At 53.5% G+C, this 70,572-nt stretch overlaps 2 protein-coding genes and 1 pseudogene across 2 annotated transcripts; 2 read left to right on the top strand and 1 right to left on the bottom strand.

Annotated features, from left to right (window-relative positions):
• Nucleotides 1–25,147: 25,147 nt before the first annotated feature.
• LOC123389029 lies at nucleotides 25,148–51,126 on the top strand (annotated as a pseudogene).
• On the bottom strand, nucleotides 35,219–37,662 carry LOC123389028 (NEDD4-like E3 ubiquitin-protein ligase WWP1). Its single transcript, XM_045069623.1, is given in 3 exon segments — nucleotides 35,219–35,838; nucleotides 35,841–35,948; nucleotides 35,950–37,662. Coding segments are annotated over 3 exon segments (2,283 nt in total). The 5' UTR covers nucleotides 37,648–37,662; the 3' UTR covers nucleotides 35,219–35,361.
• A 15,696-nt stretch (nucleotides 51,127–66,822) lies between the features above and the next one.
• Nucleotides 66,823–67,856, top strand: LOC123389019 (putative POM121-like protein 1). The gene is made up of 2 exons (XM_045069574.1): nucleotides 66,823–66,831; nucleotides 66,939–67,856. The coding sequence occupies exons 1-2, from the start codon at nucleotides 66,823–66,825 to the stop codon at nucleotides 67,854–67,856; spliced, it is 927 nt and encodes a 308-aa protein (XP_044925509.1).
• The last annotated feature ends 2,716 nt before the right edge of the window (nucleotides 67,857–70,572 follow it).

Raw genomic sequence — 70,572 nt, 5'->3', positions numbered from 1 at the left:
CAGGCAGTGTGACAATACCCTGATTTTCATGGGGAGAGACCTGAGATCTGGTGAGTTAGTATGGGCCTCCTAACCCTCTGTCCTCCAGCCCTTCTGAGCGTTTGACCAGGGCCTGATTCCTATGGAAGGTAGCCAACTGGGAATTTAGAGGAGGCAGCTCACAGAGCCCCCACTTCCAACACTGGTTCCAAGCTCAGAGGTTCCCAAAATGGCCTGTGGGTTTGATGATTCACTGGAAGGACTCACCGAACTCACTCAAGCTCTTATATTCACAATTATGGTTTATTACCGGAACAGGATTCAGATGAAAACCAGCCAAGGGAGGACATGCGGGTGCAGAGCCCAGAAGGCACCAAGAGGGGAGTCTCCATTCTCCTCCCAGTGGAGTCAGGGGGTACAGGACCCAGAGTGGGATCCTCTGCCCTGGGGCTTAGACCCCCACCCAGGCCTGGACCTGCGTACATCCTCATGGCTGCTCTCTGTGGCCCTGTGGGCCCTGAGGCTGAGCCAGCCCCCTGGATGGCAGAAGGACACCCCAACCTTGGGCTGGGGCCTCCTCTCCAGGCTCCTCTGTCCCAGAGGAAATGCTCCCGGCCCACACGGGAGGGTCTGCCTCTCGGGCTGGGCGGCGTGGGTAGTGCACTCCCTCTGCTTCTGCCTCTTCTCTCCTTTGCGTCCAAACTGTGGCTTAGTCAATTAAATGAAGAAGTCTATGCAGTTGGGTTGAGATGGGAAGTCAGACTATGCGAGTGTTTGGTTTGTACAGAATATTGATTCGGGGCTACAGCAGTGCACAGGCTGGGCAATGGCTCCAGCTGCTCAGAGGCCCGTGTGGGCACTGAGATCAGAGTGTGATTTCATTGTTTCCTGTCCAAGGCGTTCATAGTACAATCAATGAGCCTTCTTGCCCTGGTCACTCTGGTAAATGAGAAGTTACTCCCAAATGATCTTATCTGGTCCAATAAATAGATGAAATTATTGAATTTATTAACATCTAAATTAAAAGGTCTGAGAAAAGCAGTTCCCATTAATCACCTTGCCAGCAGCCACCCCCATGGATAGGTGACTGGAGGTGGATTATCATTATTATCATTACTACTACTGATTTCTGGAGACATGCTGTTTTTGAACAATAACAGTGTTTTACAGAAGCTGCTCAGACAGTGTTGTTACTCATTTACAGATTTTCTGAGCCGGAAGCAAACAGGCAGTGCTGTCTGGGGCTTTCTGGTGAGGATCTGGTGCGGGGGGAAGGTGAGACCTCTGCTCTTGAAGCAGGTGCCAGAAGCAGGATGCGAAGCTGTGTGTATTTTACTGACCTCATGTCTCCCGGGGCACTAGGCTCTCCAGTTCTGGCTCTAGCCCACAAGATAGGGCCCCCTCTCCCGCCCTCCTGACCTACTCCCATCCACCTGTCGTACTGTTTGCTAGCCTCCCGCAGTCGGGTGCCCCGGGCGCCCCTGCAAGCTGTCGTGCACCTGTATGCTGGGGCCCTCCCATGGCCCTCAGGCTGGCTCCGCATCCCACCCCGACAGCGGGACGCTCAAGCCCTCATGGCCTCTGGCTCGAGTGGTGGTCTGTCATCTGCTGCAGTCCCACGTCTGGTCTTTTGGCGGCTCGCCTGGGACCTGACCCTTCCTGAAGAGCACGGGGCAGTCCCTCTGCTCTCCTGAGCTCTGTGAAGAGCCAGAGGGGGCTTGCCCGCCACCGGGGGAGACTGAGGGTGAGGTGTGTGAGGCCTTGCTGTCCCCTGTTTTGGAGCTCTCAAGATCTGCCAGGGGTTCACGGGGGGGAGTCAGAGGCCCATTCCGGGCCAGCTCACGGAGGTACTGTAATCTGACCTGCTCCCTGCCCCCGCCCCTGTCCCCTAAGTCCCCAGGATTCCCTGTAGGCTGTAAGGGGCTGGACTGTGAATCACGGGACCACTTTCCATAGATCAGAGCCCAGCACAGGCCCTTCCAAGGTGTGAGGAGGATGGGGCTCTGGAGTCCATGCCCGGGCTGCTCCCAGCCTTAACCCCATAGAGTACAGGGGCCATGGCCTGTGATGTGGCCCAATGTGGCACTCTCTGGGCCCCGGTGAGGGCTGACCTGCTGTTCTGTCCCTCTCCTCTCTCTTAGGCTAAATGCCTTTCCTAGCAGTTTCCTGAGACGCCCCTTCAGGACTGTTTTCTTGGGCGGTCCTGCCTCATGCACCGTTTTTCACCCCTGCAGTGGTGGATATGAGGGTAGGGTGAGGGCAGGGGTGCAGCCCATGGAAAGCCCTGAGGTCCCGCAGGGGCTTGGGCTATCCCCTGAGGGCGTGGGATCCCTGGGCAGGGGGGTGAGTCAGGAAGAACGGCAGTGGGATCCATGCTCAGAGCCTGTAGGAGAAGGGGAGGAGGGCGCGGCATCCTCCGCACGGGCAGTGGGCTCTGGGCTGGTGGAAAACCACCTAGGCTCTGACTTCTCATTCTGGGACATGCGTTAGCTGGCTTAAACAACAGACATCAGCCAGGGGCTTAAACAACAGACACTTAGCTCTGGCGGCTGAGGTCTGTTTCCTGGGCGGGTTCGCCCCACGGGTGGGGGGTAGACAGCGGTCATCTTGCTATGTGGTCTCGTGGCCTCCTTTGCACTAGCTCGAGCCTAGGTATGAAAGAGCACAAGGTCTCCAGCATTTTTTCTTGTTCGGGTGCTAATGCTGTCATGTGTGCCCCCCGTCATGACCTCAACCTGCCTCCAAACACCTCCCATGAACTGGGAGGAAGGAAGACCTTCTCTCTGTTGGCCTCTGTGGACTTCCTGGTCCCCAGACACTCCACGATTAGGAAGCTCTCAAGGCAGATGTAGCAATGGGCCACTGTGGCTGCCTGGAGAACCTTCTAGAGCTCAGCCAGGAGCTCCTGGACCACAGAGCCTGCAGACTCAAGAAGTCCTTAGGTGTATTCTTCCCTTGCCTCTGGGAAGCAGCTGTTTGCAGAGGCCTGTAGAGCTTTCTCCTTTGCTTTGAAAAAGAAAATGTTAAGCAAACATTTAAGGAATAAGGGTTTTATAATGATGAGAGCAAACAGGAGGGATACTGGTTATTATAGAACATAAGTGTTTAAGGAAAAGAGGAAAGGAAAATTATCTGGAAAGCTCCAGCTTGTCCTGAGCAGGTCTTCTCGGACTCGCCTTTCTCACTCTTCAAACTGTGGGCTAAAGCCTCCAGACCCTGGCCTGTAGGTGGCTCCCAAGAACCTTGGTACCCAGGTGCTTTCAGGTAAACTGAGGTCCTCCTTCTTGGACCCATAGAAAGGCAGAAATGATGGCATGCCAACACCAGAGAGGACCAGCACTGCTGGGTCCCTAACTGGGTGGCAGGCCAGGCTACGCCTAAGGGAAAGTTGGGGAGCAGAGGAGAAGGAGGCCAGGGAGCCCAGGAACAGCCTCAAGGACTTGCCCACCTGGCAGGTCCAGCTGGAGTGCAGGGCTGCTTGCCAGGGAAGGTGCTGTCAGTGTTCCCCGGCTCGTTCACATACCGCCTGGCCCCAGGCACGCTAAGCCTAAAGTTGGACAGTTTGTCCTAACATGTGCTTTTGCTTGGCCTCGGCCACCCTCTCTGGGCCTCAAACCCCTCGTCTGTGACTTGGTGAGTGAAGTGTGCCTCTCCCTGGGCTGCTGTGAGGTTGCAAGAAGTGGGGCTCCCTGAGCGCCTGGCCTGAAGGCAATGCCTGCCCGGCCACCTCTGGGGGTCCCTCCCGGTCCCAGGCAGGGGTCTGTGGGGAGCGTGAGGCCAAGGTGCTCAGCCCACAGCGATCCCCCTGGGCTCTGGCCTCCTCCCTAACTGCTCACCTAGCATCTCATCAGATGCAGAAGGTGAATGGCTTCCTGGGAGGCAGAGGGGTTCTCTAGCTCCCACTGGAAGTCACTTTGTACAGTGACTCTAGAAAGGACACATTTCATCTCATTCCAGAGCTGGAAGGGACCTTCGGAAGCCATTTGCTGTGGCACAGGCCCGACCAGCTGTGACATCTCTTGGTGGCAGGGGCAGCTGCCTGGGAATAGGAGCACAGGGACGGTAGGTCATGGAGCCTCGGAAAGAGGGATGTATGGAGCCTAGTGACATCCATGGCCATCCATTCCCCCATCCCCAGCTGGGGGAATATTGGCTGGTATGGACTCTGGACCCCTGCAGGTGTTGGAAATCTCTGGGCCCTTGGTTCTTAATGGGTCCTTGGAGGAGTAGAGCCTGGGGGCTTCCCTGGGGAGGTGGGGGTTGATCGTCGCACTATTTTGGGGGATTTTCCATCTCATTTCACATCCCTCCCAGCTCCACATCCCCAGGGTGTCTGAGGATCTTGATGGGGGTGATCGTCACAAGGCCTGCCTCTGGCTCAGAACCACAGTGAGAAGTCCCAGTGAGGGGCCAAAGCTGGGTTAGGGTAGCCACGGGACAGCCAGGTCTGGGTGTTGGGGACAGCAGGGTGTACATATTCCAGATGTGGCTGAGGCCCAACTAGACAGAGGCTGTCTCCCCACCCAGGTGCTGATGGCCTGCAAGCAGGAGCTGCTCAGGAGAAGCAGACGATACCGTCTGCAGGTGGGCGAGGGGCTGGTGGACAGAGTGGCCGGAGCCCTGGGTGTGAGGTGGTGTTGCTGGAACCTCCCGGCAGCTGAGTGAGAGCCTCGGGGGACAGGAGACAGCAATGGCAACTTGACTGTAAGACCTGCTCCCCTGGCCCCTTACCTGGGGCTCCCCAGGAAACAGATTCTCCCGGAAAACACTGGAAGAGCACAAACGTGACACTCATGGACACCCAGGTATCACATGGCGTCAACACTACAGACGTGACAGGTCCAACCTGGCACATGTTGGTGTCACGTTCATTGTGAGCGGGAGGGGCTGCACACTTGGGCTGTGTCCGTGGAAGGGACCTCGCCCGGTGGTGTCGGCCCATGGAGCCTAGAGCAGGTGCAGATGCAGTGGGGGGAGGCAGCTCCATCTGGGAAGTGCCTGGCTGCAGGTCACTGTGTTGAGTGTGGGGTGCGCCTTCAAAGGTCTCACTCCTCTCCAGACTTGCTTTCTCCTCGCCCACCTGGGTCTTGGCTGAGTCCTCCCTAGGGATCGCCCTCCCACTTCCCTCGCTTGCCTGGCAAAGATGTCGGTCCCAATAAAGCTACTGCCTGATGAACTCTGCCTCCGCCTGCTTCTGGGAGCCCATGTGACGACAGCTGCAGCCCTGCAGTCTTTCCGTCCCTGTACTGCCTCCTGAGTGGGAGGAAGGATGGTGACAGAGGCTAGAGACCTGCCTGCTGCCTTGGGACCCTTAAGTGAGAGCTCTGCCCTGAGCAGTTTTCCAAAGCTTTGTAGATGCACTCAGAAGTGCAAGGAGACCCAAGAGAGGCTGCTGCACTCGCCAGGCGCCTGTGTCCTGTGCCCTCGGCTCCATGGCCAGTCTTGGAGAAACAGAGAGAGGAGAGACTTGCAGACGTCTGGGACTCCTCGTTGACCCAGACCCACGAGCATCACGAGAACAGGCCACACTGGACCTTGCTTCTAGCCAGAGAGCAAAGATCCGTATATGGGCCAGGCCGCTTGGAGTCGGGTTCTTGTGTATGTGTGTGTGGGGGGGTGGGGGTTAGAGGTATTTATTGTAAGACACTGACTGACCATGGCAGAGTCTGCTGGCTCTAACACCCACAGGCACCAGCGAGTTGGGGACCCGGGGACATGATGGTCGGCTGTTATCATCCCCTCTTCCTCACGGTGTCAGTCTTTTATTTCTTAGGGCCTTTGACTGATGTACTAGATACACCCAGTGCATGGAGGGCAAGTTTACTGATTTCCATGTTAATCTCATGTAAAGTACACCATTCCAGAGTCACTCTGATGTGCTTGACTGGGGGGTCTTGGCACCGTGGTGCAGCCAAGCAGATGTAAATCCAGCCATCACCCCCCATCACCCCACCATGGGACATCAGCTCTGTTCATTTCAGGTAAGGGGACATGGCTTCCACCATCTTCCTGGAAGATGTCCAAGGACCACGCCCACGGACCACACCCATGGACCACAGAAGAGGAGGCAGGTGGCATCAGGTGAGAGAGAAACCAGGCACCTGCTAAGGTATAGCTGTCCCCAACTGAAGACGAAGTCAGCCCCAAAGGGTCTTCCTCCTTCTCATGTGACTGTGGGTATTTCATGATCTACAGCACTCGGCTGGGCCTGGCATGCTGACTCTTCAAGGGCCACAAAGTAAACCCTTTAGGTGATGGGGCCATGTTCATCTGCTGCATATTCTTTGTGTTACAACTATTTTAAGACCACTCTTGGCTTGTTGGTCATATGGAGACAGTCCGAGGGCTGGATTGGCCTTCGCCAATCTTTACTCAAACTGATAATATTCTCGTACTCCTGGATGCTTGACATTCCAGACCCCTTCCTGTCCCTGAGGGTGCTCCCTGTCCCCCGCCTCTTTCAAACCCAGCCACTCAACAGGGCCCTTGGGACAGAAAGTTGCAAGGTCAGCAGGACAGAAGGAGTGCCCACCAACAGCCTCCACCCACCCAGAGGCCTCCCAGCCGAACCTGCCATCCTGCTTGAAGCTGCGGGCCCCCCCACACCTGGGCCAGAAGGAGAGGGGCTGCAGCCCACTGACCCACGCATGGCCTGGAGCCCACCCCCGGGGCCGAAGCCACATTCAGGCAGGTACTCCGAGGGGCCCTGTGGTGTCATGGAGAAGGGAGTCCCTGCCCGCAGTCCTGTGAAAGCCCTCCAGAGCCCCACTTGGGTTGGCTGGATTGCACCTGTCAGTTCCTTCCCAGGCCCCTGAGGGTGGGCGCTCTCTCCACTAGCTGATGGAAACGGAAGGTTCTCCCCAACCAGAGTGAAGACAGTTACCCAAGGGACCGGCAGCACACTGGACTTGCCCGAAGGATGGGGTTCTCTAGGGCATGCAGTGAGGCTGGCAGGGAAAGCCTGCAGGGGGATGCAGGCGCCCTTGTGTGCTGGATGTAATACTGTAGCAGAACCATCGCGAGCTGCATGCTGGGTGGCATTGCACATGTTCTCCCTGCGTGCAGGGAAGCCACCAACATCTCCAGAACCTTCTCAGCTTCCCTGGTGGTAACGCTGCCACGCTAGCTCCCAGTCTGTGACTGCTTTCCCTAGCGCCTGGTGTGTACCTCCCCACTTTCTGTCTCTGTGAGACAGAGTAACCCGGGTACCCCGGGGTACCCTGTCTGAAGGCAATCACATGGTGTCTGTCCTTCTGGCCCTTCTGTTTTAGACTCTGCTGGGCCCACAGGGCTCTCACAGATGCCAGTGGGTCTGGTGTGCGGCCGAGGTGGAGGCCCCCATGGGGACAAACTGCCCAGTGCATGGGCCCAGGAGCCACGGGGACAAACTGCCCAGTGCACAGGGTTCCAGATGTACAAGGGCAAAATGCCCAGTGCATGGGCTTCCGGAGCCCCACTGCCAGGCCCTCCAGGGCAGAATCAAGTTATTGATGTCTTTAAAGAGGTTATGAGAGGGAAAATGAGCTGGCCAAGTGTCCCCCACAGATGTGGCTGGGAAAGGAGATGGCGCTTGGGGATGGAGCCTGGGCATTCCTGTCCCCTTCCCCTTGAGCCACCGCCATCTTGAGTCAGCCTGGCTTCTTCCCCACAGAGCCTGTGGGGTGGCCGTGTCCCCCTTGCTGTCATAAACGTTGGGTAACAAGATAGCCCTGGGCAGGGAGTTGGACCCGCGGTGCAGGCTCGTCTGCTTCTCCTTTCTCTGTGGCCCTGAGAGGAAGCTGTCATGTTCTTGGAGGCCATTTCCTAGCCTGTAAAGGGAAAGGGCCGTTTCAGTGGTCCTTACACTTCCCTTTAGCAGCGGGACCTTTTCCTGGGGTAAAATCTTGCATGCGGTCTGTGGTAGACACAGAGAGCAGAGCTGCTGAGTGGTATGGCGAGATAGAGCCCTGCTCATGGCCTCCCCCACCCTGAGGCCACGGAGGACACCCCATCCCATCTGCAGGACCCCCCACCCCCTCCCCCCGCTCCCTGGGTCCCTAGCAGCACCTGATTCTGGGACTTGCCATCCGTTCCTACTGAATGAGATTCCTGCTCCCACGAAGGCCACGCTGCTGGGGATGGAGCCAAGGACAGGCCTGGGAGTAGCAGTCCCTGCACAGAGGGGGTTAATCACATGTGCCTTCAGAAGGCAGCTCCAGCCTGCCACGGGTACAGCCCTGTGACAGGGGTCCCTCAGTACCCCCCCCCAACCTCCGCAGTCCTTCTGTGGGTCCTTGGCCTGCAAAGTCCCATTGGATGCCCCCTCCCTCAGGCTTCCCCCTCTGATGAGATGTCCCTCCACATGGGCATCGCAGCCCAACCCCCACACCTTGTCCTGCTCTCGCTCTCTGCTCACTACCTCTCGGCACTCCCCTGTTTTCTGGACCATCCCCGCTGGAGGCAGTCCCTGGGTTCCCTTTGCCCCATAGGTGTGAACCCATGCCCTCATCAGTGGGATGGACAGGATGGCCGCTGCACGAGGGTGCCGGGGCATGGCTTGGGATGACACAGGCGAGACTCCTGTCTCCTCAATCTCAGAAGCCCCAGCTCCATGCAGATTGACATGGGGGAGACATAGGGGAGCAACTGCGGGACATGGGTCGGACCAGGTGAGGAAAGACCCTTGGGGCCGTAGCAGGACTCAGACTCTGTCATGCAGAGAGCTGGTTATGACCTAAGTGAGTCCCCACAATGTTCATGGGCGTACAACTCAGTCCTGACCCCCAGCAGGTCCGAATGAGACCTTACTTGGAAGTAGGGCTGCTGCAGACAGAACCTGCCTCCTCCTCTCTCTGTCTCTGCCTACCTCTCTGCCTACTTGTCTGTCAAATAAGTACATAAAATATTAAAAAAAAAATAGCCAAGGCTGGATTTGAGGATAGGGCATGTGACTTAAGGCTAGAAATAAGATAACTTTAGGATTATTGCCAGTATGTTTTCTCCCTACTATATATAGAGATGGACACATATAATCTGTGTTGCTGCTGGTCACTGTTGTGAGAACTGAAGGGAAGCCAATCTTTGGATGAAGCCGAGACTGGAATACAGAGTGCAGAAAGCAAAGGAAATGTGGTAACGGGCTTACACCACTGGATCAGGTCTCATCAGATGCGTCACTTACTTAAGCCAGTAAATTCCCTTTAGGCAATCTGAGCCATATAAGACCATGGGCTTCAGGATCAGGCTGACAGAGTCCAAAGTTCAGTTTTACAACTCACTGTGTCATCTTCCAGCTACTACATGGTAGTGTGACAGTTTCTTTGTGCTTGCTTGCTAAATATATGTTGGATGAATATATGTTGGATGCTGTGCCTCCATGTCCCCACGTGTAAGATAGGGCCACTAACACTTTGATCATAAAGTTTCCATGAGCACTAAGTGAGTTAATACTGGGAAATTCCTTAGAACAGAACAAAGCAAGAGCACACTCTTATTTACAATAATTATCACTTATGCTGGGCTTAGTGTTACAACTGAAAACATCCTAACTGACATATTTGAGTTTTGATTCCACAGGCGACCTCAAGAAAATCCCTTAAGTCCCTGGGCCCTGGTTCCCCAATTTCTAAAGCGAGAAATTTGGTCTATGGATCTCCAAGGTACTTTCCAGTTCTGCTCTAGTAAATACGGTTCATGCACACGGCATTTCAAATTGTTTTCTCTCCCAATATGCATTTAGAATGAAAATGTCAGAATGCATGAATTGTTCCTTTATTCATGTGTTCAATAAATACTTATTAAAAACATACCAAGTGGGGCTTCTGGGTGGCTTGCTCGGTTAAGCGGCTGCTTTCAGCTCAGGTCATGATCTCAGGTACCTGAGAGGGAGCCCTGCATCCAGCTCCCTGTTCAGTGGGAAGTCTGCTTCTCCCTCTCCCTCTGCTGCTCCCACTGCTTACCCACTCTCACTCGTGCTCTCTCTCTCTTTCAAATAAATTAAAACAAAACAAAACCTACCAAGTGCCAGGCACTCTTCTAAGCACTAAGAATACAGTGATGTTGGAAACTGATTTTAAAAAATCCCTACGTCATGGAGCTTCTATTTTAGTGGGCAGACATAGACAAATAAGTAAGTACATAAAATATTTAGCATGTGAGGCAGTGATAAGTTCTATGGAGAAAAGGAAAACAGGAAAGGAGTGGGGCAGGGCCAATTTTAAACAGGCCTGTTAGAGAAGACCTTCCTGAGGAAGTAACATTCATACCATACAGATGGGAGTGTGGATATTGTGGGATTACCTGGACATTCTTCGCTTGCTGTGGACTGACTGACATGAATCAGCAGCTATGAGAATGAGACGAAAGCTACTGATCTCAAGAAAGATAATGGCGGTGAGCCTGGAGCAGGGGCTGATTTAATGTGAGGGAAGGGGTACGCTTGGGTGGCGTAGTCTGTTAAGCATCTGCCTCTTGATTTTGGGTCAGGTCATAATCTCAGGGTGGTGAGATCGAGCCCTGAGATAAGCTCCACTCTCAGCAGAGTCTGTGTGTCCCTCTCCTCCTCTTCTGTCTGTTCCCCCACGCCGCCCCGTCCCTCCAACCCCCTCACCCACCCACCCGACTTGAGCACATGTGCTCATCCCCCAACTCTCTCTTTCAAAAAAAAAAAAAAAAAAAAAAAGTGAGGTTAGGAAGCCTAAGTTTCAAAGATCCTCATGAGCATATGCCCTTTTGAGAACCCCAAGAGGAGGTCTCAGAGAGTTCTCATGGTACTTTGTGTTCTTTTACTTGAAAAGGGTCTCCCATCATGTATGAATTTCAGGTTCCACAAAATTTGAATCTGCCCTTGTTGTACACACTAAGTGGGGAGGGGAGTAGTGGTGTGGATCATGCTAGGAGCATACAGAACTCCCAGGATGCCCACTCGGACCTGCTGCTAGATACTTATCTGCCATCTCAAAGCCAGTGGTGGATTGCATCTTTGTTCTCCACTCTTCACCCCTGCCTTTCTTCACCACCGTAATCATGGGATTTTGAGGTTCATCCTACAGGAGACAGAATTTGTTTCCTTGCCTGACCTATGTTAGCTTCAACCACAGAACCGGCTTTGGCCAATGGAATGTTCTGGACATGTAAAGAATAAAGATTTTAAAATATGCCTCTGGGCTGCTGTTTTGCCTTTTGTGCTCTTTCCTTTTGTCATGAGAACAATACGTCCAACATAGCCTTTTGGCCCTTGAAAAGTGAGTAACACACAGAGCAGATCTGAACTTAAGCTAAGCCTGAGGTCAAGCTCAGGTAAGCCCTTGTAAACCCAGCCCAGATCAGCTGCGCCCACAGACAAAAGTGAGAAATCAATGCTTATTTTTGTACCAACTGAGATTTTGTGGTTTTTATTTGTTTACATAAATGTGGCAGTGTGCTTTCTTAAGCTTAGGCTAAATTATGCTGCAATAACAAAAGACTCTACATTTCTTCCTTATGTTAGACACGGTCATGGGTTAACTGAAGCTCTGTCCCATATTTTCGCTCAGGGACCCTGTCTGAAAGAGGAGCCCTTGTCTGGATTTACTGGTCTTCTACTGGAGGATAAAGAGATGGGGACTGTATGTACCAGCCCTTGAAATTTGTGCTCAGAGATAACACACATGACTTCATTCACGTTTTATTGGTCAAAATAAATAACACAGCTGTACCTGTGTAGGGCAGGAATGCCCAACTCTCTTTCATGGAGCAACATAAGAGAGAGGGGGGCCATATAGGAAGGCCTCTACCACAGAGAGAATCAGTGAGTACTTAGAAAAATGACAAAAATCTCCCACCACAATATACCTTGAGCATTTTGAGTACACATGATGAACGAACAGAATGACTTCAACATCTGCCACATCTTTTTCTGGCTAACTGGAATTACATTATATCTTTTTTTTTTTAAGATTTTATTTATTTATTTGACAGAGAGGCAGACAGAAAGTGCACAGAGCAGCGGGCAGAGAGAAAGGGAGAAGCAGGCCCTCCATGGAGCAGGGAGTCGGATGTGGGGCTTGATCCCAGGACCCTGAGATCATGACCTGAGCCGAAGGCAGCTGCTTACCTGACTGAGCCCCCCAGGTGTCCCGCAATTATGCTATATCTTGAATCTTTAAAGCAAGGGTGAGTTTGTGTGTTCATGTGGGTCTGCAAGTAATCACACGCCGCCTCTAGTGGGATGCACCCGTCATTCTTACAGGACGGACAAGCAATGATATAAAGCTTGTAATTTTCTCCCTGATACTATCAACACTGCTCTGTTTTCCAAGCATCGGTGTTTTCCATGGAAAAGAAATTTGATACATTGTTTAATTTCCAAATAAAGTAAAATGATTGTGTAGCGGAGCCATGATGTTTATGGGGAGCCCATTTTCCTTTGTTGCTCTGGAACAGGGAGTCCCAAATCCTTGGACATCAAATTGATACCGCTGAGCTCAGAATTCATCCTACCCCAACCATCCTCTTTGTGTCATAGAAGCCAAGTTTTATATTTCATCCTAGCATGGAAGGGAATTCTATAATTTGTTTCACCTGTGAATTACTGTCTAAAGAACCAGTTAATCAAAATGGTGCATACTTTCTCTCTCCCTCTCTCTCTCTTTTTTTTTTTTTTAAGGCATCTTTATTATTGTGTGGTTCTTTCTGGCATTAGTATTTCACACATAAATCAAGATGCTCACCTTCTGTGAAGGGGGATACTAAAGTATAATTTAACCATCCACCTAGCCACTTGAGCAAGATAGCTAGGCATCTCTAAAATCTATCCCACTTTTTCTCTTTTCCTCTGCTGCCATGGTCTTAGTCTAAGCTCTTAGAAACCGTTGCTGTATTATTGTGTTATCCTTCTAATGACCTCCCAACCTTGAATTTCTTCCCTCCCTATGCCCCTAAAAATGCCAGTGAGACTAGAACTCCTGTGTTTTCTTTTGGTAACTGACATGCAGAAGTTTTCAATGGCTTGTAATCAATCAGAGGTAAGAGAGTAACACCCTCAGATACTTTGGACACCAAACTATGAAATTTTAGCTAATAATTTTATGTTTTCCTTTGACATGGGGTATCCTTTTGGGACCAAAACAAAACAAAACAAAATAAACAAAAACCCAAAAGTTAAATAGAATCTATTTTTGGAAACCTGTTAATCAATAGAACTTAAGAATACAAAAGGTCATCCACATTTTGGATGAAGGTAAAATGACAAGGCAACTCAAGGTACTTGAGATCTTAATTAAGCATTTGTGAAAAGTAATAGAGTTTCATGAGTCCCTGGTTCATAGCAGTCCCTAAATCCTTATTATTATAGTTTATTCAGACAGTTCTCTTTGAAAGAGCCTAGTTTTTCTCCGATCATTTGTTATTTCAGACAATGCTGTGATTAGTAACCTTGTGCAAATGTTGTTTCATGTTGATTCATGTCGTAAATGCGTACCTTCACAATACTTTCTGGGAAGGGGGATTGTTGGATCATAAGGTCAATGCATATACAGTGCTACTAGATACAGCTAAATCCCCTTATGTCCCAGTTGTGGTAGTTAATTTTATATTCCAACTTAATTGGTGCCCATATACGTGGTCAAACATCATTCTGGGTGTTGTAAGGGTGTTCTTGGATGAGATTAACATTTAAATTGATGGGCTTTTTGTAGAGCAGATTGCCTTCCAGAATGTGGGTGGGCCACATCCAGTAAGTTGAACACTTAGATAAAGGAAAAGACTGACTTCTGAGCAAGAGGGCATTTCTGCCAGCAAAGGACTCTTGGACTTGAACTAAAGCATCAGATTTTCCTGGGTCTCCAGCCTGCTGGCCCCCCTGCAGACGTTGGACTTGCCAGTCTCCATAATTGCATGAGCCAGTCCTTTAAAATACATACAGACACATCTACATATATACACATATACACACAACATCCTGTTGGTTCTGTTTCCCAGGGGAACCCAGGCTAAGATGGTGGTTACACACTTTGCATTGCTACCAGTAATGTGTGAGGAGCACCTGTTTTCCAATAGCCCCATGATCAAGGTATTGCTAAGCACTTGAATTTTTGTCAAACTGACTGGTAAGAAATGGTATCTTAGTGTAGTCTTACTGTTTCTCCTATTAAGAGTAAAATAGATTATTTTTTTATATAAAGGACCATTTATTTATTTTCTTCAGAGAAATGCCCTGAGAAGATTTTTATGATGTAAACATCTCTTTCTGTGGACCAAGCTAAACTGCTCTTAGAAAGAGACTAGGCCTCCAAGATGAATATAATAATTTTTCAAATAAGAATATCCATTCCTTTGTGAAATTCAGAGTACACCCATATTTTATTTCATCGTACTTACATTTCTTTTTTATTAACCCATATTTGATTACCAAGATTATATATACTGAGAAATCCTTTTTGGTAAAAATGGGTCCAAATGAGATTCTGGATTTTACAACAGAATTGAGAAAACTCTCAGGTAGAAGAGATGCTTTGTTGGGCACCTGGATTCCTGACCTGGCATCCTTCTCTTAGCTAAAGTAGGGTTCTCTTTCTTCTTATCCCTCTTTTTACTTACTGCCTATCGTCCAGGTTTTCTGAGGTTTTCTTTGTGCTGATTGAATAAACACAAATCTGTGCCTTTTCCCTCCTAGAGCCAAATGCTTTCTTTTATTAACACTAGCAAGTATAAATAGCTGTTCAAAAGGTGCCAAGTCCTTGCCTCCCTCCCGCAAGGAACTCTTCTAGCCCCCAGGTCCTTACCCCCGAGGACCTGTCCTTACCCCTCCCGGGTGCTGTCCTTAGCCCACTAGGACCTGTTCTAGCTCCCAGGAACTGCCCTTAGCCACCCTCCAAGACCTGTTTACCCCGCATCCCCAAGGAACTCTTCTAGTCCCCAGGTCCTGTTCTTACCCCTGAGGACCTGTCCTTGGTCTCCAGGACCTGTCTTTACCCCCAGGACCTGTTCTGGTCTTTTAGGGCCTGTTTTTACCCCCCCAGATCCTGTCCTTAGCCCCCAGGATATGTCCTAGCTCCCAGGACCTGTTCTAGTCTCCAGGAACTGCCCTTAGCACTCCCACTTAGGACCTGTCCTTCCCACCCCCTAGGAACTCTTCTAGCCCTCTGGTCCTGTCCTTGGGTTCCCAGGTGCTGTCCTTACCCCCCAAGAACCGTCCACAGCCCTCCTGATCCTGTCCTTATCCCCTAAGACCTGTCCTTCCCCCACGCCTGGTCCTATCCCTGGCCCCCAGGACCTGTCTGTAGCCCCCCAGGTCCCACTAGGGAGAAGCCTGCATGAAAATCATGTCACTGGAAGTGGAAAATCCCCGCATAGCTCTCCTGGAAGCTCTGGTTTAGGGGCACAACACGAGCCAGGACCTCTTCATTCAAGGTGAGGGAGGCAATGGCTGCCAGGAGCCAGCAGTCACCTGTGAACACAGCACACAGCTCCAAGCAGGGGCCTCACCCTGTCCAGCCCTGGGATCTTGAAGCTCCAGGATGGGGTGAACGCAGGTGAACACAGAGCCCCTGCGTGATAGGCAGGTTGTAGGGCTGGGTGACATCCTTAGTGCGGAGGTGACCTGGACGGAGGCAGAGGACTCACTCGTGGGAAGACACGAGCCAGCCACCTGCCTGGCCCACGGAGGACACAGCAGGAGCCCTGGAGTGATGGGGTACCCACACTTCTGGGGGCACAGGGCATACAGGTGAGCTCAGGTGATCTGGGGGCAGGACATACAGTGGCGCGGATGGGACATGGTTGTTGGGGAGGAGGGCACAGAGGCCACCACCAGCAGGTCCCACACAGGCTGTCCTGCACATCCCGCATAGGTCAGAAAAGGCTCATGGCCCGACTGCCCTCCAGGGGCTAGGGCACATGGATAGTCACTTCTAGGGGGTGGGTGGGCACCGTGCCAGGGTACAAGAACCAGGACGGTCGGATAGGCCCCTCCCCGAGCTGCCGTGCCCCCTGCGGCTCAGGGACGGTCCAGCTGTCGCGGGAGCATGTGTGTGAACTGGGTAAAGCACTCACACGCCCACGGGAGGTGCTCTGCACGCCAGCACCGTGACTGTCTTCAGTGCTCGGCAGTGAACCGTGGGCAGCAACGGCGCATCGCAGGGGTTCATGTTCACCTCCAAAGGCCGAGGCCCGCCACAGGCCCCCTGGGCAGGCTGAGGACCTTGAGTTCGGTCTGAACAAGTGTGTGCGTTCCTGCCACTTCCCACCACAGTAACAGGATGTGGCCTTGGAGGAGCTAATGTACATCAATGGCTTCGTGCTTCCTAAGGACAGGGCTCGGGAAGGTGCTACTGAAGGTCACTGAGCTCTTCTGGATTCCGGTTGACTACTCTGTGTCCTGACGGGTGGTGTGTGTGTGGCTCTCGGAGGCCTGGGCCGGGCAGCTCTGCTCTCCCAATCTGGAACCCAACACAGGCAAACCAATTCCCTGGCTCCCTCACCGGGTGGGCGCAGTGGTGCTGGGCATGCAGGTGTGGCTTTCCGGCTCACCTCCGGGAAGCCCCGTGTGCCTCCAAGACTCTTTCCGCTCTGCACTCTCCGTCCATGAGGCTTCAGTGGCGCAGACCCTGCCCCAGTTTCAGACGTGGGCCTGTGGTTTCCCAAGTATCACATTTCCCAGCCTGTTGTGTTCAGCCTGGAGAAGGTTCTGTGGCCCAGCCACAGCACGTGAGGTGCCAAGAGAGCTATATGGGGGCTTTGGAAGGAGTGAACAGGTGCTCTACTGCTGGGGAGGGGCAGCCTGCCTGGGAAAGGGCACACCTTGGAGGAAGAGGGGCTGGGAGATGGAAGGGGTTTAGAACCAGGTCTTGCAGGCATCGCTGGAGACCTGGAATCAAGCCGTACCTGCAGCCTGATGTGCCTTGGACTCTTCTGCCATGTGATGCAATGACCTCAGTCTTCCTGAGGTCCAGGGCACGTGGGCAGTAGCCCTCACTGGCGGAGACCCTCAGATGTGCGGGCTACTCTCCTGGGAGCTTCCAGTCATTACCTCATCTCTTCCTCCCAGTGCTCCGTGAGGAACATATACGTGTCTGCGTCAGAGTGGAGCAGGACATGGCTGGGGAGGTTAAATGTGCTGCCAACGATTAAAGAATTATAACTGAAACTTTAAAAGGTGTGGTGTTTCAGTCCGTCCGATCTCGGAGACAACCTTCTGGGTCAAGTAAGCCTTGACATGAACCAAACTGGAGACCCCTGGCGTGTTCAGAGTATGGAGCTTGCAGAGAAATCTGGTGGTGGGAGTCTTTAGTTCTCATGGGGCAGGAGGTGAGCAGCCCCCACTGGGGGCATGGAAGTCTTCCAAGAGGGGCTTCCCCGTGCTGAGCCCACACTGCTGCCTGGTCAGTAAAGCAAGCTTTGGCCATTTCTGAGCATTGTGCTCTCCCACGTGGACCGTGTCACACTGTCCCCACCTGAAGCACAAACCCACCATGTGTCCACTGTTCTGGGCTCATGAGATCCCTTTTCCAGTCCTCTCCTTGTCCCCTGACCTCAGCTCCTCCCATGGCTTCCGTCCTTCTCCGGAAGCCTGGAGGTGTTTGTGATTCTTACTCTTCTTGAGTAGACTTGAGATTTTTCTGGGCCCTTTGGGCCTGTCAACATGTGGAGGATGACAGGCTTGCAGACAGAGTGGGTCAAGCATAGGACCCCAGAGGCAGAGTCCTGAAGCCAGAACCCCACCACTGCCATGCAGCCCCTGGGAAGAGCGGCTGCAGCAGGTCCCTCCAAGCCCTCCTGGTTTGGTCTCCCTGGGTCCCAGGAGGCAATGCTTTGACATGACACACATGTGTCTGGCTCTGTGGCCTCAGACGTAACAGCAGTTCCCGGATGGGCCCGAGTGCAGGAGGGACCGGCTTCTTGTTTATCCTGGGCCATCCATCTAGGTCAGTGCTGGCTCCACACACCAACCTCAGATGACCGCTCCCCACCAGGCCCGGAGGGTCTCACCACAGCCTGGCAATCAGAGGCCGTGTTCCCATGCCTCCTGGTTTTCTTTCTTCCAGTACCCCCTGGCCAGCTGGGGGGAACAAGGCCCCTGCACCTCCTGCCTCATGCAGAGCTATCCCAACCTAACAGGTGTCCTCCAAAAGGGCACGTCATGCTAGAGTGCCTTCTAGGTGACAGCACGGTGGCTTTAAGAGGTTAAGTCACCTGCTTGAGGTCACATGTCCTGCGAGGAGCTGCACAGGGGCAGAACCCGGGTCTGCCCTCGGTGGCAGCAGGCAGCCAGCGTGCAGGACCCCCGCTCAGCAGTGTGCAAAGAGCACGCTGCCTGGTCTCAGCAAAACCTTATGACATGATCACCCCTGCTGTCATCACCTTTCTGTGGGGAAGAAATGGAAGCTCAGAGAGCACGCAGACCAGTGGTGACCCGGTCTCACAAGCAAATCCTCTAAATCAAATCCTGGGCTTTGTTTAAAAACCGAACCTTGCTAGAGATTTCTTTTGGTCAAGGAGCGTCTGATTCCTTCGACAAAGAAGAGACCCCACTAGGACTATCCTCCCTGGACCAAACTGTGGGCTCCCAGCGCCTCTGGCTGCTGGGGGGTTCGGCCAGCGGGGGCCCTGGGGAGCACAGAAAGGGAGGAGGGTGCGGTGAGAGTATTTCTTCCTGGACTTGGCTTGAGCTGTGCCCCTTGACCCCGGGCACTGCTCCCTCGAGGTGGCATCTGGGCATGACCCATTTACACTCAGCTCTTGAGTCCTGACACCAGCACCACCTCCTAAATCAGGGCCTTTCCTACCAGCGATCGGGTGATACTTCCTCACCGGGTCACAGAGGGCTTCGAACACACAGTGTGTATGGCCCACAGTGTTCGAGGCTTGGCTGACTGCGGTCTATCCCTCAACAGCTGCGCCCCCTTAGCTAACTCCAAGGGCAACACTCTGCATGGAGAAGCTCGGATAATCATTTACCCCATTTAAAACAGGGCTCAGATTCTTGGCTAGAAAAAGTCATCCTCGTAAAACTGCCACTTCCGCTTAAGTCAGTCTGTAAACTTTAGGTACTCCCAACAAAAATGGTAAAATGATCTTTTAAATTTGGAATTTAGCTTATGCAAAGTTTATAAGGAAAAATTAAGCATCAAGCATAGAAGAAAGTCTAGAATGGAAGGAAGTCTACCTCTATTAGGTACTAAAACAGGCATAAAGCCACAATAATTAAAACAGTACAGAGCTTGTGCGCAAGAATACAGATACGTGACACAGAACAGAAAGTTCAGGAATCATTCTAAATGTAGGAATTTAGTGCAGATACAATATTCATATGTAAGATTGGAACAGTGGAAGGGCCATCTAGAAAAAAATCAAGTTCTAGCTCCTCTTGTCACAGGGATAAATTCTAAATGGAATAGTGTTCATAATTAAGCATTTAACATTATATTCCTTAGGTATATACTCTAATATATTATTTATATAATCTTACATAAATATGGTCAATCTAGCCATTTGTTTTATTTTTATTTTGGTTGCCTATTTATGCCATATATCTTAATGGTATCTTAATATTTTAACATTATGATAACATTATAAATACAATATTTTTATACACCCACAGACATTCTGCAAAAGACAATGAAGAATTCCAATATAATGTGACTGGAGACAGGCTATTGAAATTGTAATCCAGAGCCATAAGTCTTTTGAATAATAAACGTAGTTACATTAAAGAAAAAAAAAGTTTATACGCTGAAAAAAAATCACGATTAACAAAATCAAACAAAAAAATAATAAGGAAAAATACTCAGATCCTAAACATCATGTATAAACTTCTCTAGTAAATAAATGACAGCTCCATAGAAAAATGCCTCAAAACCCATTTTTCCAAACCCAGGAAAGAAGTGCCATGTATGTATCACGCTTTTCTTTTCACGATGTTTCTTACTTACAAAAGGTAGTAAAGGGTTAGAGGGACGAATACCATAAACCGACAGACTGCAAAAATATGCCATTTTTGGCATCATAATTTTATATGATATGAGGAATGAGAGTACTTTATTTGAATATTTTGATTGGTCATAAGATTTGTCCAGCTCACTTTGCTCAGAATTTACTTACTGAGCCATGGAAATGTATACCTTCAGTCCCCTGGGAGGTCCCGGACCCTCCAAGGCCCCTAAGAGCTGCAGGGTGGGGGCTGGGCGCCTTTCTAGCCTTTTCTCTGTCAGGCCCTGGGTGCAGGCTGCTCCCGGGGCAGGGAGTTCTCATCTCACCTCACCCAAGGACACACCCTTCACAGGTTGACCCACATCCCTCTTTGTCCTCTGCAGGGAATACTAGCAAACAGGATCCAGCTGCATTCACGTGGTAAGACTCACAGCCAAGCATAGAAGGGTTGGGGGGTTGTGCATCTGGAGGGCTCACCTGGTGGGGAATCTGACTCTTGATCTCGGGATTGTGAGTTTGAGGCCCCCATTGCGTGTAGAGATTATTAATTTAAAATTAAAAAAAAAGAGTAGAAGGTTGGTTTAACATCGGAGAGTCAGGGACTCAATCAGTGGTCAGCTGAGCTGCGTGAACAGAATGGTGCATACGGACACAGCACAGGAAGATTGAAAATCAGACCGTGGGAAAAGATCATGCAAACGTTCATGAGAAGGAAGCTGGCAAAAACATATTAATAATGGACAAAATAAACTTTAGGGCAAAAAGCATCATTACAGAGAAAAGGGGGTCATCTTGTAATGAGGAAGGTTCAAATCATGAGAACATTCAAAGGAGAGGAGGTATCCATGCATTTTTTTTGGCTTGAATATTTTCAATCAAAGGGCAGAAAAATATCATTTTCATTGGAAATACTTTAGTGCATTTAGTGCATAAAGACGTGACAAATATAGTTATATGAAAACTACAATACTTATACTCAACAAAATTAATAATGTCTTAATATCATATAATACCCATTTTTAAGAAAAGATTGTATTTATTTGAGAGAGAGAGCGCGCGCACAAGTGGGGGGGGAGGGGCAGGGGGAGAGGGGAAGCAGACTCTCCAATGAGCTGGGAGCCCGATGTGAGGCTCAATGCCAGGACCCTGGGATATGACCTGAGCTGAAGGCAGATGCTTCACTGACTGAGCCACCCAGGCGACCCACCCAATTTTTAAAATTTAAATTCCAGTATGGTTAATATAGTGTATAATATTAGTTTCAGGTGTACAATGTAGTAATTCATCACTTCCATACATCACCCCGTGCTCCTCAGGACAGGTGCACTCCTTCACCCCCATCGCCTCTTCCACCCATCCCCCGCCACCTTCCCTCTGGTGACTGTCAGTTCTCTGAAATTAAGAGTGTGTTTCTTGGGGCACCTGGGAGGCTCAGTGGGCTAAAGCCTCTACCATCGGCTCAGGTCATGATCCCAGCGTCCGGTACATGCAGACCTTCTGTGGGTCTCTGATCAGCCGTGGACTTGACATTCTATCCAGCCCAAGGCGTTCACAGCTTCACTCTGTCATAACGGGTCAGTGGGATCTGGGTTGGTTGCTGAGCTTGGCTGGGACCCTCCTGGGGGTGTTGTGAACCCCCAGACCAGGAGAGGGGTGTGCCCACACTCCGGACCTCCTCCCGCTTGCTCGCGCTGGTGCACAGGGTGTGGTCTTCCAGCTCAGGCACTCTTGGGCATGAGGGGATACTCGCTGTCCTGGGCAGGTGGAATCTGGGAATTCCTTAGAGACTGCCAACGAGCACGTGGATCACAGCGGGTCTTCTCCATCCTACTATTTTCTTTTGAGAAGAAATTCACACACTCTAAAACTCACCAGTTGAAAGTACGCAGTTCTGTGATTCTTGGCACCCTTGCTGTGCTGTGGGGCCGTCACTGACATCCAGCTCGGAAACACTTCCAGCACCCCAAAGAGAAACCTCATACCTGTTTGTAGTCAATCCCAGTTCCCCTGCCTGGCTAGCCCTTGACAACCAATACCTCCTCTCTATCTCTACAGATTTGCCTATTCTGGGTATTTCTCAAAACGTGAACCTCAGCAGCGCCTGACCTCGGATTCACCCCTTGCCTGCCTTAGAATTCCAAGGTGGGGAGGTCCAGGAGAGAGAGTGCTGCCTGCTCTCGCCCTCTCCCTCCTGAAGTTCTAGTTGTGCATGACAGGAAGCTTGGCAAACTGTAACTGTCTGAAAAGCACACACTCAGGTCTTTAGGTGACTCACAGCCTTTGCTGAGGGGACAACACAGCCCGGGTCCTTCTGTAGATCAAGCCCAGGGCTCTGGCTTGGCTGTGTGGCTCAGGTGCCATGAGGGGCGATCCTGCCCGGCCTCCTCAGCCTCTGGGACCCGGGGCTTCCAGGCAGGGAGCTGGAGGCTGCTCTTGTGGGTATCTGGGGTGTGAGGCTGTGCAGACATCTGTCCTGGTTGATGGAGCCCCCCAGGCACAGGCTGCTGCGGGATCATGGGGAGGCGTCTGCTGTCTCTGCAGGAGGGGCCCGTGATCAGAAGGCTCCTGACTCAGCGTGCCTTGCTTTCCCACCCGGGTAATGAGGGCTTGGATCTGTCTGCCAGGAGAAGGGCCTGATTTCACAGCATCTGGATGTGACGAGGGGGGATTCGGGCGGGCAGGTGGAAGGAGGGCGCTCACCCTGCAAAAATCCCTCGTGGAGACAGAAAATCACCAGCTGTGCTCACTGCTATGGAGGAAGGACTTGCTCGCTCCATCAGTCTGCCGGGGGTATGCCTGGAGGTGCAGGGGGAAGGGGATCTGGGGATAGAAATTCTGTAAGGTCCCCCCCTTCGTCCACAGACATCCCTACCTAAAGGTGTGCTGTCTCCAACTCCTGCATTCGCCAAAGATGTGTTCAGTCCCCACTACACTCCGGGAGACTCTCGGGGCTCAAGAGAGACAGTGGCGAGGAGCAGAACACAGAACACAGACAGGTGTCTTTGTGGGGGTCAGAGTCTGGTGGGTGCAGGCGCGGCCAGGGCATTGAAGCTCACTAGAGAGTGGGTCAGAGCGGGTGGGTTGTGGGGGGCAGGGTCTGGAGAGCCTTTTCAGGGTCCCTTGGGGTGGGTGAGCAGAGGGTGCCCCACATGGAAGCCCACATTCCTGGACCTGGAGCAAAGACAGGAGCAGGGACTAGAGGAAGGAAAGGGCCCAATGCTTAGGGTGTTACAGGCCACATCACCCCCTCCCTCCCCGTTCTCCTTGGAGCACTGGGCAGCCCCTAGCAGGGGAACTGCATGGCCAGATTTGTGTTTGAAATGAGCGCTCTGGGTGGAGTCAGACTGCTCCAGTGGGCTTCAGATCTTGGGCCATGGATTCAACACTGGGAGTAAGTATTTCCTTCCCATTCCCAAACAGAGCAGCTGGATTTCTCCTGGAGACCACGGTGCTCAGGAGAATGCTGTGTAGAAGGAATGGAGCTGTGGTTCTGTGGTTCTGGTTTTAAAGGAGGATGGGGCCACCAGGTGAGACCAGGGGCACGTGTAGGGGCTGGTGAAGTGGGACAGTGGACGCTGGGCTGATGGTGAATCCAGGGAAAGGGCCCGAGTGAGTGAAGTTGGGGCCCCGGCGGGGCTAGGCCTGCAGTGCATCTCTCTGATGCCAGCTTGGGCCTGGAGCTTCTGGTGAACCCAGAGAAACCGTATTGTTCTGTGGACAGCTGGCTGCTTGTCTGGACCTGCCCAACCCCCACTAAGTGTTTTGTGCAGACTGTCCCTAACTCCAGGACCCACGTCAGACCCACTAACTGGTGAGGCCAGTCTCCCTGCAGAGACCCGGGGCGTCCTACAGGTTCCCATGGCTGCTGGCATCTGTGGCCCATGGCTGTGTGGCTTCAGTCTCTGTCCCTGTGGACACATTAGCTCTTCCTTGTTGTCACACCCCCTCGCCCGCATCGTGGGAGGGCACTCACGGCTGCAGTTAGGGCCACGATGATCTCCCCGTTTCAGGAGCACTGACGTGGTCATCTCTGCAAAGATCCTTTTTCAACCTGTTATTTATAGGTCCCAGAGATTAGGTCCCAGGTCTTTGGGGGACCATTTTCCAGGCTGTCACATGCACTAAAGTTCAGAAATCCCTCAAGTGCTCACTAGTGGTCGCCGGAGGACCAGGTATGGTGGGGAGGGGGGGATGGGCAGGACAGGTCCAGGGAATGGGAGACACAGATGTCCAGGGATGAGTGAGTCATGGGGCCGGGAAGCACAGCGAGGGGAACACAGGTGTCAATATTGTGCTGATCTCGTTGTGCCATGGCAGGGGGCCACCACGCTCTCAGTGGGGAGCACAATGTCTAGAGATGTTGAATCACTTGGTCTACACCTGAGACTGATGGACCGTTACAGGTCAACTACACTCCAATAGTCAACATTAGCAGAAAAATCACAGATGGGGTCCACATCCTTCCAGTAGACCAGGCCCCGGAAACTGGAGCCACGAGAAAGTCCCAGGTTACATTTCCTCTCTGGGAGGAGAGCCCATGACTCTGAGCCCTGGGCCTTCCCTTCCAGCCCCATTCCCCAGGAACAGGCTCAACTGCCGCGGACCACCGAGCCTTGCTGAGCCATACTCACGCTCCAGCTGGTCACTCGCCCTGCCCTGAGAGGCGGGTCCTACTATTATCTTCCATTTTAGGGAGGAGAACATTAAGGGGAAGGGAGGCTGCTCAAAATGACAGAGCTAATTACTGGTGGAGCTGGGCCAGAGACCCAAAAGCTTCGTTCACACTCGGAGTCGCCTTCTTGGGGGCTCACCCAGATCCTTCCTGCAGATCTCCGGTATCTCTGACTCCCTAGCAGATTAGGAATCAAACTTTCCTGGAAGGGAAGCAGAGCCCCAGGGCCTCACCCTCGTCCTGCTCAGAGCCACTGCCCCGGCTGGGGTAGACACCTGCCTAAGCTGCTGGACCTGTCTTCCCATCTCGGCCACCGGGGCCAAGGGCAGGGAAGCTGGCCTTGCCTGGGGCAGGGATGGCTGCCATCCCAACAGATTTCTTAGGGAGGGGCTCTTTGAGGCTCCCAGCCTCCTAATTGTTTGCTGAAGGGGAAGGTGAGTGAGATTCATTATCATGTGGGTACACATTTGCTTGCACTGTGACTCACGTCCCTCGGGAGCGGGCCCTTGCATAAAGGGTGACGGCCGCCTGGCCTCCCAGCGGCAGGTGTCGGACAACCCTGTGCGGCTCTGCCCCGCGTCTCCTGTGTTCCCCGCGGAGCCCATGGCCATGTCAGCCCCGGTGGCCAGAGTAGCCCGGCGGCGGGCGGCCGCCGAAGGTCTTGGCTCCCACCAGAAAGCCATGAAGTACTTGGGCCAGGACTTTGAGAGCCTGAGGCGACAGTGCTTGGACTCAGGAGTCCTCTTTAAGGATCCAGAGTTCCCTGCGTGCCCATCTGCCTTGGGCTACAAGGATCTGGGGCCACACTCCCCGCAAACCCAAGGTGTTGTCTGGAAACGGCCCACGGTGAGTAGCCAGGCCTGCTCCTGGGACAGAGGGCTGTCGCTTCTTCAGGCAAATAGCTGAGGGAGAAGTCATTCTTTGAGGGAGAAATCATTCTTCCAGGTCCGTATTTTAGAATAGCTCCCCCGCCCCCTACCCTCGCCCTCCTTTAAAGTCTTTTTGGCGGAGCAAGGGACGGAGGGAAGAGCATTCCTGGACTTTGGAAGCAGACAACTTAGATTTGAACCCCAGCTGGGCCTTCCTTGCACAGGTGACCTCTATGAGGCTCTCGTTTCTCCTCTGTGAAATGGTGCCCAAGGGCAGGGGATGGAGAACTGTCCTTCCCAAACCTCAGCCCATGGCCTCCTGCTCCATGACCCTTTTCACGTGGTCTGAGCTGCGGGATCAGAGCCCCTCTGCAGGGTGGGTGTGAGCCCAAGTGAATCAAGGGCTCTGTCCTGTGTCTGGTCCACAGAACGAGCCACAAGGGACTAGGCTTTGGAGCTCCTGGCCAGGCCCCTTTTGTCTCCTCAACCATGATGTGAAAACTGAGCTGTGGGACCTGTCTTCTTGGCAGTGGTGGAAGAGGGAGCATGAGGACAGAAGGGCTCTTCAGATGTGGTCAGGACCACGGGCCAGCTCCAGCTACCTCTGCCCCTTTGCTATGTTCCCCACCCGGTCTGCACACAGTTCCCATGGCTAGAAGGACCCCTCCACCCTCCGCCCTGCAGCCACCATGGCCCACCTTCCCATCCCCCTGAAACCTGTGTGGTTAATCTGGGGTGTGGGCAAAATCCAGACTGAGAATCAGTTTCAGATTCTTGCTTCAAGAGGTAGTTCAACGGGCAGGTGTGTTTTGTGTGTGGGGGCTGCCTGCACTGGTCGGCGGGGGCGGTGGTCAGGGAGATGTCAGGAGTGAGCTCTGGTCTTGACTCTGATGGAGATGGTGGGGAGACAGGCACATGGGTGAGGCGTGGACACCCTGGGAAGAAAGATGGAAGTGCTCCACGGGGACAACCACGAGCCATGGGATCCTGGGGTGTCAGGAGGCTGCAACCTAGTGGACCTGAAGCACCCCAAGGAGCCTGGGGCGGGAGAGACAGGGATGAGGACACTCCGCTTGCCCTAAGGAGATCACTTGCTCCATTGCGCTTTCCCTCCCCACTCTGTCTCTCCTCTCCTTCCTTCCTTTCCTTATTCTAATTGCGGTAGAACGCACTTAACTAAAGACCATCTAACCATGTTAAGTGTGTGCCAAGAGCATTTCCGCTGCTGCAGCTGTCCATCACCACCTCCAGAGCGTTTACATCCATTCATGAATCCAGGGGCCTGTGGGTTGCTTCCACCCGTTGGCTCTTACGGATCACGGTTTTACGAAGACGCTATTCAATTATCTCTTTGAGACCATGCTTTCGATTCTTCCGGGTGTCTGCAGAAGTGGAGTCACTGGATCATTTGGTGATTCTATATTTGATGTGTTTTTTTAAAGAAACAAAATGCAGGGACACCTGGGTGCCTCAGTCGATTAAGCGTCTGCCTTTGGCTTAGGTCATGGTCTCAGGGTCCCGGGATTGAGCCCTGCATCAGGCTCTCTGCTCAGCAGGGAGCCTGCTTCTCCCTCTCTCTTTGCCTCTGTGCCTACTTGTGATCTCTGTCTGTCAAATAAATAAAATCTTTAAAAAAAGAAACAAAATGCATTTTATTGGTTTCTTTTTAAAGAAAGTTTAAAAAAATCTTTAAAAAAAAAGATTTTTATTTATTAATTTGACACAGTGAGAGAAGGAACACAAGCAAGGAGAGAAGGAGAAGCAGACACTCCCTGTTGGGCAGAGAGCCTGATGTGGGACTCAATCCCAGGACCTGAGCCGAAGTCAGACGTTTAATGACTGAACCACCCAAGAGCCCCATTGAGCCCCTGCTGATTAGCAATGTTGAGCATCTTTTCGTGGGTCTGTTGGTGATTTGGATGTCTTCTTTGGAGTATTGTCTGTTCGAATCATTTGCTCATGTTTAAATGGGGTCATTGGCTTTTTTGTGTCCCTGGCTGCATTTGAGAGTGACACCTGACTTTGTTGGTCTCAGGGGACTTCACACCAGTGCTCCTATGGCCCTGCTTCTCACAAAGGTGTTAACTTTGACCTGTCCCGAGGGGAAAGCAGATGGGATCTGCTGAATATGTATGTGTGGATGCTTTTGCTCTCTTGATGATAGAATGAAGTTTGCTACTTAGATGTTTTCTGAAATCATAAATTTTGGCATCCTGCCCCTTCCAGGTGTTTTTGCCTATTTTTGCTCTACTTTTCTAAAAGATTAAAAAAATTATTTGAGAAAGGAAGAGGGAGAGAGGAAGCACAAGTGGGGGAGCAGCAGACAGAAGGAGAAGCAGGTTCCCCGTTGAGCAGGGAGCCTGAGTGGGACTTGATCCCAGGACTCTGGGATCAGGACCTGAGCCCAAGGCAGACACTTCACCAACTGAGCCACTCAGGTGCACCCATTTTTTTTTCCTCCTATTTTTTAAGCTGCTAAATGGAAGGTCTGCTTGGGCTCTTCTTCTAATGGTGGAAGACAGGTTGGCCCAGATTGAAGACCTCAGGGTCAAGCTTGGGATCTCATGACTCAACGGTGATGTTCTCAGTGGCACTGGGCAAGAACAGCGGCACTGTCGCAGACTCCACGGCGGTGTGTGAGACCAGCGGAGCTCACCGCAGAGCCGTCTCCATTCTTGGCTTCCCCATTTCGCCATGTACACGGCCAGCCCGGGCCTGTGGTTTGAGGGCTGCCCGGTGTGCATGGGCCCAGGCACGGCCCAGTGGACGAGACTTTTCTCTGTGTATTTCTGTCATTTGATGAGTGCGTTGATCTTAGGGAGAAATGCAGAGAGGGGAGCAAGGTGGGTCAAGCACACCAAACGGACCCAGGAAGCAGCCAGCCTAGGTTAAGGGAGACGTGGCGGGTATGACCGTCGGGAGATAAGGGTTCGGATGAGGGGACCAGCCTTTTTCGGGGGCGGCCGCCCTCCTTCCAGCCGCTGCTCTGGTCTGATGAGCTGGGGACTTTCGGTTCAGCCTTATTTATGCGCAGGTCGTATGTGCACGTGGGCGCAGAGCCTCGGAGGTGCTCTCTGTGGTCGGAGGGAGACAGTAGGACAGTTGGCTGAGAGCGCAGACTCGGGCGTCAGCTGGATCGGGTTCTGGTCCCTTCCGTGCTGTTCACTGGGCCTGTGACGCCACGTGATTTCCCGAGCTCCCTAGGACTCCGTTCCCTCACCTGTAAAGCGAGAAATAGCATTATCTACCTTGCGGGGTTTCGCATGGCGCCTGGCATGTAACAGAGCTCAGTACTAGGAGTGTCTCTGTCAGTGACGTGGGTGGCTGATCTGTGTGAGAATGTGCTGTCCCTGTCACTTCCTGCCTCGGACTCAACACAGTGCCTGGGGCTCCCCCATGCCCTGTGTCAGGTGCTGGCACAAGCCTGAGTAATTTGTGTCTGTGTTCTGTGTCTGTGTCTGAGTTCCTTACCCACATGTCAGTAAACATGATTACAGAGAAGACACGAGCTGCTTATGAAGAAGGAAGGATGGGGCATGGGAGACACCCCTCTCCCAAAATGCCCTGCTTGCCACTTTCCCCTGTTTCCCCCACCCAAGTGTGGGTCCCGCAGGCAGGACGTGGTGACTGGGAGGGCTTTCTGTGGGCTCTAGAGGATGTACAAGACTTGTGAGACCCTGCACTTGTTGGTTGGTATTTCTGGGCAGAGGTGTTTTGAATTATGCTAACAAATGATGTGAGGACAGGAACATCCCCTCTGTCTATAAATCACTCTGTGCCATTCTGCCTATAACCCGCGAAATTGCTGCCGGCCTCATGAACCAGTTTGTCTCCCGCACTAGATGCAAGATTGTAGCCGAGCTCATGGACCCGTTAGCTCTGAGTCGCTGAGGTTGGCAGCACGTGACCTATGTCAGTGACGTGGGTGGCTGATCTGTGTGGCTCAGGGGAGCCATCAGGGGGATCGTCATACTCCGTGGCTGGGGTTTGGGTGATGTCCCAGGAGGGAGTGCCCGGCATGTGGCATTGCCGTAGGACGTGCAATCATTCAGAGCACTGAGGACCCTGGTGGAGGGCTCCCTGACTCTGAAGGGCGAGCCCAGCAGAGGAAGGAGAGGATGACGGAGGAGGAGTATTTAGAGAGGTGAGGGTACTGACGAGGGCAAGCAGGAATGCAGAAGCCAAGGGAGGAGAACTCCAGCAGGGGCGAGGAGGGAGGGGGCAGTCAGCACCCGGGGCAACAGTTCCCCTCTGTGGTTCTGGTCGAAGGTAGAAACCAGATTTCAGGAGACTGAAGGATGAACGGGTGATAGGAGAGAACACTATTTTAAGAGGGTTTTTAAGGAGCGAGAGTCTGCGAGACCCCGTTCAGTGTGTTCTCTTCCCTTCCTTCCCGACGAAGCTGCACGGTCCTGTGCCAAATGAAATTTAATGTGATTTTTTGGTCCCTCTCTTTTTAGAAAAGGATGTTATTTATTGATTTGACAGAGATAGAAAGAGGGTGTGCACGAGTTGGGGGAGCAGCAGGCAGAGGGAGAAGTAGGCTCCCCACTGAGCAGGGGGCCCTATGTGGGGCTCCATCCCACAACCCTGGGATCATGATCTGAGCCGAAGGCAGACGCTTCACGGATGGAGCCACTCAGGGGCTCTACCTCTCCCTTTTTAATTATTAATTTCCCAAATCTCTCCACCTTCTGAATTTGGAGCTTTGAGAACACCTAGCTTGGGTGACGCCGGGTCTTGGTCTAAATTGCCCTGGAGACCGCAGAAGCAGGAATCAAAGGAATAGAACGGAGGGTCGGCCCGCGGAGGGCTGGCTGAAGAGCTGAAGAGCTAGCAGAAATTAGGATGAAATTCTAAGGCTCGCTCTGGGCTGGGAAAGGAGGTACAATACATTTGTGATAAAAACGGATGTACATGTCAATGCTTTTATGAGAACAGACAGTTTCTGAAATATTACAAAGGAAACGTGAGCGGCGAGCACTCTGAATGCAAGCGATTTCGGTTTTATGGGCATTATTTACTTAGACTTTTTTTTCAACTTATGTGCATATATTACTTTTTCAACAAAACACAAGTGAATGAATTTTTCTTACTACTTGGAAGAAAAAAAAAGCCAGCAGGAAGGCACTGTTCCCGCCCACTTAGACGCGAGCTGGTGGCGCTGCGTAGGGTGTGGGGCTGTCACTGCAGGACCCACGGTCCCCAGCACAGGACGGGATCCCAGTTCCTGGTGCTGGCCCCGCCACCTGCTTCCCTGGCGTTCTGATGCACTTGCGGTCAGTCACAGGGGCCTCTTTGCTCCTTGAAGACCCACGACTGCCCGTGACCGTCTGCCTGGGGTTAGCTGGACACCCCTGTCCTGCTCCTAGACTGTCTAACCTAACCGACGGGCAGGCATCCTCTCCTGCCCGGAGAGCCTCCCAGACGCGCCCCTCCCAGGCATTTCACGCTCCCCCTTTGCGCACAAGCCCGCACCCCTTGTTATGCACTGGGCTTGTCTCTGACTTCTCCATGGAGGTCAGTCCGGGTTTCCCACACAGGATGGACGCACTTCAAGTGTGAGGCCTGTGCTCTTCTTCACTCCCCCCGTCACCCTCATGCCTGCCCCGTGAGGCTATGTGTGCAGGGTGGGCACCCCGCAATCGTGCTGGGTAAACAGGGAAGAAAGTGCTTGGCGGGGGCCCCAGCGGTGCCCCAGGCCGTTTCCACCCTGAGGGTCCTGAGCGCAGGGAGGGCGGGTCAGCTGCATGAACCGCCCTCCCTGCCCGGACACCTCAGCATCAGCGTCAGCGCCTGGGGCCATGGGCACGTCATCGGGGAGTTAATGAGTGCACACAGCATGTAGTCTGCGTGGGGAACGTTGATCTAATGCTCTCTGTGCAAACGGGGTGTGGTCTGAGAGGGAGGTCATGTTCGAGCACATCAGTGCCAGCCTCTGCCCTTCTCTGGCTGCCGCTCACACCAGTGCTTGGCACGGCATGCACAGTCACACCGATGCAGGTGGACGTGGGGAGGCAGGCTGTGGCTGCTGCGGCTGCTGCCCTGGACCCCTGCCTGCACCCCTACCCTGCACCTCTGCCCTGCACCCCCATCTTGCACCCCAGCCCCGCACCCCCCTACGGCTTCCACCCTTCACTGGCCTGCAGAGTCATCAGCAGTAAGGTGAGGGACTCACAGTAGGTGACTTGGCCTCCTCCAGGCTCTGCTCTGACGGTGGAGCTCCCCGACCCCAGCTGCGACCAGTGCGGGGTGTCTTGTGACCCGTGTTTTGTCCCCCTTGCTTTCAGGAATTGTGTCCCAGCCCCCAGTTCATTGTGGATGGAACCACGCGAACAGACATCTGTCAGGGGAGTCTGGGTGAGTTACTGGGGACTCTCCATCTGGGGCAAGGCTGGCTGTGTGTGACATGAGTAATAGGACCTCGCATCCTGTCTGCGATATTATGTGTGTGTCTGTGTTTCTGAGACGGTGCTCCTTGCGTGGGTCTGCGATGCTAGAACCGTGGCTCCCCGGGGCGATCTCTCCAGGCCACGGAACCCCCTTCCGCGCAGGAGCAATGGGCCAGAATTGTAGGGGCGCAGTGGACAGCCGCGCCGGGCGATGCTTGACAATTGTGCCCTGTACGTGGACACCATTCACCGGATGGAGCAGCCACATCTGCACAACTGTGGGCTGGCCCAGCAGATGCTCTAAAATGAGTGAGAAAATGAGAACCCCATCTTCCCAGCTGAGCTCCCTTTAGGGAGCCCAGGATGGTGGCAGGACCGGGCCCAGAGACGCAGGCACCGCAGAACAATCCTACCCGTGAAGATCAACAGAGCAAACAGAAGTCCAGTGTCCACGTGGGCCTGAAAACCCTGTCCTCTCACAAGGTGCCCTCCCTTTTCCTCCTCATGCCAGCCGAGAAAACGCGTTCTCTTCCACCTGCTGGAAGCCTTTATGAATCCGAAATTCACAGGCATTTTATTTCAAATGCTTCCCACGTTCTGGCCTTAATGAGCGTTGCTGGCAGATACCCCCTTGGCCGAGCTCGCAGAGCATGAGTGCAGAACTGTGGGAATGTTCCGGGCACCCCACACGGTCATGCTCCCGCTGCCCAGAGCCACGGCCTCTGTGTCCCAAGCCCTTGTGCCGTTTGAGCCATTTCTGTGGGGCTCACGGGGGGGGGGCGGCTGGGGGGTGCTGGGGGGGGCAGGGCACAGCATCCTGGCCCTCCTTGTTCTGCCTTTTTACTTTGAGCTCAGTGTTTAACCTAATTAGCATGTGTCTCAGGGAAACTTGGATGCCTGCTGCCCTGTGTGTCTGAACTGCTCCTTGTCCCCTCAGCTGAGGCGGCCACAGAGCTCTGTGTCTTCCGCTGTCAACGACAAGTGTCGTGGCAAATGCTGTCCTGTTGCATGGGGGTGCTGGTCATTGCGTGGCAGCAGTGGTCCTGGTGGGTGTCTGGCTCCCTCCTGCTCAGCCAGGCCATCCTCCCAGAGGCGGGAGCCCCTTAGCAACCATCAGAGGTAGGGTTTGGCCAGCGCCCAAGGCCTGGCTTTCTTTGGAGACTTGATTTTAGGTGCATGAAGCCTGGGAAATCTGCGATGCTGAAGATTCGATTGCTCCCAACAGCTGTGTAGAGAATGGGGCCTATGCCCTCTTATTGTGGGGCTCGGCCTCTGCCAGAGGAGAGCGTGGCTTTGGCTCCATACCAGGAGCTTAGTGGATGTGTTTTGGGAAACATGGGCCAAACAGAAGCCCCCTGGGTCCGCAGGACTGGGGCTGAGGAGGGGCACCGTGCTGGTCCCAGCCTCTCCTTGCTCCGTCTCCTTGGGGGACCCACAGCTCACCCCATCAGCACGGCCTCCATAGATGCGAGGAAAGCTCAGGTCTCTGCGATGGGGTAGGGCTAGGTGCATTGTTCCCTGGGAGGAACCTGGGCAGAGGGCTGAGGGGCATCCGTGGGATGGAGGCTGGCCACAGAGGAGGCCAGGACTGTAGCGTGGTGCCCTGAGAACCCAGTTCAGCTGCTGTCTCCCAGGTCAGAAGTGTCCAGCTTTGCCTCTGCAGGGGTGCAGGCAGGGATGAGGCCTGGCGGTGTCACGGTTTAGAGGGAAGGAAGAGTGGTATAGTTATGGGGCTCCGAGGGCCTGGAGGAGGCCTGGTGGTCACCCTGAGATGGCTTGATGCAGGCGTCAGAGCCGAATCACGCTGGCCTGTGAACCCCAGGGCACACCGAAGCTGGATTTTGACAAACAAGCCCATATGAGCAGGTCAGCATCCATGTCAGGGCTGGACGTGTGGTGGCACAGAGTTGCTTGCTCCCCTGGACAGTTCCCTGCCTGAAGCCTGTCTCTTGCTGACCGCAAACTGTCTCTGAAAGGTTCCCCTTTCTTTTGGATCAGTGTTTCTCATTGGTTCACCTTTTTGGATGGTTTCTTACTTTTTTTTCTTTTTTCTTTTTTTTTTTTTTTAGTGGATCACTGCCTTTATTTCGTCTTTACTATGAACTTTGAATAGAAGTGCAGAACACGATCTAGTATGTAGAAAAATAAAATTTTGGCAAAACAAAAACTGTTTAGGGAAATTAAATTGTATACTAGTATTTTCCATATGTACTTAGCAGATAAATATGTTACAGATAACATTGTAAGATGTCAGTTGTGGTTATGAAAAAATTTTTAACTTCCTGAAATTTACACTGCATATTGAAATGATACAAATGGAAATTGCAATTTTTGTTAATAAGGAAGCCCAGTTTGCTAAAATAGCATTGATATCATTCGCATCAGATTTTAATTTGTTATACATCTTTGTAGTTCAGCAAATGCCCTTGATAATGAAAAATTAAAAAGTTATTAGGACAAAAATAATGATCTATGTAAAAAGGGGGGTGGGGACCAAAAGAGTCTTTAATATGCCTATATAATTCAGATCATAAAATTTTCATGAATTTAAGAGGAATGAGGATATATGAACACTAATAGAAAATAGTTTTCATTTGCATGTTCAAATGCTTATACAACTCTTCAGTCCATCTGGTTTTATAAGACCAAAACTCTGAACACAAAAGCAAAAATGTTCCATTACCTTATTATATGTTACTAAGTATCAAACTGCATCAATTTATTATGAGTTAAATTTAAAGAACATCACAGATTTAAAAACAAAAGTACTTAAGTACCTGACTCTTTTTAACTCCACAAATACCTAGCATCCCAAAGTAACATGTAAACAAACCTCTTTGCTGCTTAATGAATTCTTTCCAATTTCTAGAATAAACTAAATGGCATCAGATGTGGTGTATGACTTACATATACATTATGGTTTCATTCATTACTTTGACTGTATTAGTGATGTAGCAAAGAGGGAAAATTTTCAACTATTGTATTTATTTAAAATGAGCTGACAGGTTCAAATGCCTGTCCTTCAGAAAAGCCAGCAGCATTTTTTTTTTTTAACATACTCAACGTAAGATTTGGCCTAAGCCCTTAATACCTTCCTGAACAGCCATGCAACTAAACACCCTCAAAAGGTGTTGTATAAGGGAGAAAAGATCATGAAGCAATTTGTACTTTTTCCTCTGGATACTAGAAACAAGGTAAAGCAAATCCAGATTATTTCTTGAATGAACGGCTGTCGTGTTTAATATAATGGAGCTCTATAAAACTAGAGCCACCATCTTATATGCTTATATAGATATATACTTATTTTTAATAAAGTCTCTTGCTTGTTTCAAAATTTAAGGATGATCTTTTTCCTGGTCAGTCACGTCAAGGGTACAATAAATAAAGTAGAAAAGGATGAACTGTTTTGCATATTTCTGTGGAAGAACGAAAAATATTTATACTTGGAGAGGTTCAGAAAATTCACTGTGCAGAATGAACAGCTTATATATACACTATCTGTGCAATTTTTCTTGGCTGGGGTATTGAAATGCAAGAGCTCCTCCAAGACAAGAAGCCACATTCATTCTTGTCCAAATCCCTCTGTCTCTTCTATCGCAAAAAGAAGTTTTTCCTTTAGTTGTTCATAAGTCTTAGATGGTGGTAGATCCAAGCGATTAAAACATGTGTGGCTTCTTGGTAACCAGGTGTCTTTGCCAACTTTTTCAATGCAAAATTTTTGAGGCCCATTACTTCCCATGAGCTCAGCAAATCCTCCTAGAGGTAAACGGCAGGTTCCAGTGACAAACTGTAATAGTCGCATCCTTACTTCATGGTCTGTCTCCTTCACAAACTGCCAAAACCAAATGATTTGCTTGCTGTTTCTTGTATAATGTCGATACACAGTATTTCTCTGCCAATCTGCCAAGTCAACCTCCTGCATGCCACACACCATAACCTCTAATTCTTTCTCATCAAAGTACTGCAGCCATTGAAGAGGGACGACTTCATTGAAACCATCAAGGAAAGCTTTGGTCTGTTCCTGCACTCCTCGAGAAAAAAACGCCACTCTGTCATTAAACCGATATATTCATCTTTGTTCTCCTCAGTCACCAGGATATTGGAACCTCCTAACTTCAGGTCATGCGAAGTAACCTTTCCCCAAATTTCCCATGTCAACAGAAAAGTACATTTCTAAGCCACATTCTTCAATGTTGTTATCTCTTATCCGGATAAGGGAGTTGTAAAATTCAGTATCAATAGATTCCAAATCCTTAATAGTCAGTTTTTTACTTAGCATACGCTTGTAGAGTGGTAAAGAGAAACCAGTATCAATAAACTTCCCATGAAAAAGTGCCATAGCAATAAAGCGACCAATAAAACAGAAGTATGAAAGATGGTCTGGGTTAATGGTTGATGCTGGATTTATCTGAAGACAATAGTTGTTCTTGCCAGCATACTCAAATAAGCAATACATGGGGTTCAAAACTTCATGGGAAAGCAAGAAAAACAATTCTCTTGCTAGACCACCATAATCAAGTCCTTCTTCTCCTCTAAATATTACATATAATCGCCTTCTCAAGTCATAGGGTTTTAATGCCATAATCTGTTGGAAGGAATCTTCAAATAGTGTCTGCCTGGATACATTGATCTTTACATGACTGGGTAGTGCATTAGACTGGCACAAATAACGGAAGTGAGCAAGTTTCCATCTAAAGCTGCGTTCATAAGCAATCTGTGGACCACCTTTAGTTACAGATGATTTCCCATTGCGAGGATCTTTGAATGTTGTTGTTCTTGTATTATGATCAACAAAGTACCTAACACCTTCCCGAGTATACCTAATTTCCCAGCCTTCTGGCAGGGGTTCTTCATTCTGTAAGCCTTGAGTTCTGGGATCTTCCCACTGGGTTGTTTTTGTGTTATGATTCACAAAGTAAACCCTGTCGGTTGAATCCACTCTTTTTTCGCAGCCTGGTGGCAAAGGCCCATATGGGTCATTTTCTGCAGCTAACATTGAAGCCGAATAGAGGTATCTCTGGTTGAACTGTTGCATAGCTCCTTGCAATTGGTTCCGCTGAGACTGCCACTGCTCAAAGTTTCGAACAGACTCCATGGTAGGCCACTGCCAGGTTGTTGTTCTGGTGTTATGATCCACATAATAAACTCTGCCACGATCATCAACTCTTCTTTCCCAACCTGGAGGTAAAGGCTGTGGCCTCTCCCACGTAGTCGTTCGAGTATTATGATCCACGTAGTAAGTTCTACCATGAGGATCTTTTCTCTGTTCCCACCCTGATGGCAACGTTTCTGTGTTGGTACTTCCAGACTGCTGCCGTACAGGTTCCACACACCCATCTGGCTGTCTTAATTTGGCTGCCTCAAAGGCAGAATTATTTCCAGAATTAGAGGCAGCAAGATCTAAAGTACTTCTCGTTTCAGATCCAAATGCTGCACTGTTAGAAAGAATACATTCATTGATTTCTGAGGAAGTCAGTATTTCTTGAACTGGAGGATCTTCAACAGTAGTATTAGTGCAATTTGAAGACAAGGCATTTTCTTCAGATACTATTGCAGTACCCGTGGTGGAAGCATTATCGGTTGGTGCAGATGAGGATGATTCTCCATTAACAGTGTCATTGGCAGGCTCAGATGTGAGTGGTTTTGGAGCTGGTGTGGTTTTGGGTCTGGCAGCAACCTGAGACGGAGATGAAGGTGTGCTGTCTCCATTAACTACATATGAACAGCATGAGTTTTGAACTAGACTGCTTGTGGGTGCATGATTATCTGTCCCATTAGTACCTTCAACAGCCAACCTGGAAGTTGGTCTTGTTGAAGGGTCTCCATTTTCACTAAGGCTGATCACCATTTTGCTGTATTTCTATGGTTGGAGATGTGCTGCAGTTTGTTAGATTTTCTTGCTCAATCACCAGTCCATCGAGCACAACTGTTAACTCACCAGTTTGCACTATACCATTCTTGTTTTCCAAAGAAAGTTTTAATTGTTCTTTCACGCTTTCCAATTTTTCTATTGTGTATTAACAGAGCTTGTTTCAGATCTATTGTTGCTCTTCCTAATAAAGCATCGGCTTTTAAAGTATAATGACTCCAAACTCGAAATTCCAAAGTAGACTGTGGGGTCACATTTACGGTTAGCAGCTGTTCATCCCATTTTGGATTAGAAGAACTACTGGGTGGCTGTTTTCTTAATTTCTCCATCTACAATTACTTCTGTATATACTGCTGTTCCAAACCAGTTCTTTTTTTCTTTTTAGTTTGGCACTAGAAACAGTTACCTGTAACTGTAACCTTCCACTGTGGTTATTACTAGTATCAGACCGTGGTGAAGCAGTGGCCATGTCCCAATATTCAGCTTATACATGTACCAGGAACTGTGCTAGACACTGGGGATATAAAGATGAGTAAGACACGATTCCTTCTTTCAAGGAGCTCATAGTCTAGCGAGGAGACAAACCCGGCGCAAAGCTGTCGGCTCCCGGCTGTCCCGCGGCCACAGCAGCGGCACCGGTTCCAGCGCCGCGCGCCCTCCCCCTTCCGCGTCCAAGATCGCCATCTCGCAGCAGGCGCGGCGGCGGCGGCGGCGGCGGCGGCGGTGGCAGCCACCCAGCCCAGGCAGCCTGCAGCCACTTGGAACCCGCTTGCCACGCTCGGCGACACCCGACCCTCCCCCCAACCCCACCCCGGCCACGCGCCACCCGCTGCAGACCCCACACCTCCCTCCTCAGCAGCGCGCCGCGTGCTCCCATAGATGGCGCCGCGCCGCCAGCGCGCGCCTCCCTGCCAGCCCCGCACCGCGCGCTGTGCCCGGTTTCTTACTTCTTAAAGGCCGGCCCGTCTCCAGCCTCCCCAAGATGGGCTCAGACATGAGGAAGGCCAGAGATCCCCACAGATCTCAGACCGCAGGCTCCTGTTCCCATTGTCCTCCCCCGCAGCCCCCTGTGCTTCTGACCCATCAGCTGCAGATGGAGGGCCTCACGACCCGTCGCTGGGAAACATCTCACTCCCCAGAGCACGGATTCCTCCCAGAGATCCAGCTCAGGCACAGCCAGATGGAGGAGAGGCATGGGATGAGGTCTGGGGAAGGGACGCTGATTGCCCAAACCTGCACGTGTGCGCCAAGGAGCACTGTGAGCCCCGGCCTCTGGGTATTTCTGAAGGCTTCATAACAGAGGCCTGATGGAATTAGGAATCACCACTGCTGAGGGGTCCCAGGGTCAGGGGATGGGATGGCTCTTAAAGGTCCAACCCACTCACTGGGGTTGGTTCTCCTGGCAACCATTTGGGTCACCTAGGGGCTTTCCTAAGCCACCTCGTTAACATAACAAAAGAACTGTGCAGAAGAGGACTGCCTAGCCTCTCTGGAGCTCTGAGCCCAGAAGCAGATCTAAGACCCAGCCTGCGTTTCTTTTTATAAATCACAGCCTCCAGGGCTGGCTGGTACTTATGCCAAAGTTGTCCTTGGGGTCCTGGGTGGCCCTAGGGGGGTACAACTGTGCAGGGTCAGGCCTGTTCTCCCTAGGGGGCTCCCAGGCCCCACCCTGCAGCCACCACCACTCTGGGGAGGGACCAACCTGCCTGGATCTCCTTGCCATCAGTGGATGCAGACGTCCCTGAGGCTGCCGTCTCCCCTCCTTTCTGCCTCCAGGCTCTGTGCCACCCTCACAGCCCCCATGAATGCCCTCCACTTGGGCTTCATCTTCAACCAAGTAGTGGCTTAACTGTTATTCCTGCTCCTGTCACTGATCAGCCTCATAAAGGGGCTACTGCAGAGATCCCAGCACTTGACCTCATCTCTGTCCCTGCTTCCCTCACCTGTCCTTCAGCCAGTGGCCCAGGGGCAGCCCTACTTCTCCCCTTGGCAATTAGGAAGTGCCCAATAAGCTGGACCCTGAGTTCTTGCTACCTATGATTTATAATAACACTAGGTGTTCAGACCTAAAGGGAATTTCTGATTTAGCACTTTCTGTTGTAACAAAGCCTAACTCAGGATGACTGTCTCTTGGTGGACTTAAAACCAGAGACCCTCATTGTTAGGGCTCGGGTCTGTTTGCTATTTACTGGAAGTCCTGAGGCCTTAGGGTGGAGGGAGTGGAAGGTTCTAGGGGGTCATTATTTAAGCGTAATTTTAAAAAATCTCTTTATTGTTTTAATAACTATTAAACCCATTGCTTGTATTACCCAAATAAAACATAGGAAGAACAAAGCTTAGGTAGTTCCCTGACTTTCCCAGAGGTCAGTGACCCAGGACTCCCCCATTCTAGCTCTACAGTTAGTCCAAACTCTAACCCACAGCCAGATCTGACTGGAAGGTGGCTGGCGAGGAGGGACTCGTCCATCAACGTATTTCCCAGGTTTTCCACCCACCTTACTCGCCACCAAAAGCCTCTTGTATCCAAATGCCTCTTGGCTGCTTCTGGCAATTAAAACTATGGTCCAAGGTCAAAGCCATGTCCCTATGGAGAAGAACCCAACGATTGTGCCACAGGCTTCAAGGCAGGTCCCCAAACAAGTTCCTGAAATGTTCTGAGCAGCAGAATAGAAGTCCATCCCCCCAAGAGGACTTTGAAGGGGCATGTGCTGATTTGGATGTGTTCCTGAACCAACAGTCCACTCACGCCTGACAGTTCTGGCAGGAATCCAAACACCCCCCCTTGGAGCCCCGCGCTTGCCCGAGTGCCAGGAGGACCTGTGCAGTGTCCTGAGTGAGGCAGATGAAAAGAAAATTAAGCTCCTCCAGCTGGGCAGCCCTGTATGATGTCAGCAACTGAGGGACGCGGAGTTTCCGTGCCTTGAATTGTAATGCGTGAGGAGTTTCTGAGTGGATGGATGGAGACAGCTCAGCCAGGCTCCAGAACATCAGAGGGGCTGCGAGGATGCGTGTGTCCTGCGGGGTGGATGTCAGAGGGGCTGCGAGGATGCGTGTGTCCTGCGGGATGGATGTCAGAGGGGCTGCAGAGTGGTCACTCTGTCAGATCCCTCCGGGGCCTGTGCTGGGAACTGTCACTCGCCATCTCTCCTGCTGCAGATGTTGGCGGACATGGGAGCTGTCATGCCTAGTGCATGTCCTCTTGGGCTCCCCATTGCCACAGACCGGGAGACTCAGGAGCAAACACACAGGGGCCACTGGGCATTTGTTCCAGACAAACCTATCGAAGTCATTCGGACACTACCCATTCGTCAAGCCGGGCCCCCCTATGTGTCAGCCTCCTGCTGGGGGTGCCAGACCAGGAGTCCACATCCTTGCTGGCTGGAGGGCCCCGGGAGGTCACCCTGGGAGGCTGCCAAAGTGCTACTCAGTAGCGGCTGCTGGGGTGGGTGCTGTGACCCAGTGCACAGAGCTTAGGTACTGTCCGGTCTTAAGGTAACACAAAGAGACAGAGTTACTCATGGCTGGTGAGAAGGGGCAGGTGGCCGGGCCCTGAGGTCTTGTTGGGGGAGGGAACAAAGCAGCCACTGCCCAAGGGGAAAGGACAGGGCATCATAGTTTGCCTGGAGGGCAGGTTCTTGGTGGGAGCAAAGGGATGAAAGCTGGAGACATGAGTGGGATCCGCACTGTCTTCTTTCTTTGCGTTCTCCACCCCAGCCATTGGTGCTTAGGGGTGGAATGGTCAGGGTCCTGTGATGTAGCGGTGGGCAGAGAACATCCCGTCCTGAGGACGGGACTTTGAGTGATGCAGCAGGAGCCACCCGTGACCTTCAGACACGGGAGGATGATGGGGCATCTGACCTGGAAGGGGGCGAGGTGACATGGGCTGGACGGAGCAGGGCCCTAAATGTCAGACTGGGCAGGGACATGCGGCAGGCCTGACCGGTGTGTCCCTGTGACTGGGTGCAGGTGACTGCTGGCTGCTGGCCGCCCTTGCCTCCCTAACCCTGAATGAAAGGCTGCTTCGCCACGTGGTCCCCGGGGGCCGGGATTTCCAGCAGAACTACTCAGGGATCTTCCATTTTCAGGTACTGTGCTTGGGGCCCATGGTGACCCTGCAGCTACGTGGGCGTCGGGATACAGCCAGAAATCTGGCGTCTCTTTGGACTCCCTCAAATCTTCACCCCTGGTGGCCAGCTGCTGACCTGAAGTCTTCCCAAGGGTATAAACAGTGGAGTCAAGCATGTTTCATAGCTCAAGCGGGTTATACACTGTGTTCTTAGCATAGAGCAAGTCAGAGAAAAGAAAACGTTGTTAAGAAAACTGTAAGGAAGAGGAAGGTACTCCATGTGTCAGCCCCCCGCGCTGCTCTGACCGTGTCATTTGGGAATCCTTCCCATGGGCTTGGGTCCCTCTCACATCCCCAAACCAGAGATCCCCCCACGCGGGCGCCTTTGCTTATCACTCACACGCTGGATGCCACGTGTCCTGTGTTCTCTGGCCTCTCCAGTGGGTGTGGATGGAAGACTCAGATCCTGCTCTTGGGGGGGCTTGGAGCTCGGCCCTCCACATGGGGTGATGTCTGAGGGGCCTCCGCCCCATGTCCCTTGCCCCCCAGTTCTGGCAGTACGGCGAGTGGGTGGAAGTGGTCGTGGATGACAGGCTGCCCACCAAGCATGGGGAGCTGCTCTTCCTGCACTCAGAGATGGGCACTGAGTTCTGGGGAGCACTGCTGGAGAAAAGGCCTACGCCAAGTGAGTAAGCGGTACAGGGCCGGGAGACCCCTGTGTCCCCGAGGATGGCACCTGCCCCACCCTGAACCCGGGGTGCCTGGCCGAGTCCCCCCAGCACCTGGACACTGGGGCCAGTAGCTCTCGGCTCAGCCCTGCCCCCATGAGGTGTGGATCAAGGTGTGGGGAGTCAGCCCTACAGGTTCTTGGGGCCTCCCCATTCTCCTCCTTCAAATCCCAAAGTCAGTTCCTAGGTTAAGGTGAGTTTTTCAAACAACCATGACGAGGAACGAAAACAGATGCACTTCGGTGCTGAGGCCCCCGACCAGCTCTCACTGCCCCCTTTCTGCTGGAGTTCCATGCAGGAAGCCTTCTTTGTGGGTTCTCCTGATGCGTGTCGCCTACCCTGTCCTGCAACCCCATACCTTTCCAGCCTTCTTCCCGGAGTGAGCCCCCGGGGCACTCTCTACCCATGGCTGCCCAGGGTTCCAACCCCCAGGAACCCAGGAAGCCAGGGTCCATGCTGGGAAGGCTGCATTTGGCTTCCTACAGGACTTGGAGATGGAGGGGGTGGCTTGGTGGGAGGTAGCCAGAGCGCCCCTGTCAGCCCAAAGCAAAACTGGCAAAGGGCCCTCTCTTATCTTCCAGCCCACTCTGCATCCTAGCACCAGCCCACGTGGGCCCCTCTTCTGCAAATGACACACATTTTCTTTCTTTCCATGCAGGCTCAATGGTTCCTATGAGGCTCTCACTGGAGGGTCCACGGTGGAGGGGTTTGAGGATCTCACTGGAGGCATTTCTGAGTTTTATAACCTGAAGAAGCCCCCAGCCCGCCTGTTTCAGATCATCCGGAAGGTCCTCTGCACGGGGTCCCTGCTGGCCTGCTCCATTGACGTGAGTCTCCCTGCTCCCCACTGCATGGCAGGGAAGGGGCCACAGCAGCATCTGGGGCTGAACTGTGGGCAAGTCTGGGGACGGAGGGGTCCCAGACCTTATTAGTGGGTAGCAAGTGGGTACATCGTGGGAGTCGCAGTCTGCAGTGCCGGGGAATGGCCCAAGAACAGAGACCTGACCCCTGGATCCAGCATCCCACCTTTGCTGCCCCTTCCCTGCTCAGTGATCATGAATCTTTAGGAAACAGATACATGGTGGGTGTATGTGGGGGTACCCGATGGAGTTGGAGATCCCTGAGAAGAAGGGGAGCGGATCTGGAGCCAGGGTGCATGTGCTGCCTGGGTGGGGGGGCTGGTGGTCTGGGCCCTGGGGCGGCATGGACACTGGAGCTGGTGTGTTGTTCCTGCCCCTCTCTGTCCCTGACCTGGTAGCCTTGGGCACGCAAACAGTACATCTCTGCCAAATCTCAGTTCCAGGGTTTGCCTGGTGGGGAGACGATGTGGGGCCTAGAGGGGGGCCTGTGGATGAGGAAGGGGGAGACACAGGAGAAGTAGTCTGGCCCAGAGCGGCCATCCTGGATAACTGGACTTCTTCAAGTGGCAGGGGATCATTCGGGGACCTGAGGTGACGACCTGGCGTCTGGTGGCATTTAAATCCTGTAAGTTATGCTCCGGCCCCCGAGCCACATAGCGCCTACCTGGAGCTGCAGTCTTGTTCAGAGGTCACTGAGGTCACCATTGCACCTTCACCCCAGTGTCCCCCAGCGGCCAGCCCCAACGAGGTCAGAGTCAGGGTCAGGGTCAGGGCCAGCCTCTGTGGACTTCATCCCCAACCAGGTCTCCAGTGCAGCTGAAGCAGGAGCGGAGGCCACCACCTGCCAGAAACTGGTGAAGAGTCATGCCTACTCCATCACTGGGGTCCAAGAGGTAAAAGCTGGAAGAGAGGGGAGGGTAGCAGGTTGTGATACTGCATGCGTCCAGGTCACCACAAAGAGCCTCCCATCTGCTGAGGTCCCTCCCTGGTTTCCAGGACGCCACCCGTGCATGGGTCCCTCTTGCTCATGGGCCCTTTGGACTCTCCCCCTTGGAGATGGATCCCGCTGTCCGTCTGTGCCTCAGCTCCCTGGGCTCCAGCGACATGCAGATGAGACAGGCTTGGGGTGGGAGGGCGGTTTTGGAGGAGGTTGTAGAGATTGTCCGTTAGATTTTCTATGTGGGTTAAGAGGTGCGTGTGCACAGGTGGAAACCCATAGGACCCCAAAGGGGATAAAGGCAGTGATGTCGGCTGCCCCAGGATGAGGCCCAATGGAGAAGGAGCCGTGCAAGCAGAAAGCATGCACTGTAGTTTTCACGACGTTTATTTACTATATTCTGCCCACTTGGAAAAAGCGTTTGCAGTCACTTACAGTGACGTATGCAGACACAATCAAAACACGAAACTGAAATCCACCAGACAATGCAGGTGAGAGACAGGGCTGCCCTCGAAAAATGAGCTTTGCTCTGGGCTTCCCGACGGCCAAGCAAAAAGGGAAATGAGACGGGATCTCAGTTTTTGTTGTGTATGAAAACCCCGCACGAGTGTTGTAATTCACCAACACGCTCTTCTGTAAAGTCATTTCCCAAGCAGAGACTGAACACACATGTGTAAGCGTGGGCGAGGGCATGACGGAGGACACGGAGGGGAGTGGGACACCCAACACCTGACATCCTTTGTCTGAGTGTGTGTGCGTGGAATGTGAACACAGGGGCTCTAGCAGGGAAGGCAGTAAGTGTGAGCTTCCAGGTGTGTTTGCAGACACGCTGTCTGGGTGCCCATGCCCCCTCCACCACGTCCTGACCTCAGTGACCTGCTCCCTCTGCATCTAGGATTCTTGAGCTGTCCCAGAGAGGTAGCCACGGCACCCAGCTCCTGGGGCAGCCCACAGGGCTTCAGGGCGGTGATGGTGTGTTTTTGCAGTGCTTGGCCCCATGTGTGCTTCCTCCAGAGGGTGCTCCTGGAATGCTGGCCACCGTGCTCTGTGTGCTTATTGTCATTTCATCTGGTGGGTTAAGAGCTCAGTGAGTCTTAGTCAATTACAAAATTTGAGTGCATGTGAAAGCCGACACGAACTTGTTTGTGAGCCAGACAGATGGTTTGTGGAAAACAAACCAAATTGTGGAAAACAGCAGTTGGCCACATCTGGAAAACATGCGTTAAAACAAGGGTGTGGCTCTTTGGGGACATTTGGAAAGTGTAAGTCCTCAGGGAGCAGACGGAGGGTGGTGGTGGACATGGGGTCGCAGGCTGTGGGGAGGACGCAGCGACGGGGGCAGACTTGCGGGCGTGAGGCCGGTGCTGGGGCCTGGGGCTGGGGGTGGACGTGGGGTGCGGGGGCGGTGGGCATGGGACATACGCGGGGGTGTGGGGAAGGTGTGGCGGCCTGGGGCAGGGGGTGGACGCGGGGATGCACTGGGGGGCAGGCGCAGGGGTGTGGGGCAGATGCGAGGGGTCAGGGAAGGAGGTGGTCACGAGGGCGTGGTGGGCGGTTGCAGACTTGGGGGCGCCAGGCAGGGGAGCCCAGAGGCTCAGGTGCTTCCGCATGTGGACCTTGCAGGTGGATATCCAGGGTCGTCCCGAGAAGCTAATCAGACTCCGGAACCCGTGGGGCGAAGTGGAGTGGACAGGGGCTTGGAGTGACGAGTAGGTTCTTGGTCCCCATCCTCACCCTGTGCTGTGGAAAGGTGGCTCACGAAACACAGCGCTCATGAGACCTGGGGCCCCGTGAGCACGGCCGCATTTTGGGAGCCCAGCAGCCGGGTCAGGAAGGAGAACTGCTGGGCTCCTGCTGAGCAAAGCACGCCGCAGGCAGCTGGAGTCTGGCCTCTGGGTCTCTGCTTGGCCTTTGCAGGCTTGGCAGCTCTGTCTCCAGAATGTTTTCCTGTTTCCCACCTGCCACACAGTGGTGATTGCCAGGGGAGGCCGGACCCATGAGATCCCGCACCTCCCACTGCAGACCATCTCTCAGACGTCTCTCAGACAAAAGCCACGCCCCCAGTGCCCAGTGGAGGAAGCCGGATCCGGCCCTCGGGGCCAGCTGGTGGCAGGCAGCGGCGGGCATCTGGGAGGGCTGCTCGCCCTTTCCTGACAAGGTCATGGGGGGGGCAGGCAGGCTCCCCTCACACCCAGGCCTCGTGCCACTGAGGAAGCACCTGGGAAATGGGGGGTCCCTAAGTGCTCGGGAGCCGCCCTGTGCTGCTGCCCGCCCTTGCCTGCCAAAATGGCAGGACATGGCCCATCACCGCACACTTCCCTTCAGGTGGGTGCCACAGAGAGAGGTAGGTCCCGAGGGCAACAGACGCTGATTCCGCTACCCGCATTGGAGCAAAACCCAAAACCTACTTACCGCCAACTGCCTGGGAAGGGCGCCCGCGCTGAACGAAATCAACGCTCTGTCTTTTGGCCATTTCAGCCGACAGCTCTTTAGCAAGCTGCCCAGAGGCTTCTGTGACCCCATCTCCTTCCCTGACAACACCCCCTCCCACGCGCCCAGTCTCTGAGAGGCTGGGGCAGGTGCAAAAGGGGTGGTGTCGGGGGGTGAGAGCTGAACTCCAGCAGCTGGAGACACAGCTGGGACCATTTTTGTAGCAGCCGGTGGGGCAGGAGGACACTGGGTCTCTGAGCCACAGCTCTAAGTCAGCCCAATGTCCAGGTAACTTAAACAATCTAAATTTGTCTTAGGCTCAAAACCCAATTGGGAGATTTGATTCAGATCCAGAATTCTCTAACTTGTCTAATCTTTGTTTACAACAAGAACATTCTGAGATTTGGGGCTGATGGGTGAAAGTTTCCCTGAGCTGAAGGCTTCCTGGGTTCCCTCCTGCATGACCCCTGTGGTCCTGTGTGGCTGGACTTTCCTGGGGGAGGGCAGGGTTTGTGGTTTGTTGAAGGCATCCAGGGAAGGGACATTTTTATACCATTCGGTTCCTAGACGCTGCACACTTATTTCAGGAGACCGAGCTTGGTAAAGGTCAGGCAGGAGGCTGGAGACGTCATTTGAATATACGTCTATGACACATATGGCCATCGCCACGGAAAGGCCATAACAGGAGGCCTCACAGGTGACACGACTTCAGGAAAATTGCTGCCCGACTGGGCCTGATGGCTGTCACTGGCGGCTCGGGAAACGGATGGTGCACCTATGCCCAGAGAGTGTCCGACTCCCCCAGGGTCCTCACCTGAGGGATGAGCCAGAATGACAACCAGCCCATGGACCAGATGCACGCCTGACAGGCAGCCTCAACCCTCTTCTCTTGGACCTGCAGCCCTGTCACGGCGTGTGGCAGTTTCAGCTAGAAATGAAGGTTGCCTGGCAGTGAAATTAAGGCAATGTCCCAGCTGCATGACTGCGGTCCATGTCTTTGGTCCGCATCCCTCCCGGGATGTGTGTCCCCCTCCCCCACCACTGCCGGCCTGCTAGGGTCTGGCTCATGACCGTCTCCACCCTCCGGGGGCCATCTAGCTTCAGGAAACTGTGTGCTGCAGCGAACCTTTCACAAATGACCACCTTGGCTTCTCTTTTTAAAGATTTTAATTTTACGATTTCCTCCAGTGCCCCAGAGTGGAATGACATAGACCCCAGGCAGAAGGCGGAGCTGGATAAGAAAGCGGAGGATGGCGAGTTCTGGTGAGCACCATCTGCAGGAAGATGTCCTTCCCAGCGGCTTCACTCCCCAGGCACCCAGGGTTTCAGGAAGCCCATGTGGCTCCTGCTGGGGGCGTCCTTCTTCTCCCCCGTCACCCTTAGGCTGCCCGACCTCAGGGACTGCATGTGTCCCTGTCCTGCTGCCCCGCCCCCTCATGAGGCAGAGCACCAATCCCATCTCAGCAAGTTGGGCTTAGCCACATGACAGGGTGACTTCCTTTGTGGATGGGCTAGGACAGATGACAGGGACGTCCCTTGAACATGGTTTAGGGACATCTCTGCTGGGCAGACTTAAATTGGAGGACTGAAGTCTCTGCAGATTCCGAGGTGCCTGGCCCGGTGGCAGGGCCCATTTACTGTTCTGTCCCTCTGCCTGGTTGTTAGACATGCGAAGGGCGCTCTCTAATGAAACAGAGATGACAACGGTAGCCAGGGACTTGGACAGTGGCCCCGTAGACATGACAGGGTCAGAGCTGGTCCCTTGCTCTGTCCTGGAACCTGCCCGTGAACCCAGAGCCTTCTGATCCTTCTGCCCCCAGGATGTCATTTCTGGATTTCCTGGAGCAGTTCTCCCGGCTGGAGATCTGCAACTTCTCTCCCCCAGCCTCCCTGAGTAGCGAGGAGCTACACAAATGGGACCTGGTCCTGTTTATGGCCGCTGAGGTGGGGCTCCACCCCTGGGGGCCACACCAACTTCCCAGGTGAGCTGGACGGAGGGCTGCGGGGCCCCAGATCCTTTTGGCCTGTCCCCCCTGGGCTGCGCAATGCCTCGTCCTGTTCACTGGCTCCTGGTGCCCCGCAGGGGCCCAGCTTCTCCCTGGGCTTGGAGGCCAGGGCGGCAGGGTGGACAATGGTTCTGCAGCCCCCAGCTGAGGCTGGAGCTCAGCCAACGGGGTTCTGTAGCTTCCACACTTCCCCCACCTGCCCCTGCCCCCCAAGGATGCCTCGTGCTCACCGTGCTCCTTTCTCACTCTTCTCCCGGTCCCTGCTTGTCACGCATCCCCCTAAGATGCGTGGACCCTGTGTTGCTCCAGTAGATCATGCCATGCTAAGTCTGTGTGCCCTAGCTGAACCCGGAGGGTGGGGTAGAGCGGCCTGAGCCTGGGGGTGCGTGATGGCCACTCCTTCCTCCTATGGGAGCCACTGGAGCTCCACCCCGGGAGGATATCTGGGCAACCCCTGCCTCTGCCCTAACTGGGGGGCTTTCGTCTCACTGTGGGTGGGGAGCCCTCCCCGGTTCCCTGGACATCACTGACGCATCCGACATACGCTTCTCTGGGCTGAGACAGCCGAGGCAGCAGGAAGAAGATGCAGAAAAAACGACCCACCTCCCCCCAGGAGAAATAAAGGAAAGCAAAGCCTGCTCCCTCTGCCCCCCCCAGCCCCTCTGCCCCCCTAGCCCCCCTCTGTCCCCCCCCAGCCCCCAGCCCCCCAGCCCCGCAGTCCACCCAGCCTCCCGCTCCGGGCTCTGACGCTGATCATTGCAGGGCTGCACTCCGAGTCCTAATAAAATCCCATGTCCGTGCAGGCTGGGTCCGGACTACCGTGTGTCTCTTCTTCACTCCCCACCCACCACCCACCATCCAGCCCAGAGCTCCGCGCCTGGCGGCAGCTTGGCTCACCAGCTGCAGGGCCCTGGGAGGCTCCTTTTCCTCTGCGGCGCCTTGTTGCTTGGTCCGCACAACGAAGGGTTAACACCCACCAGGCAAGGCTCAATGTAAACCCGTGGTGTTCTGTAAGTGTAGGGCATTATTTTTGTAGCTCATTCTCTTCCTCCAGTTCTGTTAAGGAGTAAACAAAAAAAAATGTAGGGATTGCAATGAGGTTGCATTTGGAAGAAGTTAAAATACGTCCGCCATTAGAGAGCACTTAGAAAACGGGTAAGAGATGGGCCCGGATTGCTTTGGCAGCGCGGAACCATCGGGGGCGCCCCAGAGGTATCCGCCCCCAATCACCGTCTCCACCCCATGGGCATAGTCACCTAGTCACCTAGCTGTCTGGAAGGGACCGACGGTTCCTGGCCCTTTCGTAATGATGTTCTGTACGTCTACCTGGGAAGCTGCAGTGACTTGACCTTGCAGTCCGCGCTTGTGCCCCAGACAGTCTGGACGTGGAGGTTCTGATGGAGAGGAGGGATTGAGTAGGAAACGTTCTGGTTAAGTCCGTGGCTCTTGGTCTCCTGTGCATGCCTTGTTATCTCATCGAGTTGGACCCTCATTTAGGGCATGTGAGGACCACCCCCACAGGCTGTCCTCCCCTGGGCCACATCAGTATTTCAAAACCGCTGAGGCCCCTCTTCTTCATTTATGCACTGCCGCCCGACTGTGTGCCCTCCCTTGACCCGCCGGACCTCTCTGTGCCTCGGAATGTGTAGTCGCTGTTTTGAAAGAGTTTTAAAAAGTTCTCTTTGAAGGGAAGCCATCTTTTAGAGTACCCATAGGTGGTGTGGCTTGTGTTCTTTTTAATTACCTCTCATGCATATTCAGTGACTTACCAGGGAGAGATGGTATCTCAATGCTCCAGCCATCTGGCTGAGGGGCAGAGGGTCAGCCCCCACGGCTGGAGGGGACAGACGCCCACCAGACCCGTTGTCTCCAGAGCCTGTGAGCAGAGGCCTCCTGAGATGTGACTCCCCTCACACCCCGAGATATTCCTCCCTGAGAGGGGCTCATCTTCACGGGCCAGGAGCTTAGAACTGGAAGACTTGGGGGTCACTCGTGAGCATTCCAGGGCAGCCCTGGCCCATCAGACCTCGAGTATTCCCAGTCAGACGGCGCTGTGCAAAGTTTCCGGATGCCGCGGGGTGCGTCTGCCAGTGTGTGGGAGGGGAGGGGGGAAGGGAAGGAGGGCGTGCTCGCCACGCTGGGAGCAAAACTTGCCCAGGCCCACTGACTGCCAGCCGCGCCCTCTCTGGGGCGACCAAGGCTCTTCCCTTGTGTTCTTTCCCGCCTCCCCAAGGGGGAAACCATGCCCGGCGACCTCCTGGAGACCTCCAGCCACTTACTGGACCAATCCCCAGTTCAGAATCCATCTGGCCTAAGTGGATGACAGCCAGGAGGGGGCGTCCGCGAACCCCACTGCACGGTGCTGCTGGGTCTGATGCAGAAGAATTGTCGGTGCCGGAAGAGGATAGGACAGGGTACGCTCAGCATCTAGTCTAGGCTTCTCAGGGGACAGGAGCCAAGAAAGGGGGGCACACGGCATTTGAAAGTGGAAGGGAGGCTGGGTATGGGAGGCTGTAGACTCTCCTTTCCTCCCGAGCTGGGCGACCTTGAGACAGGCAGGCATGGTTGGGGCGAGGGAGCCACACAGCCACCTTTGGTCTGGCTGCCTCTGGCTTGGGGACCACAGCCCTGTCCAGGCTGCAGTGCACCTCACAGATGTGTTGAGGCAAGGCCTTTGGCGCTCGATAAGCCCAGCCAGGAACAAATCACAATCTACTTTTTATACTGCCAAAGACTCCTTGTAACAAATTCCGTAGGGATTCATGGTGGCTGTCATTAGGTAATTTTGTGAAGAATGAATTTCTTGAGAAAGATACAATTTTAATCAGGAAGAGCAAGAACCAGCTGGAGGCCCAACATCTCAGTATACATTAATGCATGATGAAGAAGTGTTGTGATAAGAAGCCAGTTGCCAAGCTCATACCCCCTGCGGCCCCTTTCTTCCCTCCACCTTGGAACTTACAGTTTTAGAGTTCAGGATGTGGTATGTGCATCTCTCATGGTGGAAAAAGGTTGAAACCTAATCCTGGCTTGATGGCGGGAGAAAGGATTTCAAATAAATACACTCACTTCTCTCCCAGCTTGGCCCTTCCACCCCACCTAGAGCCTGATGTCCCCAGACCAGATCCTGCTCACGGGGACGAACCCCCGGAAGGTGCCCTGCGTGCATTCAAGAGTGTGCACCTGGAATCATGGGGGGGCACCTGGGGCTGTAGGGGGCACCTGGGGTCATAGGGAGCACCTGGGATTTTAGGAAACACCTGTTCGTAAGGGGGCACCTGGGGTCATACGGAGTACCTGGGGTTGTAGGGAGAACCTGGGGTCATAGGGGGCAATTGGGGTTGTAGGGACCACCTAGGTTGTAGGAAGTTCCTGGTCATAGGGGAGCAGCTGTAGGGGCAGCTGGCGTTGTAGGGGACACCTGGGGGCATAGGGAGCACCTGGGGTTGTAGGAGTCACCTGTGACTGCAGGAAACACATGGTCATAAGGGGGCACCTGGAGTCATAGGGGACATCTGGGGCCATAGGGGGCATCCGGGGCCATAGGGGGCACATGGGTAGTAGGAAGCACCTGGGGTTGTAGGGGGCATGTGGGGTCATAGGGAAAACCTGGGATCATAGGGGCCCTGGGGTCATAGGGGACGGACATGTGGGGTCACAGGGAGCTTTTGGGGCCATAGGGGGCACCTGGGGTTGTAGGAAGCACCTAGTCATAGGGGGACACCTGGGGCTGTAAGGGGCACCTGGGGTTGCAGGGGCACCGTTCTGTGACCCCTATAACTTACTACTAAGGCTCCGTGTCCGCTATCTGGATACCTGTGTAGGTCACCAGTTGGGGAGCAACTCTGATGCCCCAAGGCTGAAGAGCCCCGCCTGTCTGCCTGCTCCCTGTCCCCTGTCATTTTCCTGCTGTGACCACAGGCTCAGGCCAGGCAGGCTTTTCACTGGGGCTTGGGATCCTGCATTTCTTTCCACAGACCTCGCCAGTTCTGGGTCTAGGTGCCGGTGTGCAGGTCTGAGAGCTGTTAGCTCTCATCAAGATCCAGCTCATCCCTCCTGAACATGTGGGGTCCTGACCAATCACACGCCTGGAAAATAAAAAATCCAGCCCCTCCCCCTTCAGACTTCCAGAGTGAAGTGATCTCAGTCGGCCTCAAGTTCACCCAGGACAGTCTGTCTGCAGGATGTGGGGAGGGTCGCAGGGCATGGAGGGCGAGCCTCGCTGTCGTGGATGACTGCTCTTTCCTTCTGCTCCGCAGGTCCCCAAAGAGGTATGTGAGCACTGACTGGGGTGCCTTCCTTTGGGAAGATGTGGCTTGGCGGCCTCAGAGGGAAGTGGGTTCTCCTACACACTCTGGTGAGCCAGTGACCCTGGCAGGTGGCAGAGATGACGCTGGGTCCCACCCCAGTGGGACCTTCCCCCCCCGCGGGGGGGATAGTGGTGACGTTTACACCCGTGTGCCTGGTAGAGGGCATGCCCCGGGGTCCTCTAGCCACAAGAACAAATGTCCTGATCTCTGATAAGAAAAGGAAGCACCAACTTTATCTGATTGGCTTTGGGCCCTTCCATGTTTCCTCAGTGACACAGCATCGTGTCACACTTAATATCCAGGATTTCCTGCTGATGCTCCCCTGGCTCCCCTATCCCTGGCTGGTAGAAGGGAGAGCCCCCACAGGCAGCGCCTCTGGGCAGGGGAGGAGGCCTGGCCCGTGGGAGCCAGTCTCCCTGGGAGCCCCTCCATGGCTGCACCCTGGACCCCTCTGGGTATGGAGGCTGCATCCCAGATGTTTCACTGCAGAATCTCAGGGGTGATTCCGGCCTGCAGCCGAGGTTGAGAACCACGGTTCCATGGTGGGCCCCCTCTGGGGTTGACTGTGCTAATGACATGGGGGCTGTGCCTTTCCCGTGGCATCGTACCCCCCACTTCGCTGGTCCTCATGCTCCACCAGCTCTGTGCACGTGATGAGGGGGCCCACATCCTCAGGACCCTGCCGGTGCCGCGGGCCACCTGCCTGCTGGTCCCGGACTCACGTTGCATGTTATGAGCTCACGCGGAGGTAGTATGGGTTAGAAAATCAAAATCATTTGTCATTTTACAACTGTTGGAACCCAGTGTCCCAGAGACAGACCAGGTGTGGTCAAGGGTGTAGACACAAGGGGGCCCTGTGCACTGTTGGTGGGAATGGAAATTGGTCTAGCCACGGTGACAAACATGGAGGCTCATGAAAAAAATAAACACAACTACCACATGACTCCCTAATTGCTCTACAGAGTATTTATTTGGGAACACAAAACACTACCTCAAAAAGAGAAATGCACTCCCATATTCACTGCAGTATTATTCACAATAGCCAAACATGGAAACATAGACCTTGGGATCATTATGCTAAGTAACTCAGACACAAAAAGACAAATACCAGATCCTCTCATGGACATTCCACATGGAAACAAAAAAATACTGAACACATAGATACTGAGAACACATTGGTGGTTGCCAGATTCAAGGATGGGGGGAATAGGTGAACGTGGTCAAAGGTGCCATGCTTGAGTGATAAAAATGCCTAAGTCATGGAATATTCTGTGCAGCACAGAGACTAAACCTAACCCTGCAGGATGGGGTATATGTTCCCCGCTATTTGAAAGTACATTTTTCCTAAGAAACTGTTCACAGCAGAATTGGCGTAAAGAAGGAGTTACCATTAAATTATACAGAAAACTAGTTGATACAAAAGTTGGGTATTCATCCTGTCTGATGGCTGCATAATATTCCATTGCATTTATGGATCGTATCTTCTTTATCCATTCATCTGTTGAAGGGCATCTTGGCTCTTTCCACAGTTTGGCGACTGTGGCCTTTACTGCTATGAACTTTGGGGTACATATGGCCCTTCTTTTCACTACATCTGTATCTTTGGGGTAAATAGCCAGTAGTGCAATTTCAGGGCCATAGGGTAGCTCTATTTTTAATTTCTGGAATCTTCACACTGTTTTCCAAAGTGGCTGCATAAATAATGAATCTTGCAGCACTGAAAAAATAAAATAAAATAATTAAAAATTTAAAAAATAAACAAATACTGACAGTACATATATTTGCGGGGGATTCCTTAGACATTTTTAAAAATTAATTTATTTTTTTCAGTGTAACAGTATTCATTGTTTTTGCACCACACCCAGTGCTCCATGCAATTCGTGCCCTCTATAATACCCACCACCTGATACCCCAACCTCCCACCCCCCGCCCCTTCAAAACCCTCAGATTGTTTTTCAGAGTCCATAGTCTCTCATGGTTCACCTCCCCTTCCAATTTCCCCCAACTCCCTTCTCCTCTCTAAGACCCCTTGTCCTCCATGCTATTTGTTATGCTCCACAAATAAGTGAAACCATACGATAATTGACTCTCTCTGCTCTGACAGTACATATTAAAAAGAAGAAGAAGAAGAAGAAGGAGAAGGAGAAGGAGAAGGAGAAGAAGAAGAAGAAGAAGAAGAAGAAGAAGAAAGAAAAGAAAAGAGAAGAGAAGAGAAGAAAAGAAAAGAAAAACTAGTGAGCATGCTCAAACTCCAAAAATTCCTTCTCTTTGACCTTTCTTAGGCCTCAGGACACAACATCCTAACAGATGCCCAAAGAAAATGGAAATAAAACAGCAGATGCTCACAGACACAATTCAAAGTGCTGGCAGCTGGATGCAGAGAGAAGTGCCCAGAAAGGAGCTGAATGGGGTGCATGCCACCTCGGTGGTGGTTCCCCACAGAACAGATACTGAATGCGATGCTCACTTTTCAACTCTTTTCACAAGAGGGAAATCTTCAGGTTTCTTCCTATTACTGAAGCTGAGTAATAACATAGATCTTTTCAAAAAGCCAAGTGTCTTACCATGAACTTTGAGAAAAGTTAGGGAGACTTTTACTCGAAAGTTGCTAAGGGGATGTTATAAGTTGTCCTGGACACAAACATCAGCAGATCCACTGTGAAAGGCACCTGCCTCAGCAGGAGTAACAAAGACGACCTGCTACCCTCTCCTTCCCCTTCCTCGGGGAAGGAGCTGGGAGTAGTTACCTCAATTTCTCCTTTCTCCCATTCCCATCATCTAACCCATTGGCAAATCCTGTGAGTTCCATCTTCAACAGGTTCCCAGAACAGGGCTAACCACTCCTTCCAGACCAACAGTCTGGTCCACGCTGGAGCCCATCTGTTGCCTGAGTTTCAGGAAAACTTCATTGTTGACCTCCCTTGCCCATCCTCAACCCTGGGACTTCTGCTCGCAGCATTGTAGCCAGGATGGCCCAGTGAAACAGGGTCCCATGTGGCCGTGGCCCTGCAATGGCTGTCACCCTACCGTCACCTCCCTGAGGTCATGTCCTAAGCTGTCTACTGTGGCCACAAGGCCTTGTTGCTGTTCCTGGACATACCTCGCATGCTCCTGCCCCTAGGCCTTTACATATACTTTTCCTTCCATTTAGAAGGCTCTTGATGTGATATCACTCACCTTCTTTAGATCTTGACTCAAGTATCACCTTCCTGGTGAAGTCCCACCTGGCCCCTATGTGGGTAGCAAGCAATACCCCCACTCTCCCATCAGCACCCCAGCCCTGTCTCCAGAGCAGTTATATATTTTATAGTTCCAGAGCAGTTATCACACTCACTAGTCCATCAAGGCAAGGGAGAAATAGAGGCCTACATGGATGATTTCACCACTGACTCCTTCCGATTTCCTAGTCCAGAGCTCTGGGGGGAAAAAGGTGACCAGAGCTCTTGCACAGCCAGGATGTCCTGCCAAAAAGGTCCACCGACTGCATCCTGAACACCATCTGAAAATGAGCGATAAGAGGAATCCACTTGTACATGAAAACTGAAACCAGACACCTTCCTTCATTACAGGTGAGCACATACAATTCCTCTCCTTGCCTCAGGTGCTCATCCGAGGAAGCTGAGCAGAGAAGCATCCCACGGTCCAAATCTCCCTCTGGCCAAGGTCCTGGGAAACAGAAAAATCTCTCCTCTCTGCACCAGCCACCTGTGATTGAAGTCCAGCATCCTCCTAAGGTGGGGCAGAATGGTGCACCAGTCCCTCTTTCCTGGGACATCATCACAAACTAGGCTTTTGAGCAGTTTTCAGGAAGGAACCTGCACCAGTCACAGCAGCACGCCACCCAGGCTCAGCCTCAGTCCCGCACATCAGGCCCCGCATGGAACTGGAGCTTTATGGAGACTGGTGGCCTCAGAGCGTAATGACAGGAACTGAGATTTCAGTTCAAATGAAAACCGGCCTCTTCCCCACAGCACAGGAATGTGGAGAGAGGATTTCTCAGGGGTGTGGCTCTGGAAGAAGTGGTTCTGTTGGCTTAATTCACAGACACCAGGCAGAGGACACCTGCTGCACCTCATCTGAGGAAGCAAGGGGCACACGGGGCAAGAATCAATAATGCTGCCTCTGAGCTGCTTCCCACCAAGCCCCCTGCTGACATGAGGGCTTGAGAACCAAATAGGAAGCAACTTTTGAATCACATCTGCAGCAGAAGGGCTGGCCAGGAAGCAAAGCCCTGTCCCTGTTGCAAGCTGGCCTGCACATCAAGAGTGATGGTCCACCCCCATGGCCTCACACTCTCCCAGCTCTCTGATCTGACAACCCTGCCAGGCTCAGACTTGCTCACACAATGACTCATTACACCTAGAGACTGTTTCCCACTCCGGCTCAAGGCTTCTCAAAGAGAAGCAAACTCCAGCCTCAGAAATGTGCTCATCATTAGCTCTGAAATTTCCTGGGTTGTGTCTACACTGACCCAAACAGTTGTCATAACCTGGTCATTCCTCAAGTGCCCTAGGGTTTCAAACCACGTTCAAGCTGCCTTTAAAATGGCAGGAGCTAGCCCCTTTAGACAGACCAGCCAAGTGACTCTGTGTGTGGGAAACTCAGACAACATCCTCCCTGAACACCAGAGCGTCCATGTCCAAGCTTCAAACCTTCACTCATTGGGCACTGAGCACCACATCAACATGAACACTGCCCTTTCATATCTCGTCTCCCATTCCTTAAAATCATAAACCAAGCTCCAATCACCACTCTATTTTCCCTTCAGAGAAATAAGGAAAATGATAGCATAAAACCACATATGTGCACAGCACACTTTGATCCAAATAGAATTCCTTGTTCTTTCTCATAAGGGTAGCCCTACATTACACATACTAATGAGAGATGCCACAAGTTCAGTCCTCATATATATATTTGACCTTGTGTTTTTCATTTTGATATTTGTATCTCAAAGTCAATATCTAGATTGCTTTCTTAAAATAACAAGTATAATAATGACATGGGCATGTAAAGTTTTGGGTCTCTACAAGCAGACAATATGGCTCTGGTGCAGATAAGGAGGAACACACAACCTCTTCCCATGAAGCAAAGCCCTCAAGGATCCTGACACGCCGCATGGATGATGAGTTCCTTTGCTCCACGGAGTTGTCTGAGTGCAAAGAATACAGGCACCCTGCAGGGTTCATTCCGTTTTCTTCATAAATTCCCAAGTCCTTTCTGACAACTAATGGTTCAAGAACTTGCAAAACGGATTTGCTGCTTCTGCATTAACAAAAAGGGGGAAAGGTAACCGTCCCTCAGAATGATAGGCTGCTTGAAATATCACTAATGAGAAATCGTACTGGTCATGCAAGCATGCTTGACGATGACCTTGAGAAACCCCGAACTAGCAGCAGGCCTCCGGGGGAGAGGAGGACACACGTCCTTGAAGCCCAGCCGCTCAGGGGGGAACATCGCCTGTTTCCCTTTACCATCGTCTCCGCTGCCTCCGGAAAGCCTGCTGTTAAAATCATCCCTTTCTGTGCGCTTGCTCAGACCTCCAAGACCCAAGACTAATGTATCACATGTATAACCTCCTCGTTCGTTGGCTGTGATCTTGCATCTAATCAATGTGGGACTGAGGAGTTCTGGGGGTGACAGTCCTTTCAGCGTCGGCCTTGCTCCCTCCCTCTCCCAGGGGACTTGTTTCTTGCTCATTCTTCTCCTGAGTGCCATCAGGAAGGGGCCCCCAAATGCCTGGCAGAGGGAAGAGATGCACGGAGGGAGGCCTGGTGCTTGTGTGAAGTGGGATGTCACTCAGCGCTCAGGGAGCGGTCATACCCTCAAGGCAAAGCTGTCCTCCTTTGCCCTGAGCCACAGTCTTTGATGCCAGACCCATCCTCTGGGCCAGGAGTGTCTTTACCTCGCCCTAGGGCTGTGAAGCAAGAAGATTCCGTGGGGTCCCCAGTGGGAGAGGAGCAGCGCTTCCAATAGGCAAGGGTGAGTCTCCCCAGTTTGCCCTCCCCAGGCCAGTGTTCTCCCAGGCCCATCCCCGAAACGGAAAACCTACTCTCACTCTTCAAGGGTCTGTCCTTCCAGCCCACCCTGCTCCGCTGGGCCACGGGAACCTGGAAACGGTGGCGTCTGGCTTCCCATGCCAGCATCCATTCGGCCCCCAACTTTTGCCCACATGACCCACAGAAGAGACTCAGGAGAGCTATGCAGAGAAACTAGAACAGGCTTTAATTAATGAAATGAACACTATCTAAAGGTTCTGCGAGGAACGTGGGAGGAGGGGGAGGGGAAATCTGTGGGCAGCGGCAGGAGTCCCAGTAGCTGTGGGACAGGAGGCCAAAGGGACACGATCTCCGTGTACTGTCCCAGGGCCATGTCCCCTGGGATCACAGACGCGGCCTCAGGCCCCCACCTTCCTTAAAAATGGTGGGTCAGGGATTGGGAAGTTTTCCCAATGTTGGCTGGCAGGCTGGGACCTGAGCTTTGACCACGATCAGACAGGGACTGCCTTGGTGTCTCGAGTGGGTAAACTGAGGCCCCGGGGAGCCGAGGAGGGACCAGAGCTCAGCCTCCTGCGCCTGGGGTGCCAGCAAGGGGCAAGGTGGGCTGGAGGTGATAGGAGCATCTGCCCGGACAGGGTCTGTGGCGACGGTCCTGCCCACCTGCTGCCCTCTGACTGCTCAGTGTCCCAACACTCGCCACCCGGACCCGTGTCCCAGCCACACTGCAGGGGGGCAGCGGCCGAGCCCGGGCAGGGCCGGGAACGGGTGTCTTTGCACAGGAGAAGAACTGCCCGGCCTCCCCGACCTAACTTCTGCCCACCTTTGCTCTTCCAGTTTCGGTCGGCCGCGTAGCCCAGGTGCCTGGTACACTTGCAGTTGAACTCGGCCACCAGGGAGCTGTATGGGTTCTGGATCAGCAGGATGGCCGAGTCGAACATCTCAATCTCCCTGTGGCCGCTCTCGTGGGTCTTCTCGCAGATGGTGCGCCGGCTGCCAGTGGTCCTTCTTGCCTTTTAACCCTGCGGGGGAGACGTGGGGCCGCTGAGGATGGTGATGGACCCTGCAGCAGGCAGAGCTGAGCGTACCTCCAGGAGACCCCACAAGTCTAGACCCTGCAGGCGCATGCCTCTGGGCATCTGCAAGGCGATTTCCTGCAAGCATCGCCAACAACCCAAGAGGCAGTCATGGCCTCGGGCGTGGCCAGAGTGGGCAGGACACCTGCCAGGATCGCAGGGCAGCACGGGGTCTGGGCCCCTGGTGCAGCTGTCCCTGTGAGGCCAGGCTTCCAGCCCCCGCCCAAGCAGTGGGCCCTGGGGTCCTGTGGTGGGGTCCCAGCCCTCCCCACCCGTAACAGAGTCACGGGTCAGCAAGACGCTGTGGGCTCGTTCAGTGGTGGCCTTTATGCTGGGGATGGAGGGGCACCTCCCAGGAACTAGGAGTAGGGGGCTGATCAGGGGGTGCAGCCAGATGTCACAGAAGGACCCCCAGAGGGGTGCACTAGAACCTAGACTCCAGCCATATCCTGACAGACCCAGGGTCCGCCAGCCGGGGACCCATGCTCCATAAACAAACATGCATGTCTCCTGGGCTCTTGGGGACAGCGACAAGCCCCAACACCATCTGCTTCGTGAGTGGGAGAGGGGGGCATGCAAAGGTGCAGCAGGCAGGGCCAGGTTCTTTGATGCTGGGAAACAAGGCCTCTGAGTCCGGTTTGCCTCCTGGAACCCAACCTAGTTCAAACAGATCTCTGCCCCAGGCCTAACAACTGTCAGCCTTCGCCGGGGCTCCTACTGCCCAGCACTGGGGACGAGGGAAAGAGGAGCCAGACCACAGGCTGTAAAAACGGGATCAGGATCGGGATCGGGTCCCCAGCACCCCAAGACTTGCAGTGTCTTCTGTGTGCAGCGGCCTGTCCCCACAGCAGCTGCTCTGTGTGTCCCATAGGCCACAATCACCCAGGACAGACCAGGTGCCCATGCATGTCACTGGGGGGTCGGTGCAGAGGCCAGCGGCCACCCCGCACCAGTCCCATAAGCCTCACAGGGGGAACCCCCAGGGCCATCACACGTGGCCACGCCAGCCACTTGAAGAGCAAGACCACCAGCTGTGCAGATGGCTACGGTCCTCTAGACGAGCCAGTGGCCAGCAGCCCATGCCATGGGACTCCACGGGCGCCAGGCCACAGCAGGCAGGACCCTGGAACAGGTCATCTGGCCACCCCCCTGTGGGTGCCGGTAACACTCAGAGCATAAGGATGAGCGACCAGCTTTCTTGGCTTCACCCACCAGACCAGAGCCCCTCGCCAAGCTCAGGTTGCTATGGAACTGGGCTTCTCTTCCTAAACCATAGTCCGGTCAGGAATCTGGATGCAACGGGGTGACACCTGACGGTGGACTGACAGCCCTTCACTTGGCTGGGGTTCTCGGTCCTACTCAGCACAGGGAGGCCTCTCACTTCCGCAGGGAGAGACTAGGGACCACACAACTCCAGGGTCCTTTGCACCCATCTTCAAAAAAACAGCGCTTTGAGGAGCTCCTTCTGGCCTCCCAGAAAATCAGAAAAACGAGCCAGTGACGTCTCACAGAATTACTGCGGGTTCTGCCAACAAAGGGAAATTCGGAAAGTGGTCATAGCCTGGGAGCGTAAGCCGCCAGGATGGATGTCCCCAGTCCCAGGCCAGCCGCAGGGCTGGGAATGTGTTTGCAGTGCTGGTTCCCAGGCCCCCAGGACTCCAGGCCCTGTGGCCCTCACTCACCCTTGTTGTACAGGGTCCCATCGAAGCTGTAACTCCCCGTGTAGAAGCAGGTGACGTGCTCAATGAGGTGCCGCGCCCACGTGTTCCTGGCTCCCGGGAAGATGGGCAGAGCCACAAACACCTTGGCCTTGGTGGGCAGAAACCGCTGGTCTGTACAGCGAGTGTCTGAAAGGCCAGAGGCTGACCACTGACTGCCCCACCCGGAACCACCGCCCCCTGTCTCCTGCTTCATCGATGGGGAAACCGAGGTAGTTCCGGGGGGGGGAGGGGCGGCCACCCAGACTTGTGCCCAGAGAGAGCTCCAGGGATGATGAGGCCTCCCACAGCCCAGGCTCCCCGCACAGCACAGAACATTCCAGATTCTGCTGGAGGGTGGTGGGGCCCTGCTTCATGGCTCTCCTGCTGTTCCTCAAAGTTCCTTCGTCTCAAGACCCAGGGAAAGGTCAGGTGTGTCCCATGTCCAGCTTCCAGGGACAGTGGTGGCCTCCCCTCTCTACCCAAGGATGCATGCAGCCGCACTGGTCTCTCCAAATGCCCAGAGAGCACACACAGCAGACATGGCAGGGAAGGCCCCTCAAATCTCATGCCCAGCGGCCGAACTCATCCTGCAGGGGCTTCTGGTAGACCTCGCAGTATCCAGCCAGCCTCTGTGCCTTGGGTTCCTGGCCACATAGCGCACTATCCACGGCTTCCTGGAGGCTGAACTGAGGCGTGGGGTAAGCACAGTAGCACTCCCAGCCCCACAGGATGGCCAGGGGAAACTTCTGCCGTGGAGCGAGGGGGGAGAAGCACGTGGGGTGCCCACCGGGGCCAGGCCTCCCGGCTCCTGTCAACATGGATGGTGGCCATTCTTCCCGTGCAAGGCCCACTAGCATCTGCCTTGACCTCCTGTCATAATCTCAGGGTCCTGGGATGGAGCCCAGTTTAGGCTCTCTGCTCACTAGGAAGTCTGCATCTCTCCCTCTTCCCCGCCCTTCCTCTCTTACACAGAGGCTCTCTCTCCAAATAAATAAATAGATAAATAGATAAATAAATAAATCCTTCAAAAAAAATAAATAAAAGCTCATGTTTGGCAAGCTTTCATGTTGGAATACACTAGAGAGAAATGACACGTTTTCATTACCATAGCATACTCCCTTTTATTTTAAGCACCTTCAGGTTTGGCTCAGGTATTAGAAAGGAGTGGATTCCCAAAAGGAAGGGGGAGCTCCATGAACTGTGCATTTTGGCTGTGTTGGTCTCATGATGAGTCTTCGTGTGTGGCGGGGGAGGGAGGCAGGGGCAGGGTGACCGTTTCCACCCTGTGTCATCAGGGCCACTGCTGCTCACGGGGCTCAGGGGTGGGACTGAGCCTGTTCATCCCGAAGCCTAGAGTCTCCCCTTTCCTGCACATCACATCACTGTCCAGGGGACCAGCCCCTTGAAGTCTGCCCTACCAAATGCTTAGGTGAAGTCTCTCCTGGGGGACATTTGTAGACACTCTCAGCTACAGAAACAGTGAGCTCAGAGCAGCAAGGGCCCTGGTGCACTGTGGCTCTGTGCCCTGGGGATGTCAGGGCCAAGGTCCCCTTCTAGAATCTATGGGGCTTCCTGGGTCCCAGACACCCAAGCGAGGGGGCCTCCTCCAGTCGTCTCTGTGCCTCCCCCATCACTGCAGCACCTGTGTGTTCTTCCCAGGTGCTGGTTGGACAGCTGGAAAGGGGGGCCCTGCAGTTTTTAAAATGGATGTGGGTCTTTAGAATCATTGAGACCTATTTTTATTCAATATTTAAACCCTATTTCCTCTCTGAATTATTTTGGTCACATCAGTTTTTCCATCTTAGAGTGACTACTTTCAAGGGCCTTCTGCTTTGTTTCAGTCATGACATGCCTTTGCTTTTTGATATTGATGTTTGAGTCATTTGACTTTCTTGCTGTTCATTTTCACTTTATTGTTGGAATTCTCTATTTTCAGAGGGATCTGCTTTTAGCTCCTGGAATATAGGTTTAGTCACTCAGTGACCAATCTTTAATTCTGATTCTTTAGGTCCCTAGATACATGTCCAGAGGGCCATTTTTGCCTTGGCCTACAGTTCTATCAGCAAATGTTCCTATTTATAGTCCCAGACAGCAGGCTCACAGGGAGCCTGGGTGAGTGTCACAGACTCCCTAAGCTTGTCCTTAAATAATAAATAAAGAATAAAATAAAATAAATGCTAAATAATAATAATAAATAAAATAATAAATTAAATTTAGAATAAAATTAATAAAGGAAAAATAATAAAATAAAAATTAATAACTAATAATTAATACAATTAATAATAAATAAATAAATTGATAATTCAAGGCAGAATTTTTGGGACCCCTGACTGTCTATGTGTGTTAAGCATCTGCCTATCCTCAGGTCATGGTGCCGGGGTCCTGGAATGGAGGCCCGCATTGGTTTCCCTGCTCAAAGGGGAGTCTGCTTCCCCCTCTGCTGCAACCCCTCCCCCTGTGCTCTCCATCTCTCTCTGACAAATATGTAAATAAAATCTTTAAAAAATTTTAAGGCAGAATTTTAGAAATAACCTCTAAAAAGACGAGCTGCCCGGGAGGCTGATTCGGTGGAGTGTGTGATGCTTGGTCTCAGGGTTGTGAGTTTGAGTCCGCCCCTCCCCCCACGGTGTAGAGATGAATTCAGGTATGAGAAATAACCTCTAAAAACAAAGAATTTTGTCATTTTTTCTATGGATAGATAAAAATCTATATCCACATATAAAAATGTGTGAGCCAGGTTATGTTAGGACTCCCGTTACTGAACAATTGGAAAGCATGTTCAACTCCATGGTCACAGGCTATCCAAGAACACAGCTGGTTCCTGGCCTGGGGGAGTCGTTTTCAGCTGCTAACTGCCAGGGAAAGAAAGTCTCTTCCCAGGCCAAGTTTTCAGCCTCTTGGGCCCCCGGAAGCATGTCTGTGGCATCAGGAGCTCTCATTGCTTGAAGTCTCTGTGTGCCCCTGGTGTGGGTTGGGCCATGAGCAGATGAAAGCTCTGGTACTAGGCCAGCCCTGGACACAGGGAACGGTAGATGCCACCCACTAGTGCAAGCAGGTACAGGGTCCCACCAAACTGCTATGCAGATGAGGAAGAGACTGACTAGGACACAGTGGGGGTGACCTGCCCGTGGGGACCTGATGAGCAGCCAGGAGGAAGAGCAGGATCTAGATGGCCTCACTGTATCCCTGGGTTGCTGCTCTTCCCCTCTTTCCTATCTGCCCTATTTCTCTGTGTGTGCGTGTGCATGTGCTTGTGTGTTTGTGTGTGTGTGTGTGTGTGTTGTCAGTCCCCTCTGTTCCTCTCCCCTCCCACCTCCTTCTGCAGTGCTGTCCCTTCTCTGCTTCTCTGTCTGCTTGCTGCCCCATCTTTCCCAACTACCTGCCACTGTGTCCACGGCAGTCAGCATCATCTCTCAGCCCCCAGGCCACCTTTCTTGCATGCTCAGGCCAGCACCCTTAAGGCCCAAGCTGTACATCCTGGGAGAGTGGCAAAGGGCCCTGTGGGGGACAGGGGTCCACCCCGCCTATGGGCCACACTGCAAATGTAGCTGTCGGGGTCAGGGCCAGGCTACAGGGAACAGGCCCCACTCAAGCCCCAGTCCCAGTGTGGGGACTGCTCAGCACCTTCTCCCCCTTCCCACCTGTGTCCAACAAGCTCTAAGACCTATACGGATGAGGGAAGGTCAGGGCCTGAGCTCTAGCCAGGCCTGCAAGCCTCTAGGACCCAGCTTTCAGCATGGACTCAGGGTGGCATCAGCCTACCAGCTGGGTGACCTGGGACAGGCGGTGAATCATCTGCGTGTCTCAGCGTCCCCAACTACGGAACAGGGAGGAGAAGATTCCCTCCTTCTTAAAGTGCCTCTGAGGACTGGATAGGAATGGACAGACATGAAGAACTTGGCACGGCAGTTGCCGCAGTCAGTGGTGAGAATTCGGTTCCGAGTGGCAGCAGCAGCGAGAGAGAAAAGCCCAGAGAGCACCAGGAATGCCCACTTGAACCTTCACCCAGTTGCTGGATTAATCAAAATGGGTAAAGAACCCTAAAGGTCTTCAGAGCGTCTCCTAGAGGCCAGAGTCGCACAACATGTGAGCCCACCGTCCAAGATGTCACCCAGAACCAAAGGGCCTTACACCCAGAGAAGGAGGCAATGCAGGCACTTGCCCAGGGAAGAGAAAATGCATGTAGCCCTGCCATGCCCGGCTGATGGGTCTGCAGGGGCGCAGCTGTGGGACCAACTCTTGTCGCTTAGTGCTTCAGGCCCAGCCAGGGGAGATGGCTGGCACCCACTGCACTCCCGTTCCCCTTCCTCAGTTCAGCCTTCAAGCCCAAGAGATCTGTGAATCCCCCAAGGGTTGGGAACGAGGGAGTTGACCCCCCATGGCGCCTCTGCAGGCCTGATTCTTGCACTGGGCGGTGACCCAACAGAAGCTGTGCATGTGCACAGGGGTTCCTGCACCCGCGCTCACTCCTCAGGTTCCAGGTTCTAAAGCTGTGTCCTGGCAACAGGCCCCGCATTGTGCTCTAGGCCTTCAGCCGTGACTTGGCAGCTGAAGGAGAGCGCTGCGAGCCTAGTTCGCTATCCTCAGCGTCTGACCTTACCGGACTGCTCTATGGGCACCTCCTTGAGCAGGCCATGCCCCTGCCCCCATCACCGGGCTCTGCGGGGTCTGCACCTGCCAGGAGGGCTGGTCCGCCCCCCCTGGGCTCACTGTGGCCGCAGACAACTCTTGGAGGCCAGGGCTCGCCCGGCGGTCCACGCCCCGGGGTCCACTCACAGGCGGTCCTCCAAGTACCCCGCAAGTTGGCATCCACGCTCCGTCCTAGCAGCTTGGAGAAGGTACTCCGGGACCCTGGCGACGCCGAGCTTTCTTCTGGGGCTTCTTACCTCCTCCTGCAGGTGGGGCTGCCGGCTGAAATCAGTGCTGTCAGATCCCGGATCACAGATGTCCTGCCTCTGCTGCTCCGAGACAATCATGGACATGGTCACCCCCTGTCTGCTGCAAAGGGGGTCATCACTAGGCTGGGCTGCGACCCTCAACACCCAGAAATGACCATGGTGACTCCATAGCAGAGCAGGTGTGCAGAAATCCCAGACAGAGCGGCAAAGGGACAGCCCAGATAGAGACTCACAGAGAGGACCCTAAAGGCACTGAGGCCCCACAGGAGGCATTTAGGCGCCTAGGGGTCCACGGAGGCCTTTCTTCCTTTGTGCCCAGGCCTGGGCCTCTGCTGAGAGCCGTCCCCAGGAAAGAGAGCTCAGAAGACCCATACAATAAGAAGTCCCCCAGCTCCCACAGGAGCTCCTGCCCCACTCAAAATGACAGCAACAGTTCTTACAGTTCCACCAGGGGTTGCCACCCGGTCCAGAAGAAGAGGCGTCTGGCCACAAGTCAGGCCTGGCAGCCCCCGAGGTCCCCCATAAAAGTCAGCCAAGAGAGCCCCTTGTGTCCTGCCAAAGAGCCTGGACTTTGCCAAAAGAACCAGCCGGAGGAAAAGGCTGCCGATACCACCACGGGGCAGAAGGCAGCGCAGAGGAACTATTCATCCCCAGCTGCCTGTTCCAGGCCCCGAAAACGCAAGCTTCCTCTGCTGCCACACAGGCGAGGGGAGCCTCTGAGGCTGCCATCACCCCCTGAGCCGGGGTTTCGAGTGACTGTTGAGGACATGGACCGGGAAATAAAAGCTGCTTTCCAGCGCATCCAAGATGCTCTTCAAGGGGACACAGAGGCCACCTGCAGCTGTGGCCCAACTAGCCCATCCAGTGCCTTGACCCTGCCTGCTAGAGTCGCTGCTCCCCTGCCAGCCTCTGACTCCCAGGTCACCTCCAGGGACTGCTCCCGTTCTTCCCAGCCTCTCCTCTTGGGGTCTCACCCTGGCTGCAGTGGGAGCAACGTTGCATCTACCCAGGCCCTCTCGATGCCGTCCGGGAACATCACAGCTTCAGTCAAGGTACCGCTGGGGCTACCTACACTGCCTGGAGGTAGGGGCAACCCAGGATCCATTGCCCAGGCCCCACTCAGGGCTGTTAGTGGGCAGTGGTCCGGAGCCAGCACACTTCAAATCCCTCCCACGCATGGATAATCGGCAGCTCAGGCTCCAGACCCACTGCAGGCCCTGAGCACGGCAGTAGTCCAGCTGTCCTTGGGCAGTGGCAACCAGGTAGGTTATGTGGTTCCCTTACCCGCATCTGCGTCCCGGGGGACCCAAGCCAATGCCCAGCCAGGCTCGGTTACCTCCTCTGCTATACTCGCCCCTGGCGCAGCTGCTGCCCCTGGCTTGACAGTGGCCCCCCAGTTGCCCAGCGCTGTGTCCCATACTGGGCCAAAGAGCCAGCACCCCGGCCCCCCAGCTGGCACCACAATGCCAGCCCCCATCAGCATGGGGCTTTCAGCAGTACCAACAGTTTAGGGGAGAGGAGATAATGTTGCGGTTATGTACTCCATTAAGGGCTCTCTGCATCACAGCAGCAACAAGCAGGGCCCCGAAGGGCCCGCAGGGCTCCAGGGCAAGCCTGGGCCCGAACACAGGAGGCTGCCCACGCCAGAGCACCTTGTCGGGGACCGCTGGAGCCAGCACGACAAACCTGCATGTGTCGGGAGCCCCGAGTTTCCCTCCCTTCAGTCACATCCCAAATAACATGAGCAGTAACAGGTCCAGATCAGATGGCTACAGCACTTCCAGCAAGGCCGCGTGCAGTGACGGGAGCATCCTGGCCTCTCCTCCTAGTGGCCCCACGTCCCTGGTCAGCAAGGCCCAGAGCAGTCTTGCCACCAAGACCCATCTCATTCCCTGCCCAGCGACTGATTAGGTGCAAAAGAGCTGCAACGTGTAACAAGCCATCTTCCACCACATTACAGCCCACTGCCTCTGCCCCTGGCTTGGCAGTTGCGGCACACGTACGTGGCACCGTGTCCCATGCTGGGCCCAACAGCCAGCACCCGGGCCCCTCAACTGGCACCACAATGCCTGCCGCCATCAGCATGGGGCTTTCGGCAGCAACCCCAGTGTTGGGGAGAGGAGATGATGTTGCCGATCTGAGCTCCAGATTTGGGGAATTCTGCATCACAGCAGCAACGAGCAGGGCCCAAGTGGCCCGCAGGGGGCCAGGGCGAGACTTGGCCAGAACACAGGGGGCGGTCCACGTCAGAGCACCCTGTCGGGAACCACAGGAGCCGGCACAATGAACCAGCCTGTGTCGGGAGCCACGAGTGCTCCTCCCTCTATTCACATCCCCAGGCACCAGACCAAGCAGAAGTCCATATCAGACGGCGGCACTTCCAGCAAGACTGCCCGCTGGGACGGGGGCGTCCTGTACTCTCCTCCTAGTGGCCCCACGTCCCTGGTTAGCAAGGCCCAGAGCAGCATTGCCACCAAGACTACCTCATCCCCTGACCAGCGACTGATTAGGTGCAAAAGAGCTGCAAGGTGTAACAAGCCATCTTCTGCCACATCACATCCCACTGCCACTGCCCCTGGCTTGGCAGTTGCGGCCCACGTACGTGGCACCGTGTCCCATGCTGGGCCAAACAGCCAGCACCCAGGCCCTCCAACTGGCACCACAATGCCGGGCTCCATCAATATGGGGCATTCAGCAGCACCCGAGTTTGGGGCGAGGAGATGATGTTGCCGATCTGTGCTCCAGATTAGGAGCACTCTGCATCGCAGCAGGAACTAGCAGGGCCCCAAGTGGCCCGAGGGCTCCAGGGCCACAGAAAGGACCCTAAAGGCACTGAGGCCCCACAGGAGGCATTTAGGCGCCTAGGGGTCCACGGAGGCCTTTCTTCCTTTGTGCCCAGGCCTGGGCCTCTGCTGAGAGCCGTCCCCAGGAAAGAGAGCTCAGAAGACCCATACAATAAGAAGTCCCCCAGCTCCCACAGGAGCTCCTGCCCCACTCAAAATGACAGCAACAGTTCTTACAGTTCCACCAGGGGTTGCCACCCGGTCCAGAAGAAGAGGCGTCTGGCCACAAGTCAGGCCTGGCAGCCCCCGAGGTCCCCCATAAAAGTCAGCCAAGAGAGCCCCTTGTGTCCTGCCAAAGAGCCTGGACTTTGCCAAAAGAACCAGCCGGAAAAGGCTGCCGATACCACCACGGGGCAGAAGGCAGCGCAGAGGAACTATTCATCCCCAGCTGCCTGTTCCAGGCCCCGAAAACGCAAGCTTCCTCTGCTGCCACACAGGCGAGGGGAGCCTCTGAGGCTGCCATCACCCCCTGAGCCGGGGTTTCGAGTGACTGTTGAGGACATGGACCGGGAAATAAAAGCTGCTTTCCAGCGCATCCAAGATGCTCTTCGAGGGGACACAGAGGCCACCTGCAGCTGTGGCCCAACTAGCCCATCCAGTGCCTTGACCCTGCCTGCTAGAGTCGCTGCTCCCCTGCCAGCCTCTGACTCCCAGGTCACCTCCAGGGACTGCTCCCGTTCTTCCCAGCCTCTCCTCTTGGGGTCTCACCCTGGCTGCAGTGGGAGCAACGTTGCATCTACCCAGGCCCTCTCGATGCCGTCCGGGAACATCACAGCTTCAGTCAAGGTACCGCTGGGGCTACCTACACTGCCTGGAGGTAGGGGCAACCCAGGATCCATTGCCCAGGCCCCACTCAGGGCTGTTAGTGGGCAGTGGTCCGGAGCCAGCACACTTCAAATCCCTCCCACGCATGGATAATCGGCAGCTCAGGCTCCAGACCCACTGCAGGCCCTGAGCACGGCAGTAGTCCAGCTGTCCTTGGGCAGTGGCAACCAGGTAGGTTATGTGGTTCCCTTACCCGCATCTGCGTCCCGGGGGACCCAAGCCAATGCCCAGC

The sequence above is a fragment of the Mustela putorius genome, unplaced genomic scaffold (assembly GCF_011764305.1).
Source record: "Mustela putorius furo isolate JIRA1106 unplaced genomic scaffold, ASM1176430v1.1 tig00003942_pilon_pilon_pilon, whole genome shotgun sequence".
Classification (NCBI taxonomy): domain Eukaryota; kingdom Metazoa; phylum Chordata; class Mammalia; order Carnivora; family Mustelidae; genus Mustela; species Mustela putorius.
Note: the sequence above shows the minus strand (reverse complement) of the source record. Positions and strands in the feature narration are given on the sequence as shown.